Source organism: Protomyctophum bolini (assembly GCF_963924005.1).
Source record: "Protomyctophum bolini genome assembly, chromosome: 13".
Lineage (NCBI taxonomy): Eukaryota > Metazoa > Chordata > Actinopteri > Myctophiformes > Myctophidae > Protomyctophum > Protomyctophum bolini.
In genome coordinates, this window is record NC_137874.1 from 6,832,048 (window position 1) to 6,884,599 (window position 52,552).

General features: G+C 42.0%; 4 protein-coding genes across 5 annotated transcripts; 2 read left to right on the forward strand and 2 right to left on the reverse strand.

Annotated features, from left to right (window-relative positions):
- Positions 1 to 14,477: 14,477 nt before the first annotated feature.
- On the forward strand, positions 14,478 to 19,181 carry LOC308327494 (superkiller complex protein 3-like; the record flags this gene model as incomplete). Its single annotated transcript, XM_080781015.1, has 1 exon — positions 14,478 to 19,181. One exon carries the CDS (start codon positions 14,478 to 14,480, stop codon positions 19,179 to 19,181), a length of 4,704 nt encoding a protein of 1,567 aa, XP_080637141.1.
- Positions 19,182 to 21,237: 2,056 nt separating this feature from the next.
- Positions 21,238 to 35,716, forward strand: tbc1d8b (TBC1 domain family member 8B). Of its 2 annotated transcripts, XM_080779716.1 has the most exons (21): positions 21,238 to 21,495; positions 22,931 to 23,041; positions 23,176 to 23,294; positions 23,499 to 23,724; positions 25,157 to 25,397; positions 25,849 to 26,056; positions 26,232 to 26,399; positions 27,325 to 27,486; positions 27,598 to 27,748; positions 27,912 to 28,126; positions 28,233 to 28,350; positions 28,951 to 29,236; positions 29,368 to 29,497; positions 29,646 to 29,744; positions 29,956 to 30,024; positions 30,169 to 30,409; positions 30,767 to 30,832; positions 31,727 to 31,819; positions 32,126 to 32,173; positions 32,315 to 32,412; positions 32,502 to 35,716. In XM_080779716.1, the coding sequence occupies exons 1-21, from the start codon at positions 21,369 to 21,371 to the stop codon at positions 32,919 to 32,921; spliced, it is 3,396 nt and encodes a 1,131-aa protein (XP_080635842.1). In that variant the 5' UTR covers positions 21,238 to 21,368; the 3' UTR covers positions 32,922 to 35,716. The 2 variants fall into 2 exon arrangements, with proteins under 2 accessions (XP_080635842.1, XP_080635841.1); XM_080779715.1 differs by lacking the exon at positions 31,727 to 31,819.
- Positions 35,717 to 41,132: 5,416 nt separating this feature from the next.
- On the reverse strand, positions 41,133 to 43,913 carry gja2 (gap junction protein, alpha 2). The gene is made up of 2 exons (XM_080779722.1): positions 43,772 to 43,913; positions 41,133 to 42,774 (listed from the first exon to the last, which is right to left on the reverse strand). The coding sequence occupies exon 2, from the start codon at positions 42,725 to 42,727 to the stop codon at positions 41,663 to 41,665; it is 1,065 nt and encodes a 354-aa protein (XP_080635848.1). The 5' UTR covers positions 42,728 to 42,774; positions 43,772 to 43,913; the 3' UTR covers positions 41,133 to 41,662.
- Positions 43,914 to 45,109: 1,196 nt separating this feature from the next.
- Positions 45,110 to 48,393, reverse strand: gjb1a (gap junction protein beta 1a). The gene is made up of 2 exons (XM_080780011.1): positions 48,266 to 48,393; positions 45,110 to 47,246 (listed from the first exon to the last, which is right to left on the reverse strand). Exon 2 carries the CDS (start codon positions 47,230 to 47,232, stop codon positions 46,510 to 46,512), a length of 723 nt encoding a protein of 240 aa, XP_080636137.1. The 5' UTR covers positions 47,233 to 47,246; positions 48,266 to 48,393; the 3' UTR covers positions 45,110 to 46,509.
- Positions 48,394 to 52,552: the final 4,159 nt, after the last annotated feature.

Below are 52,552 nucleotides of genomic sequence, written 5' to 3' on the forward strand. Positions count from 1 at the left end.
TGGCAGCCAAATCGAGCCTGAATCAGATCTGTGCCACATCAATATTGAAATCCGATTTGTTTAAATAAGTTAGCTAAATCCAGACAGGTCACATAAGACTTGAGCCACATTCAGAGGTGGTTTCAAATCTGATTTGAGGCGATCATCTGTCTCAGTCTGAATGCAACAAGCTGATCTAAATCAGATTCCATGTGACTTGTATGGGACCGTGTCTGCATTTAGACTTATTTAAACACATCAGATTCTGATCTGGATGTGACACAAATCTGGATTCAGGCTGGATTTTGGCTTGCCAGTCTGAACACTCAGATCAGATCTGGTCACTTGAAAACGGCAGTGTGCATGGTCAGGCCAAAAGATCAGATTTGAGAAATAATCTGAATGTGACTGCAGTCGGCCTGCAGTCATGTTCAGTCAAATCTGATTCAAATCCTAAAGCTCAGATTTTTAACCACTTAAACCCTCTATTCTTAGTAAAAAACGGACCTGAGATACAAATATAGTTGGGCCCGTTCCTTCAATCTACACCAAGGGCTCTATTTTCCCTTATCCCTAAACTACTTTGCCTTTTTTTTTTTTTACTAATTTGAAAAACATTTTTGAATAGTTATAAAACAGACAATCTACACGCTATAGTAGATTGTACATCTAGTAGAAAATAGAGCCCCAAATCTCTTAGCCAAAAAGAGCCGATCTAACCCTGGCAGTCCCGCCCCCCGACGAGCGGCCTGGAAGAGAACTTCCCATGCATTTCTCCCATAGACGTTTCAGAAAGTATTTATTTAAAGACCTTTGAAGCCTCGGAAAAAGACAACTCGGCTGCTGACAAATCACCACTACAACTTTTGGGCCGAACAAATAATTATAAAGAAGAAAAAAAATACACCTTTTTTGTTGTTTTTGAGCGTCTGCGATGCTATACAGGCATGCTGGGGTGGCTAAACAGCCGTTTGTATCTGTAATTAAACACATTTCAGAAGGGTTTTATTGAAATGTGCTACACTGGGAAGCTTGGGCAATATTATACCTTCACCTATTAAACACAAAAATCTTGATTTTTAAAGCCTAAAGCCAAATACTTTACTTTACTTTATACTTTGTCATACAATGGTGTTGCTGCTGTCAATAATTGATTTGGAGCTGAATCAGTTAGTTTCGGTAAGCGACACGGTGAAGTATGAATTAGGTTTAAATCTGGGATTGAAGGGGTGCCATGATTGTATCATGACAGAAAGGCACTAGAATGAAGCTTGTTGTAGCCTACTGTTGTTGAGCGGTGAAGCAGAACCTTGAAGACGTGGTAAAAATGTGCCTTTAACATGGTAATAATTCGTTACATGGTGTGGTTTACTGGTTTGCTGGTTTTGTCTGATTATGGCTTTAAAAATCCAGCTCAGGTCCTTCGAAATGGTTATATTTTCAAGTCATCGTTTATTATTTTCCACATACATTTTGAAAATTAAAATACAATTTAGATTTGTATTGGATATATTTGTCACTCTTGGCAACTTTTCCATTTTCAGTCGGCAATTATTTTAAGACAGACAGCATTTTTGTTATAATGGTTTCTTTAATGTTTCTCTGTTTCATCAAACACTTTAGAAAACGGTTTAATGTGGTTTATTTATTAATATATTTTAAAATATGGGTTGTTGAAAAATAATTATATGGACAAATTAGTTTTATATGTTATATTTATGCATCGAGGCATTAAAGATAAACACTGTAGTCTTAATGCCTTAAAACCTTTTTAAACTTTGTTCATGCGGTAGAATGCTTTGAACAGGAGAAAAACATGCCTTTTCCTGGGGAGATGTGTGTAATGGAATGATGTTCTCATGGTGCCCTGCCAATTGTTTTCTTTTTCCCCTTTCTTATTTATTTTCTATTTTTATAGACAACCCATTCTGTGGTTTTCCCCACTCTGAGGTCATGCAATTATGCTGATGAAAATCTAACTATAGAGTTGGATCAGCCCATGGTTACATATTGAAAATCTTGTTTCATACAAAACGTTAAGTACTCTCATGGCAAATATCAACAATGAACTCAACTGCAGAGCACATCATTTATTATAACAAAAAAAAAAGAAACTCAACCCCAAAGCAGGAAACGCAGAAAGAGCTGAGGTTGGCAAGTCGTACTTCTCAAACAATCCACCTCAGAAAATGGTACATTGTGTCTTGCCATGAACTTGACATTAAAGGAACACTCCACTGTCAAATTGTCTTTGCGCGATATAAATACATGGGCAAAGGTTTAGCCTGAAATGAAAAAGTGGAGTATTCCTTTAACAATCAAAAGTACCAGTTTATAGCTCAACATACCCTACAATAATCAACACTGTGTCACTATTTGTTTTACACAGTATCAAGTCAATGTAATGAAGTCATAATTGAAAGAAGGAAACATTGTAATCAAATATAAATTATGTTAGTCATACCACTACATTTCCTCAGGTTGTTTATAAAAGGAAAAAGCAGACTAATGGCTTATTCTTTTCATTATGTTCTGGATACATTTTAGGCTGTCTGTACTCTTTGCCAAGATCCTTTTAAGCAAGAGACCTCTGCTATGGCTCTGGAATTATATAGCTATATGTGCAACCATTTAGCAGACAGCATAACCAGACTCCTGACTTCACAACAGTCATTTCAGAGTTGATTATAATGTTTTGCAGGCTGAATTATATATTTATTTGAAAACTACTTGTGCTATCGTCTCCTGAATGTATTTATTTGTGTGTGTGTGTGTGTGTGTGTGTGTGTGTGTGTGTGTGTGTGTGTGTGTGTGTGTGTGTGTGTGTGTGTGTGTGTGTGTGTGTGTGTATATTTGATATATATCAAATATGTTTTGTTCCCCCCCTCTCTCCATCATTTCATTGTTTGCTAGGAACAAATGAAAAATGCTTTCCCTCAAAGAGAGGGAAAGCTATGAGAAAAATATATAAAAGATATTTACATACACATAGCATAATAAGCAGCAGGAATGTACATGGTGTGCAAAAGGTAGCAGCACAACAGGTCCACATAATAAGAAATTGCTGAGAAGATTCTTTAACAAAATGTTGTGAAGTTTGGAGTGGAGTTTGACAGTCTTTTTGGTAGTTGCATGGTAGGGGTTATGGTGTCACCTGACTTCAGGAATTACACACTAGATTATAATACACTTTATAAATATCACAACAATCAAACAAACCACTTACAGCAGTATTTATGTGATTGCATATTATGCGAGAATCATGTATAATACAATGAATAATATCAACTCTAGCTTGTTCACTTGTTCCATGGTTTCCATAGTTGTGCAGGTCTCTTTTTTTCCTCTCTCTGTTTTTATTTTACAGAAGGTTTCACTGTGGAACATCTAATTATACTACCGATCGAAATAGGATTCTTACTGGTCGATTTATGATGGTTCTTAATGTCTCAGCTACCTCAGCTTTAGACATTCATTTGTCTCTCATGGCCCTGCCATGTACAGTAGACTAGTGCCATTCATATTGGCTAAAGACACATGTAAAAAATACTTTAAGCATGTACGTTGAGTGCCGTTTTACACTTTACTATATGTGCAATGTCAGTTTTAAAAAGACGAATGTTAATTTATACTTTTTAAATTATGTTTTCGAAGAGATGGACTCCGTATAGAGTTTATAAAAAGCCAATGTAAATGATATGGAAGAAAAATGTATTTTTTTATGAAAGCATCTACAACATTGCTTCAACCATTTCAGTCAGACAACTCACGAATAGATTAAACAATATTTATTGCAGCATGAGTAACAAGTGTGCATATGATATTTGACTTGGCGTTCGGCTCTGCTGGAATTCTCCCTGCTCGGCATGATTAGCAACAACATAAAACATAAGAGCAGGGAGATAGATATACAATAACCCCCCCGTGGGGAGCATAGATAGCAGAGCCCACCGGTGGTGCTGGGGTGGTGGTGGGAGAAAACATCACATGCAGCTGGAAACCATGAGCAGAGGAAGGCAGGAAGAGCATGGAGACTAGTGAGCTTAAGTAGCCTGCCCAGTTAGTCAGCTGACTGCCGCATCGGCGAATGACGTGTGAGACTTGTACACACGTATACTCCCACATAGTAATGCAGCATGTTAACCCCTCGAGCATAGCATGGGCCTTTGAGCATGGCAAGAACTTCCCTTGAGGTTGACTGACTGAACTGACTCCGCAAGCTGCGTTTGATTTCAGTCAGACAACTCACGAATAGATTAAACAATATTTATTGCAGCATGAGTAACAAGTGTGCATATGATATTTGACTTGGCGTTCGGCTCTGCTGGAATTCTCCCTGCTCGGCATGATTAGCAACAACATAAAACATAAGAGCAGGGAGATAGATATACAATAACCCCCCAACACGCATACCTTCGGTGAACCTTCACCGTCAATCCGGGCAGGTGACCCACTATGAATGCACAGTGACGAAATGCGAATATGCATTTCTGGAACCTGCACGGATAACCCCCCAACAAGCAGAACCGAGAACGCCCTACGGGAAGACTCAACCGATACACATCCGGGCAGATATCCCACTCGATAGTGACGAAATGCAACGGCTATGCAATTTCTGGATCCTGCACGGATATTTTAACTTTATGTGAGCTATGTGTGCCATGACGCCACGCTGGTAATCGTGAGGCTTAGCTGAGAAAAATAATGTGTGGGGTGAGCGCCGAACTCAAAACCATTTTTGAGTATAAGCATGCTAGACTTTAAGCTTAAGCTGAATGAGGCCTGCATGGCTGCGCTAGCCGATAGGCCATTCCTCCATAACGCCATTATGGAGGAATATTCTACGCTGCTTCGCGGGGCTTACACTCACAGTGGACAGTCTCTGTATTGAGTTTGTGCTTAAAATGTACTGTATTCCTACATTGAAAATATTTCAATCTATCAAACCTACGGGAATCCTCAACCGATACCCATCCGGGCAGATATCCCACTCGATAGTGACGAAATGCAACGCTATGCAATTTCTGGATCTGCACGGATATTTTAACTTTATGTGAGCTATGTGTGCCATGACGCCACGCTGGTAATCGTGAGGCTTATCTGGGAAAGTTATATGTGTGGGGTGAGCGCCGGACTCAAAACCATTTTTGAGAATAGGCATGCTAGACTTTAAGCTTAAGCTGAATGAGGCCTGCATGGCTGCGCTAGCCGATAGGCCATTCCTCCATAACGCCATTATGGAGGAATATTCTACGCTGCTTTCGCAGGGCTTACGTGTAGTGCAACCATTCACCGGTATTCCTCCACAGCATATGGAGGAATATTCTACGCTGCTTTCGCAGGGCTTACGTGTAGTGCAACCGTTCACCGGTATTCCTCCATAGCATATGGAGGAATATTCTATGCTGCTTTCGCAGGGCTTACGTGTAGTGCAACCATTCACCGGTATGCCGACGTCCTCTACGCCAGTATGAGGAAACGCCATCGGCATGCTCGCCGTTATGCCAACGTCCTCTACGCCAGTATGAGCAAACGCCATCGGCATGCTCGCCGTTATGCCAACGTCCTCTACGCCAGTATGAGGAAACGCCATCGGCATGCTCGCCGTTATGCCGACGTCCTCTATGCCATAATGAGGAAACTCCATCGGCATGCGCTGTTTCTCTAGAGCCACTATAAACATGAGCTTGAGGAGAAACTGAACTATAAGCCATTAGCTTGTAACGACCTGTAGGAACTTCACCCAGCGAAACAGATCTTACATGTAGTGCGACCATTCATGTTACCCCAACATCCCTCTAACGCCAGAGTGAGGAAACCACCATTACCCCGATGTTCCTTTAATGCCACTGTAGAGGAACATCAACGAACCATTATTAACATTAGCTTGTGAAATGCCACCAATTGAACTGCCCCCAGCGACCACCGTATATGCAAGGAAATAAGATTACCATCCCTGATCGAATACAGCACTTGCACTCATTACATTCTGAATAAACAACTGAAAGCTCTTCCGATTAGATGCACATGATGATTCATGGGCAGCTGAGGACCATTGGCCTGAGTTTCAGGTGGCGACTGATGCATCAGCGTGGCGGTAGAATCGGGAGTAGCCAGGGAATGAGCTGAGGAGACCGATAGCCGATTAAGCAGGGCTCACGCCACCTGAAGGAGTCCAGAACACAGCCAGAGCAGGTTGCCCGATGCAGAACTAAAGACACAAGCAGAGACAGAGTTACTTATACTTCATCCTGACTGAATGAATGAATTAAAGAGTGAATAGGGGATCCTAGCGCGGATCGGAAAACAGAGATCATGCTGAGGGTCGAGATCAGCAGGAGAGACTTCCCACACCGCGCAAGCCGAGATACCAATACTTAAAGAGAGAAGCCTTAGATCTTAATCCTAAACTATTTAAACACCCAAGTGATAGAGGCCCTTTATGAATAACTTACATAAGCGGCATATGCTCTTCATGCAGCCTTTGAGCAATTGATTATGAGCTTTAAAGAAGTTAAAATAAGCTTCATGTCATACAGACCCGAGAACTGTTCGAGACCACCCTCGTCCAGAACTAAGATGAGATACACTACTATGTCCCATGCAAGAAATCTATAATGCTGCAGGATTGACAGCACTGCAGCCTAAACGTGGGTGATGGTGATGGACTTACTTCTTCGCTAGATACTAGAACCATCACTTTCGAAGAAACCCCAACGGGCCCACACCGGCTGAAGAAGTATTGGTGAATCTCCTGACTGAGCGACCCAGGACATCTGTGATTGTGCTGAAAGAAAGCTTAGGACCAGAAGATCATCTGGGGGTCATGACCTGATGAACGGATGAGCCACAGATAACAGATAAAACATGATATGCTTTGAGAGAAAGCATGCCTAGATATGTGCCTGTCCTGAATAGCCACTTTTGTATAAAATATTAATTAGTATTAATAATTAATTAATATTATAAATTAATTTAACACAACGCTAAACAGCTTCTATGAAGAAGCAATGACAAAGGTTACGGTTGTTTGACAACATCTATGCAATTAACTATGAATTGATTACTGTCATGCCATTAGTTGCAATAACTAAGATGGGCAGAAAACAGCCTTGCCGAGTCATGAGGCCCGAGGGCAGGAGCCTAACTCTTGTTTCAGCAGAGTGAGCAGATTGATGTACACGTACAGCCCCTGGACGTGACACTAGTATGACGCAGGGACTTACTCCACTCCGACCATTGGTGCCGAGGATCGAAGGAGGCACTGGGTCCCATTTTATTTTTAGTCTTTGGAATGACCCAGCCGGTGATCGAGCCGCAACCTCCCAGTCCGGGTCTAACCACGAGGCCGCTGAGCTGGTACCAGAAAATGTAGGCTTACAGTAGGATTCCACCTGAAAAAGTAGCTACCAAGCAGCCACAAGAAAATCTGCCCCATCCCTACTAACTGCAACGTTGAATAGGTTAACAAGATATACTGGCCATCTTGCACTACTATAGACTACTTTAACGTTTAATGAGCACCATGAGCCAAACATTTGGATCCGTCGTCCTGATGACACGCTGCATGAGGTCACACAACTAACCAGGGGCAGCCTAGGAATCTGGAGGCTCGTTTCGAGACCAGATATGAGGCCTCCATGTATACCATGACATAATTATCCTGTTGGGTTAAGGTTAGGGTTAGGGTTACACTTGGTTACATTTTCCTAATGCTGTTACTCAATACTATAGTGGCACTGAGCGACATCAAATCGATTACTGATCTGAATACAACTGGCAGAGTACATTTCCCAGACTGCACCGGGGAAACCACAACCGATAGGTCGCACAAGCACTGCGACACAGAAGCCAAGCTTGCTGCGAACATAGACATAGTCTATGGCTGCCTTCCTTCAACCCAGATCCTCTCGCAGATAAGTGATGAATTAATGCTTAGGAGTTTCAATTTAGAGCTCCTGGCAGTGGATGTTAGCTGTGCAGAAATGAAGCGACACAGCAAGCTGCTAGCCTACCACCTTCTGAAACATCTTCAGTCCCACAAAGCAACTGCCATTACCTAATCTTACTCGAGGACTGATCAACAGAACATACAATATGAATCTGAGACATTTAAAGTGACGAATGGGCAATGGGACGCACGGTGACGGAACGCTATATACATATACGTATATTTAATCTGAACTTCTGACCTCAAAGAGAGTGAGGAGGGTATACGCTAGAGTGACTGGACCGACAGCTAGATAGGCTTGGGGGGCGGACGGAGGCAGCAGTTTGTTAAGCTTTTAGCTCTTCTCCAAGACAGCTCAACCCAGATAGTGAAGCTGAGACATGATAGAACGACAAAGGAAGCACTAATTAAATGCCCATTAAGAAATACATCCAAAATAACAGCTAGAAACAAATCTACGGAAGTAAATAAACTAGACAGAAGGCTATGACACTTGACATGAGATTACTGCAAATGCAATTTGCAATCTTAACCTACTTTAATATGACACTGCGCATGACTGAAATCCATTGAGATGAATTAACAATAACGTATGATACTGTCCTTGGAAACATGGAAAAAACTTTAAGATTAATAACGATGCCACGTATGAATTAATTGATGGGCAGAAAGCTCTTATACAGCTGCTGCTGCATAGAAGTATTAGTGTTAGCCAGGCATAAACTGAAGCATGATACATCACAGGGTGAAAAGGGTGCTAGCTTTAGCATTAGTTTAGCATGAACAACCCTCATGGCAATGAGGAACCTCAACAAACCACATGGCTACAAGCAGTATTAAAGCACCAAATCTATATAGAGATTGCCATTAAGGTAGTTAACTCACAGCAATACTTTCCAAGCACATATAGAAAGTGTTAGGTAATACTTGTTAATACTTTGGTAAGCAGAGTGTGACTGAAGTCTAGCTTCAAAATGAATGAAACTGTTAAGAGACACAACAGGCAGCTGAGTTGCCAGATCTTGAGAAAGAAAGCAACTAGGTGTAGAACCATCCCATGCCCGACTAGGACTCACCACATGAGAACTTAACTTACAATATATATACACCCCAATGACTATGCTTACTTGAACAACACATTTCATTGGACAAGGTCATTTGGGCCCCTGACCAAAACCAGAACAAACAATTGACTACAGAAAACAAGCCCAACGTTGCTTATAAAAGCACACGTGGCAACCACTGCACATGATTTGAGAACCCATAGCTGGAGGGGACAAACACTGCGCCTGAGCTGGCTTGGCAAACATCAGCTAAATGAAAACGTGGCTTTGACTGTAGACACATATACCACATACAATAGAAGGTGCAGCACTGTCTGCGCATCCGGCTTAATAACCAGAACAGGCTATTATGAAGCTTGTTGAAGCCACATGATAGAACTCAGCATCAGCAGAATCATATCAAACTCAATATTTTGCTGAGAAGCATAATTTAAGCAGCAGACGCAGTAGCTGCACCCGCAGACAGCAAAAGCAGTAGTAACAACCACGAGGAACAGAAAACATCACATGCAGCTGGAAACCATGAGCAGAGGAAGGCAGGAAGAGCATGGAGACTAGTGAGCTTAAGTAGCCTGCCCAGTTAGTCAGCTGACTGCCGCATCGGCGAATGACGTGTGAGACTTGTACACACGTATACTCCCACATAGTAATGCAGCATGTTAACCCCTCGAGCATAGCATGGGCCTTTGAGCATGGCAAGAACTTCCCTTGAGGTTGACTGACTGAACTGACTCCGCAAGCTGCGTTTGATTAATATCAGCAGTATCTTCTGGGGTACTAATTGTATCCACTAAGGTCTATTAGGATATTGTTCAAATGGGTCTGCCTGGCCAAGAATGTTACGGGTGATCATGGTATGGTAAAGTAAAGAGGGGGCATCTGTAGCCTCCAGGCCCCATTTAATGCATTTTACAATAATATGAGATGTACATTATTTTATTTTTTATAACACAAATGTGTTCATTTGATATTTGTGTAAAATGTGACCCTTCAGATGAACTGAATACTACAGAGACAAACGTAAACCAGTGTCAACCTTTTCCCCCTGACATGTAACTGAAATGGAGACGTGTATTGATGAATTATATGGGGTGCTTTTTCTTGCCGTCTAATCTTCATGGATCCTGCGGTGAGGAGAAGGCTTGTCTCCTCCTGCAAGACAGTATATCCACATAATAATGATCACTGAATGGACAGTATATACAGTACCAGACATACAAGTACCAAGCCTGCTGTTTGTCAACCTTCAGAGGGGACAGTCTGTTCACTGGCCACTCCTTGTGTGGTGATCTGTCGCCATTTTGGAGCTTCGAAGTCAGCCAGTGCTCACAACTGTTTCATCAGCTGGAAACAGCTTATTTTACCTAGTCATTTATTTGGAACTTTACATTTTTTATCACGAGGCAAATGCACAGTGGGAGGAAGTGGCTTCATATGGGATTGTTTCCAAACTGAAGGACAAATGTAGCAATGTTCTATAGCTGGTATACATTCAGGTATCCCTTCAAGGAAGACTGGTGAACTTTAAGAGCACTATCACCAATAGTTATTTAGGTACAGCACATCGTTGCCAAGGTGCAGTAAAGCAGGGTCTGTGTCATATATTATTGTAATGACATGTCTGTCATGTTTCCTTGATTTCCGCAGTTCCTTTCCTCTTTAAAAGGGAATTTTCCTCCTAAAATGTCCCAATATGTTTTCCCCTTTGTGTTGAGAGTTGAGATAATTAGCCCCCGGCGAAAGTATAAGATATTAATAACCCATGGCATCATTAAATGCATAAGTGTTGAAAGAACATGGTATAGACCGCATATTCCCATTTATTTGATATTAACAGATGCTAAAAGATAAATCTAAAATAGTAACGTTTTTTTTTCCTTTTCAAATCTTGATGAATTTTACTTGTAAAACATTTTAATAGTTTTCCCTTCATTGAAAAACCTGCAAAGCCCATTGCTGTATGCAAATACCCTATTAAATGATGAATTGCCTTAGAAGTTTGAAGATATTCAAACAGATTGACTAACAGCTGGTGAATCACTGTTAACAGCTTGTGTACGGTATTCTGATTATGGGTTAAGCCCCTGAATTGGGAATGACTGAGCTTTAGATGACTCACCCCTTCCTCACTCAGTGATATGACAGAGAGCCATCAGAGAGACACTGATTAGATTAAACGGTACAATTTTTTTGTCTGTGGTTATCTCGCTCTCCCAAGCAGTACACTGTAAAATCCTGTTAGTTTCACTCAGAGTGTATAAAATGCTTCCATTTGTGCACTTTGAGTTAAATTAACACCTTTGAAGGCATGTGATTTTAATCACATTTTAATCACTACTTTTATCTTGGAAAAAAGGCAGAGTAGTCATGTAATGTTTTGTATACAATTTTCCCAGGTTATGAACAAAACAGACAACAACCATTTCTGCAGTTGCAATGCAGGAAAAAAAACCTTGAATATATTGTAAAATAGAATGTACAAACATTTAGAATATATAGTTGTATATTTTATATGTCAAATAGATTACTCATGTGTCATTTTGTAAGATTATGAAGTGTCTTATTAGGGGAAGTGATACTTTCGTCTGAGTTCAAGTTGATGTTGCACAGTCAATTGTATGGCTTGGTCTTTCTTCTGTACACAGTACCATCAAAATAAGCTTTAATAAATTGTTTCAAAAGAAATTAATAAATATGTTTACATACTGACACCTTGTAGATTGTTATATTGAATAGTCAACCTCGATATTATGAAATATTTCCAAATAAAAATGTTCAAACATTTGCCATGAGAGAATTGCTTATCAAGTCAATATTTTTTTTTCTCAGCTGTCACAAATGTTATTTAAACATGCTCTCTGATCCAACTTTTTGGGACGAACAAATAATTAGAAAGAAGGAAAAACAACAACAAAAGTGTTGTACCACTTAACTATGACTATGTTAAGTGTCCATGACATGTCTTTTCTTGATTTTCTTTTTCATAGGCTACCGTTAACCATATGCACAAAAGCCACAGTAAAATGAAAGCCCATGAAAATTAGATGAGTGTGGCAGAGATGGTAGGGTAGGGATTTGATGTGTGTGTGTGTGTGTGTGTGTGTGTGTGCGTGCGTGCGTGCGTGCGTGCGTGCGTGCGTGCGTGCGTGCGTGCGTGCGTGCGTGCGTGCGTGCGTGCGTGGCCCATTCGGACAATGAGGCCTAATTTATATTTATTACTCTAAACCAGACATAAAGAAAACAGTGATCACCTTAATGAACAGATCAAGTCTCTCTTCAGCCGAGTCTAATGTACTGCAGTGTGTAAAATTGCAATGCATTATTAAATTGTGCTCCTCCAACTATAAGACTTCTAAATAAGAACGTCTTCATCACTCTTTTGGTGAACCGGAATAGAAATAAAAACGTGAATGACTCAAAATAACTTCTAACTGGATATTTTCCTTTCATACGATACGACTATAAGTACATTTCAGTAAATGTATATTATGTGTTGGTTTGTTATCTAACCTGAGCCATCTGCCATCGGCTGAATGAAGATCTGTCCAACAATAGACTCTTCTGCTCTTCTGAATCACGTTCTGGTCCACTGGAGGAAACTATTCTCCCTTGTCAGTCACGTAAGGCTGACCTTTGTGAAATTCTGTTATATATATATAATACAGTATTATCACACAGCACTGACACATATACCTCCTATATGACATCTTGTCTGGTTATAATCTTTTCCTTGTAAAAGCATTACAGCTTTATTATTACAACACAAATGTGACCAAACAGATTTGGCCAACTTGTCCCCAAAGGCATATAATGTAGTTCACTTGCAGCTTGCATTTAAGAGATGGAAATGTTAACAGCAATTACCCTTGTTTCCTTTAGTCTTCACTCTCAAAATGTTACGTCTGACCTATAAGAAGCACAATTGTTGCTTGAGACACATGTAGGCAGATACATATGTGCACACGCATGCACACGCACACGCTCACGCACACACGCACGCACGCACGCACACACACACACACACACACACACACACACACACACAAACACACACACACACACACACACACACACACACACACACACACACACACACACACACACACACACACACACACACACACACAGTGGCAAATAGCAGGGGTGCACTTTTCCTTGTTCATGGTTCTCACGTGGACTGGTATATCTAATGTGTGTTTGTGAACGTGTTGAATGACCGGTAACCTTTGGATCTGAAAGTGAGGATATACTGTAGGTGCAAAGGAAGCTTACCTCACAAGGCCTTATAAATAAATAAATAAAAACAATCTTTCTCTCTATACAAACTGATGGCCATCCCACTTTATCACAATAAAATACAATGACGGGTGTAATAATCATCTGCAGTTATAAATCGTAAAGCAGTGTGGTAGACTGCTTCAAGAGGCCTCAGCCTGGTGAACGAAGCACAAACAGACATTATTACAGGTTGAACAATATAGTCTTTCTACTAGCAAGAGAAAAACAAGACTTCATTGTTTCTGTATAGGAAACCAATCTGTCCTCTTAATCATGTTTTGGTTACGTTGGGGAACTGCCCATAAGTTCGACAACCTGTTAGGCTACGTGGCCGGTTAAGGCTGATGTTAGGGTTAGCGATCTACGTGGCCGGTTAAGACTGATGTCAGGGTTAGCGATCTACGTGGTCGGTTAAGACTGAGGTTAGGGTTCGGGTTAGGGATAGTGTTAGTAATCGGTCGGTCTAACAGGAGGTCGGAACAATGTCATGTATTGTTAGCCTCCAAATGGACCTTAAAGGAATGGGTGACATAAAACTTGTATGTCACCCATTCCTGAAGGGTATAGGCCTAATGGGATGAGAGATTCTCAGCAACATAGTCATAGTTAAATGTTTTCATTCTGTGGTCGTCCATTTGAGGCTGTGGCCTTTTAGAATAGCTCTGATTCAGGGTACAATAATATTATAGCTTTTGAGGTACAACACTGTTCCTACATGCAGTCACTGGTATCACTGTATACTGTGTACAAGGCTCATTCCATAAAACAAGTGACAACCATTGCACCACTATGGTCTGCAACGTCAAAGCATGCGATGCTCCATAATTATGCAACATAGGCCTAAAATAGTCTTTTGGTAACTGTCTGATTTCTGGACAATCCCCCTTTGACACTCCATTCCCTTATGGGTCCTCTGCGATATACACATGCCAAGTTTGAATTAAGTTGATTACGGTAGTTCTCGCGTTCACTGGAATTCCCCGAGATGTGTGGGCTGCAGGGGACACATGCATACGTTGCACCTATCTATATATGGTTATGTCTGAGTCATAGTGATGGGGCAGTGTATATATATATATATATCTCCATATATGGGCATAAACAGGACACAGACACACATGCACTCATGCAGAGAACAAAACACAGGTTTCCAATGCACACGGTTACTTTAATAAACGGGCTGCCGACGCGACAACAACCACAGGATGTCCGGTAAAGAATTGAAAACGGCACTAAAGAGTGCCAGAGAGGCCATTAAGAATAAAGAATTCAAAGAGGCTCTTAAACACTGCAAAGTCGTTTTGAAACTCGAGAAGAACAATTACAATGCGTGGGTGTTCACTGGCCTGGCGACAAGCGAGCTGGAGCAGCCAGACCAGGCACAGACTGCGTACAGGAAGGCTATTGAACTGGAACCTGAACAGCTACTGGCATGGCAGGGGTTGGCCAATCTGTACGAGAAGACTGACCAATGGGATTTAAAAGCAGACCTACCTGACGTCTACCAGAGGCTCAGTGAGCTGTATGCCAGCACAGACAGAAACAAATGTTATGATGTGATCCAGAAATTGTCAGACATCTATCAGTCGGACAAAGAATATTTAAAGTTGGCTAAAGTCTGCCGACAGCGTATTGAACTGAAGGAAGAGGAGGCTGTGGAGAAGAACGTGTTACTGGACCTGTGGAAGCAGGTCATCTGTCTGCTCTCGGACGGCACAGAGTCTGAGAAGCAGGACAACGAAACGCAACAGCATCTAATCACGGCCTTTGAAAGGGCCGTGCTTCTCACCAACCCTGTGCCAGGAGAGGACCACAGGAAGCTCTCAGTCGACTTTGTCAAATGTCTGTCAAAACTGTCACACGAAGATGCCAAAATGAAAGAGGCGTGTGAGCACATGCTGTCCCTCTATCCAACTCTCAGTTATCCTCTGGAGGTCCTCTGCTCCAACTATCTAAAAACCGGTGTCCTCAGTGAGGAGTCAAGCCACTGTTTTGCACGGCTCCTGGAAATGGTCCCGGACAGTGGTTTAGGTCATCTAGGTCTGGGTATCAAAGCTCTACAGGAGGGCAAATACATAGATGCCGTTAAGAAGCTGACACAAGGGTTAAAACAAATAGGTTCCAGCACAGGCTGGTACAGCCTGGGTCTGGCCCAGCTCAGAATGCACAGCTACTCAGATTGTGCCACATCCTGCGCCCAAGGTCTGACTTTGTGCATGTCTGGAGATGAGAAACTGAGGCTCAGCCTCCTGAGGCTGAGGGTTGAGGCCTTGGCGAGGAGCATGAATGAGAAGGCTGCAAACCAGGCTCTGGAGATACTCACGGAGATCCCAGGTGCTGAAAATGATTCTGTTCTGATGGTCTTTAAAGGAAGAGCGTATCTGATCATAGGACAGGTGGACCGCGCTCTCCAGATATCATCTGAGCTGCTGGCATCTGACCCTAATTTGTCCCAGGGCTTGGCGCTAAGAGGACTTGCCCAGTCAGCCCAGAATCAGCATCAGTTGGCAGAGCAGAGTTTCGTGCAGGCAGCAGCCCAGGGCCCAGATTGTGGGGAATACTATTTTCTCTTAGGACAGCTCTACTGGGACATGGGAGGAGAGACTCGTCAAGACAGGACCAAGGCTCACATGCACTTTCTGAAGGCAGCAAAGCGGGACTCCCATCTTGGTTCCGTGTTCCGCTACCTTGGACATTACTACCGTGAGGTGGCTAAGGACCGTGGCCGAGCACAAGGCTGCTATGAGAAGGCCTTTGAATTGGACAACAGCGATGCTGAGGCAGGGGCTGCCGCTGTGGACCTCAGTATGGAACAAGGGGACATGGACACGGCCTTGGCAATGCTTCAGTCAGTGTTACAGAAAGCCTCTCCAGGCTCGGCCAAGTGGGCCTGGATGAGAAGTGGCCTTTACCACCTAAAGGTTGGACAGCACCCACAGGCCATTGCCCATCTGCAGGCAGCTCTGAGGGAAGACCCAGTTGACTGGGTGTGTTGGGAGTGTTTGGGTGACGCCTACCTGAACCGCAGGAGCTTCACGGCAGCCATGAAGGCCTTTGGCAAGGCCCACCAGCTCCACCCTTCCTCCATCTACAGTGTCTACCAGGCAGCTGCAATCAAACAGACCATGGGCAAATTCAAAGAGGCTGCTGCAGAGTACCTGCAGATCACAGCCCGAGAGGACTATGTCCCTGCTCTCAAAGGTCTAGGGGAGTGTCTGTTGGAACTGGCTAAAGGTATGATAGAAGATTGCAGAGATGAAGGGGCGATTGACTTCATCCAACAGGCTATAAAAAACCTCTTCAGAGCAGTGGAACTGCGTCCAGACCTGTCCTGTTTGTGGAAGCTGCTTGGAGATGCTTGCACCACCGTTGGAACCATGTCTCCAAACAGAGCCAAAGTTCTAGTGCCTGGACCGTTGGCCGGTTTAGAACCCACCACTCAGAGCCACAGTCTTAACCAGGCCCAGACACTCAAGGTTGGGGAGAGGTTTTATGGCCGTGCCCTGAAGTTAATGCCTGAGGCTGCTAGCCTTTGGTATGCCCTGGGGCTATCCTACTTCCACCAGGCCAACTTATCCTGCCCTGCAGAGGAGGGAAGCTCTCTGCTGGAGAAGGCCCAGCAGTGTGTGAAAAAGGCAATTATGATGGACAGTGGGAACCACAGCTATTGGAATACTTTTGGAGTGATTGCCATGAACAAAGGAGTCGAGAACTTTTCCCTGGCTCAGCATTGCTTAATCAAATCCATTCAAGCAGAGGCTAATAATGTGGTCGCCTGGACAAATCTTGGTGCCCTGTATCTGAAGAAGGAAAGTATTGAGCTTTCACACGAGGCCTTCAAGATTTCCCAGTCCTTGGAGCCCCTTTATGTCAATTGCTGGATTGGACAGGCCCTGATAGCAGAGACAGTGGGAAACCATGATGCCATGGATCTCTTTAGGCACACCACGGAGCTCAGCACACATGCAGAGGGGGTGAAAGGCTATGCCTACTGGGTATGTTCTACTTTGCTTGACAAGAGCAACAGAGACTCTGAGCTGTATCGCTACAATATTGTCCAGATGAATGCTGTCACTTCAGCTCAGGTGGCTCTAAGCAAGTACACAGAGAGAATCCAGTGTGATCCCGATTCCTTCATTATGCTGGGATACCTAAATGAGCATCTGCAGCTGAAGATGCAAGCTGTGCAGGCCTACCAGAGGGCTGTGGAACTGCTTCAATCAACATCTCCTTCAGAAAAACTGTCTTTTGCTCTAGGCAGCTATGGCCGTGCATTATGCACCTTGGGTCAATGGGAAGACGCGGTGCGTGTGTACTCATCCACGCCACTGCAGGACCTCTGTGATCTGACTGGCCTGGCTCTGGCCTTCTGCAGGGCAGGGCTCATCCCACAGAGCACTGATGCGTATGAGCGTGCCCTGGCGGTGGCATCAAGTGAGAAGGAGAAGGCATACGTCTTGACAGCGCAGGCGCTGCTGCAGAACAGGCAGGGTAACCTGGACGCTGCTAAAACCCTGCTCTTCAAATGCTCCATGTTAAAGGAGCCCGTCCCAGAGTCTCTACTGTGCCTCTGCGCTCTTGGTGTGGTCCACCGTGACGCTACGCTAGCCACTGCAGCTCTGACAGAGCTGCTGAAACTGGGAATGGCCACAGGAGATGCCGTGGAGCAGCAATGTCTGCTCACATGTGCCCTTTTGAGCCTGCAGGGTAACTACAGTGCTGTTCAGAGGGAGGCATCCAGAGCCGTACATAGCACTCCAGGCAACCCATCTCTATGGGCCCTCCTGTCTAGGCTGGTCCCAAAGTACTGCCCCGGCAAAGCTAATGGTGGAGCGATGGCCGGCCACGTGGCCAGTCTTTCTAGTGTAACGCAAGGAAAGAGGGCATTGTTATACCGTGGCCTAAACCAGCTGGCCAGTGGGAGACACTCCAGAGAAGACAGGCACAGGAATGCACTGAAGACCATGCAAAGAGCTGTGCTGATGTGTCCTGATGACCCTGCGGCGTGGGCGGGATTAATGGCTGCCTGTCACACAGAAAACACTAGCTGTTTCCTCTACGGCTCTGCTCCTTGCAGAGAAGGACTGGAGCTGACCCTGATGTCAGTGGTCTCCGACAAAGTGCGTGACGTGGAAGAGTTGGAGCGCCCCCTAGCACAGGCTCTGGAAGGCTGGGTACTGCAACAGGCAGTGACAGGTCTCACCTTGGGAGGACAGCTTGACCAAGCTGAGGCCCTCTGCTCACAGGTGCTGAACGTGTCTCCAGAACATCCAGCAGTAGTGCTGCTGCTCAGACAGGTGCAGTGTCAGCGCCTCCTTGTGGCTGAAGGTGGCACCGCACTACCAAAGGCTGTACTTGAACAGCTCAGTAGCACTGTCATGGCTAACCCCAACCACTTAGGAGCTTGGCATTGGCTTGCAGAGGTTTATCGTACCCAGGGACTTCTGTCCCAAGCTGTGACGGCGTACAGGCAGAGTCTGCAGCTGGCCTCGCAGCTCGGCGTGTACAGTAGCCAGATGTCCAGCCTGCTCAGACTGGCTTTGCTGGCCCTGAGACCCTGCATGGCTGGTGTTCCTGCTAATGACTGGAAAGACGTTGTGCTTGAGGCCACGACCGAGGCGCTGAAGTTGGGATCCTCCCCCGTGGTGGTCCTCTTCCGGGCTCTGATTCAGTTTACCACTAAGATGGCCGCTAGGGAAACCGGGTGTCTGCTGGGGCGCCTGGTGTACATGTCCTCCCAGGACTGCCCTGTGTCAGTGGGCCAGGTGGCCAGGTGGTACCTCCTCAGACACCTTCATGCCAAAAATGACCAGGAGTTGATGGATACTCTCTTGGAACATGCCAAAATGAAGAGAGACCACCGACTGCTAGAGTTCCATTCGCTGCTTACATCCCCTTCCTTGTCCTGAGGTTCAGACAGACCCAACACAAGATGAAACACCCATCTGTATTCACACTGCATGTGAAATTAATTATTGACGCCCCTGTCTGTGTGTGTATACGTCTTTCCGTCTGTTTCCTATAGCTATATCTCCAGCGCAGTTGGCCCGGTTGATTTTTGGAAAACACAATTCATGAATGCAGCGTCCAATCGCTGTGGAAGGCGTATAGAAGGAATTGTATACCCTTTTCACATTGGCCTATTATAGGGCCACCAGGAGGCCACAATAACCTACCTGACCTGGCGGAGACCTGTGCTCCGAGGAGCACCTTTTCTAGTCTACACATTATAAGGTGAGTCCTCCTCACTGGTGATGGAGTTTAAGAAAGGAAACCAAATAAAAAAACCCAGATGAGATGACATTCTATGGAATTGAATTTCAAGCATTTCAAACCAAATAAGACCCAGATGAGATGACATTCTATGGAATTTCGAGCATTGATTTTCTAAGACAAGGCAGTACACTGCCCTGGGTACAGCATCCACCATCCATCCTTAAACTATTTGAATTTAGATAAGTCACAATCACATAAGCTTCTGAACATATTGTAGTATGATACTAAACAGAAATGGGCATTCAAAACATTTAAGAAACCAGGAACTTTTGTTTCTCTCCTTATATTTAAATAAAAGTCACACCCGTGTGAAGTGAGGGGCGTTCTTATCATCATACATCACATTCCGTGCTCAGGCCAGGTCAAATTATCACAAATGTCATTCCGGCCAATCACTTTTCTGTCCTCACTTTTGGCTTCAATGTTTGTGTTTACACAGACACCAAAAGCTGGGCATAGGAGGGGATAGCGCCCCTCAAAAATAAAAAAGCAAGTCTGAACAAATATGCAATCAGTGTAAATATAAAAGGTGAGGTGTAATATATGATTCACTTTCATTCACAGTATTATGAAAATTGTAAAAAGAAAATGTGTGTTTTCTTCAATCTCATCTCGCGGTACCACTGAAACCGTGGCTCAACCTCGTCTTTTCAGATAATTAGCCTAAATAAAGATTGATTTAAATCTATTGTAACAGTTGTATTTCACTTCAGTGTTGATAAATGTGAGAAATGTAAGGACACATTCAACAGTGCCCAGTTAATTACTCTCTGTTCATTATCCTCATTGGTCAAATTAATCTATATTTAGTCAATAGTGCATAGTGTGCCATCTAGTGGTCAAAAATACGCTTATGTTTTAACTATAAGGAAAGTATAGACATATTTCGAAGTGAAAATGGAAATAAAGTTGTCATTGTCAAGTGGCAGCATTTCCCGTCAGTGTGATCAGCAAGAATACATAGTCATATACTGTATGACTTTTGTCCAGAAAAATTAAACTATTATGAATATCTCTCTACTATTATGCTACATCTATCTAAATACAAATTTATATATATACATCTATCTGAATACAAATTTATATATCTATCTAAATACAAATTTGTATATATATATATATATACATACATACATACAGTACACACACTGTGTAGTATTATTGCTAAATATGTGAATGGAATTGACATTTTACTGAATTGCTTTTTATTCTGATCATTATTTTAAGTCCCAGTCAGACAAAATCAAGTCACTTTGTTTTATTGTAGCCTATATCTTTCATTTGATTTATTCTTTAAAGGAAACTGTTGCAAGTTTTACAAATGTAATGCTATAAAATAAAGTCTATTGTTATTAGCCTATATATTATTATTACAAATATTATTATTATTATTATTATTATTATTATTATTATTATTATTATTATTATTATTATTATTATTATTATTATTATTATTATTATTATTAGTAGTAGTAGTAGTAGTAGTAGTAGTAGCAGTAGTAGTAGTAGTAGTAATAGTAATAGTAATAGTACAGTAAAGTACTACTAGTACAGTAGTAGTTTTGGTTTCTGTCTTTCTTGGGGAAACGCCGTTTATTCCATGAGAGGGCGCTATCATAAAAACTACAATCCCAGAATGCCTTGTAACATTGACTCTGGCTACGTTTCGGTACTGTCGACGTGGGAAGGGAGGGATCCGTGCAGTCACAAACAAAATAGTCAGGGCTGTAATGTTATGTTTAGCTAATGTTTCATGAGACATTATGGGTCCATGGTAATTCCGTTTGATCGACTGGTCAGTGGTCAATGACATCGGAAGCATGTGGCTTAAACCCGAGGAGATATTGCTTAAAAACGCGTTTAAATTATGGGTCACTGAGAATAATAATGATTATTTCATATTGCAAAGGAGACGTGGGTATGGTGAGGGTGCAGGCGGTTTGACAGGTAACGTCATGTTTTCACTACTCAGTATCTTTTACCAAGCAGATGTTGCATAACTTGCATTCCCAGCCCATCGCATAACCTATGAATAAATAAATATGCAGTGATCAGATTGATTTCATAATCTGTATTGTGCCAGATATATGAACGACGTGTGCTGTTCTGGACATGTATTGCAACAGGTAACAGGATTGGTGAAATGAGGACTCTTCTCAAGTTTCCAAACATTATAGTTCTACCCCGGGGTATGATAAACATTAGTATGTTTATCCGGGTAGCGCTGGTCCATATAGCCTGCTCTTGCTGCGCAGTGAGGCTATGGACCAAAGCTAGTATCCGGGTATTGAATTTGATTAAATGCTTGTTTTGTTAAAGTTAAAGGTAGAGTAAGTGATTTCACTTAATTCAAATATCACTTATTTTTTTGTTTTGTTGTGATAATCCTCTCTACTATAGAGTGTGCTGACCATATAAGGAGTTCCTCCCTGTCCCCAGTTAACCCCTGGGGGTCAAAAAACCTTAGGTTTCGTTTTTGACTCTCTATCCTGATTGGACGAAGGCTTAGGTCCCACAGCCAAAAACGAAACCTAAGGTTTTTTTAGTGAAATCACTTACTCTACCTTTAACATTACATTTCCAATCCATCCGATGTGGCTGATCTGTACGTGTTTAGGTTTAGGCTATACGAGCTGTGGGTGGGCGTGGTCCCATTATGACGTAGTATACCAAACTTCTATACTTAACTATAATTATTCTAAACTTTGATTGACATCCAGATCATGTATTGGTAATTTGACAGTTCAAGGAGTTCAAGCAGTTCTATACTGACATTTTCCACTAGATGGCCAAGCTTAGCCTATTTAAGTTCCTTTCCTGACCGAGTGTCACCCACCGCCATCCTAATGAATGGGTTTTGTGGATGAACAAATTGCAGCATGTGGGCAGTGTAATGATGGTGGAGGTTAATCACTGCTTGACATTACATTGACAGTGGTTGCACTTGAACCCCTCTCCAACAAAGACCCCTGCATCTAGTCTGAAGTATCCTGTTTGAATCTCTCCCTATAGTACTGTGCTACAGAGATTTCACCTTCATGAATAATGTTTGTTTTTCTGTCTGTAATATGTGGTGATTTACTGCGACAACAGCTGGAGAGCTATGTGTCAAAACCAAGCGGGCCCTGTGTAATGCTAATGCTGGACGGTGTGAGTGTGTTTTAGCTGTGACCTTGTTAATAATTCATAGAGGGAATGTCAGAGATAAAAAATATTAGATGTCATGGTGGCCATTGAGCACTGCCATGGACCCTGGCAATAATCATGTCCTCACAGCAATGAAGTATGATTTCTTTAAAAAGAGCACCTTTAATCATACTTTCATCGTGAATACATTTGTCAAGTGTTCATATCTGTCACAACTTTTGCTTGCATTACACAGGGCTTCTTGTGGGAACTCTGGATACTGTGTTGGATTCTACATCCAAGGTTGCGCCCTTTCGGATTCTACACCACACACCAGACTCGCAAGTGTATTGGTCAATAGCATGTGGTATGAACTTTTTTTACCTCATTTGCAACAAAAAAAATAATCATATAATTTAGAATTGTTGTGAGTTTACATTTTTGCAGAAGTTCTTGTTTTTGTAGCTGATGCTGCTATTGTTGTTGTTGTTGTTGGGTTAGCTGCAACCAAAGAGGAGATGGTCCAGCACTGGGAATGGCTGCAGCAGAACATCATGAGAACGCTCTCTGTCTTCGACTCTAGTGATGACATTACCAGTTTTGTGCAGGGCAAAATCAGAGTAAGATGCATCACGATCTCACTACTGAAGGGAATCTGGTCAGGCAGCACAGCTCTTTTTTAATGGGCGGATGCTTAGTTAATTCAATAAAAGTTGATTCATAAAGTGCGGGAATATACAGTTTTAACAACCAAATTTGGAGATGCTTCAGTCGATGAATGCTCCCAACCAGCGGTGACCATTTGTGTGCCTTTTTTTTGGTAGGGTCTCATTGCTGAGGAAGGGAAGGTGTCAACGGTGCAGGAGGACGACCCAGAGAAGTTTCGAGAGGCCCTTTTGAGGTTTGAGAAGTGGTTTGAACTTCCTCAGAAGGAGAAGCTGGTCACCTACTACTCCTGCTCCTACTGGAAAGGCAGGGTCCCCTGCCAGGGCTGGCTGTACCTGAGCACAAACTTCCTCTGCTTCTATTCCTATCTGCTCGGATCTGAAGGTATAAGTCAATACAGGTCTACGATGTGCTTTGCTGACACTGCAGGATTTGTTTACAGCACATTATGTTGCTTATGGCGTACGGTAGGTGCGTATTGTTGCGCTTGTTGTCAGGGTGGGGGATCTCCAGTTCAAATATGATTATTGTGGCTTGTGGGAGGTCACCACTGAATTAGCAGATAATTGTATGACACACAGTAGTACATACAGTAGTAAAGTGTAAAAAAATAATAGGTTTTTTGTTTTGTTTTAATCACTAACATGCAACTTATTATATATATTTTTTTATAATATTTGTTTTATTTGGAAAAAGCAGTACAATACAATCCCCCATCCAAGTGGCTCCATCCCCAATGTCTCTGCATAGTCCTCTTTCTTCAGATGGGCTACATACAGTATGACATCAATTCCACACTTTAACAGGGCAGGGCAGGGCATAACAAGAAAAAGACAAAAAAAACAACAACAACCAAATATAACATGCAACTTTAAGAACGATACTATAGCTATGAGAAAGAAATGAGGTGTTCCGAGCACTATAAAAAGGTAAAAACGGAGAGGGTGGATGTCAAATCAGGGTACTTCACTTACTACCTTTCTGTAGCGCTCGGATCGCGCCTCTTCTTTCTTGTTCTACAGTTGATCCTTGAAGCACCAACCGTGCTCTTGTACCTCCCACTGAGCACCTGGTTGATTTCTTTCTTTCCAAGGCTACAGCTTATTAGGATGATTATTTATGATGGTTGTGATTATTATTAGTTTTTTTTTTTTTTACTACATTTTTATCCCACGATTTTGTAACCCAGTTTTTCTTTTTCACCCAGTGCCAATTATCTAAGTAATCCTGGGCGCTACACTTCCTCTGCCAACCTGGGGGGGGCAGCGGACTGACCTCATGCCTCCTTGTATGCATGAGGAGTCCAAGCTGCTTCTTTTCACCTGACAGAGGGGAATTTCCCCGGACGGACGTAGCGCGTGGAAGGGACACGTTATTCCGACCACTTCCTTTCCCCTCCATCAGGCGCCCCGGCTGGCCAGGGGGAGGTAGTTTTAGAGACCAGGATTACGGCATGTTATTGTGAGGGTACCTACCCTAGGGGACACGGGGAGAACATGCAAACTCCACATTGAAAGGCCCTATCGCCAACCCCCTCCTCGGGTATGGGCACTGATGACGCGGAGGAGGGAACACGCCGCCAGTGCCCACAGCGTCCCCAGCGGGAATCGAACCCAGGACCTTCTAGCTGTGAGGCGACAGCACTACCAACTGTGCCACCGTGCCCCGATTATTATTAGTTTTAAGCAAGCTATATTGAGGAGCTCAGTTCACATCCTCCTGTCACATGCTGCTGTTGTTGTTGTTATTGCCACTAGTTGAATGTCAGTGAATCTGTACAGTGCATCTTTAAATGGCAGTTCTTGTGATTCCTCAGTGAAACTGATCGTCTCCTGGGACGAGGTGTGGAGGCTGGAGAAAACCACTAATGTCATTCTCACTGAGAGCATCCATGTTCTGGCTCATGGCGAGGACCACTATTTCTCCATGTTGCTGCACCTTAATGAGACTTTCCTTATCATGGAACAGCTGGCTGACTACTCCATCAAGCGTCTTTTTGATAAAGAGACATTCCAACGAGAACCAGCCCTCTCTGACCCTCTTCAGATTACCAAGAGGTACTGACTGTTACACTGACTGCACTGTGTTATATAATCCTATTACCGAAATAATGCTGGTAAACTCAGTCCAAGGCTGCATAGCAGTGGTGTAATGGTGTTTCTTTTCCCGGTACCACGGAACGTCACACGCGCGCACGTGCCTACATGTGCACAGAACACCTGATAGCCTGCCTATATTGTTATATACTTGGTGTATGAGAGTTTTAGACACACAGACACAAAAGGAGACTTAAAATAATCAGACAAACCTCTTTACTGCACAATAGCGAAACTATAAAGTTTGCTTTGGACGAATGAATGTGTTGTTTGATGGTGGAGGAGGCATTCTTGTTGCGTGCAGAACACCACAGCAGCAGTAGCCTACTGGAGCCATACATGTAAGTGTAATACTAGAAAATGCCCTTCGCCGTTCACTCTCTGACGTTCCATTTGCTTTGCTCTCCTCCAGAGGCCTGGAGACTCACGCTAGGAGTGAGCAGTTCCGGGCATTTTTCAGACTTCCTAAAGAGGAGAATCTGCTGGAAGTATATGAGAGCTTCCTGTGGGTCCCCTTCAGCCATTTCAACACACTCGGCAAAATCTGTGTCTCCGAGAGCTACTTGTGCTTTGCGAGTCAGGACGGGAGCCAGTGCTACGTTATTATTCCCATGCGAGAGGTAAAGCAAAGCACAGCGCATCGTTACAAAACAGCATACGCCTGTAAAACCAGCTTGTCTCTAATAAGTTCTTGGTGTTTTTATGTTTTTAAGAAATAGACCGCACGGGCTGTTATAGCGGGAGTTGAACAGTATCTTGTTTATTTTGTGCTGTTGAACAATGGCCTCTTTGCAGATCCTAAGTGTGGAGAAGCCAGACAGCAGCAGCAGGGCGTTGGCGGTGTGTTTGCGGGGTAAGAGAGCACTGCGCTTCTCAGAGGTCCGGGACTATGAGCGGCTCGCCAATACAATCCGTAGCAGGTGTGGGATGACCGCAAGCCCGCAGCACCTTGCGCAAGCTGAGGTAATTAACTTCCCCTGGTTTACAGGATGGATCTGCTCATCATACCTTTGTTATTGTTACGCAATGTGTAGAACAATGTTCTTCTTCCCTTGTTCTCCCAATGTGTTCGTTCTATGCCGATTCCCAATTCCCCCTTGTACTGTATTCACTTGTCACTGTCACTGACCATAGATTTGTTCATGTTCTTGTACATGAGATCATAATATGTTTCCAGTTTGACGTTTTATTCTATGACATGTATTACGTCCATTAATATCGTGACCGTGAATGGTTAAACTGTGTTTTTTAAAAACTCATAGTTATATAGTTATAAAATGTAAAAAAGCTTTTTTCCGCCGACCTCACGCCGACAGCTGTTTTACTGAGAATAAGGTTAGAAATAAGTTCATGGTTAGGCATAGTTTTATCTGGGGTTAACTTTAGGAATTAAGGTTAGGTTTAACCGTTTAAGCATAATTTACTTAGATTACTTTAGGGAAACTTTGACAGAAAAAGACTCGCTCACCGTATAAAAAAATAGAAGTAAAACTCCTTAGACTGAGACTTAAGAAAATATTTGTTCTTTTATTTTATCATGCTCATAAAGTGCTCTGTGCTCAAAGTGCAATTAAAAAGCAAACGTTTGGTCAGTGCTACTGTATATGACGAGTGCACTGAGAACCAATTGTCAGTGCTTAGAATACTTTAGGAATACCAGGCCGCGATGTCCCGCCGGCTGTACGCCCGGGGCGAGTTGGTAAAGGGGCGAGCAGTCTCGTATTCCAATGTGCAATGGGAGCCCATGGTGGCAGTAACTTTCTGGTTGACCTACAAAATGATGACATCCCTGTAGCAGTCTGCTGTTTCCTGTCCTGTTCTGTACCTCCTAGGCTTTGTCACTGTCGGTGAACACACAATGAACAGTGTTTTTCTTTTTATACCGCAGTCCATGCAGGGGGTTTGTCAGTCACTCCTCAACCACATTGAGGACAACCCAGAAGAACTAACCCTGATGGTGGGGCAGAGGGACAGCAGTAAGGCAGTCAGCACTGAGGCCCTGATGACTGTGTTCCACCCTCAGGATGTCGAAAACCTCCACCCCAAATTGGTAAACACCAGTAGACTTTTATTTCTTTTGGAAATCTGAGGCACACGATTAATGTTGAAGTCGAATTCTGTGGCTGGTGGGGGGAAAAACCAACTTTTTGTGTTTTGACAGCTTAAAGAGAAGATGAAAGAGCAGTCGTGGAATATCCACTTCTCAGAGTACGGACGTGGCACAAGTATGTTTTTTACCAAAAAGACGCGAGACCTCATCGTTCGTGGTGTACCGGAGGCGTTGAGAGGAGAACTATGGATGCTTTTCTCGGGTATTTTGAAAAACATTTTTGTCTCTTGATAATTGAACACTGAGGTTGTGAGGCTTTATGTACTCTGTCACACATAATTAATTCTGAAGTAATATTGTCAGCAGGAAGTTCTGGATTGACCGTAGAGTGTGACCGTGTGTTGGTGGCGGCTGTCTGTTTTTAGGGGCGGTAAATGACATGGCCACTCACCCAGGCTATTACACTGACCTGGTGGAGCAGTCCCTGGGCACAAGCACACTGGCTACAGATGAGATAGAGAGAGACCTCCACCGCTCTCTGCCAGAGCACCCTGCCTTTCAGAGTGACACGGGAATCTCTGCTCTACGCAGGGTTCTCACCGCCTATGCCTACAGGAACCCCAAAATTGGCTACTGCCAGGTACAATGCTGGAGAAATGTCTGCATCATTTGCTTGTTGGTGATTAATCCCATATTGGATGTTTATTGGACATATATTCCCCCGTCCTCCCCTCTATCTACTGTAGGCCATGAATATTCTCACATCTGTTCTGCTACTCTACGCTAAAGAGGAGGAGGCCTTCTGGCTACTAGTGGCTGTCTGTGAGAGGATGCTGCCTGATTACTTCAACCGTCGTATCATTGGTGAGAGTCAGGGGTGTCCTGGAGGTGGGCCCAGGTGGAGCATGCAAATGCACGTGCGTAGTGCGTACGTATACAGTGCTATACATTTATTCTGGAGCCACCATAACACATCTTGAAGAATAACCGAGTAGAAACTAAAAACACTACAGCTACTTGCTGTAAGTATTTGGCTAAAAGATGTAATAATAAACAGTATACTTTTCTAGGAATGGGTGTAGTTAACCCATTCTGAACGGGAACCCATTTTTGTGTTAGCATCATGTTATGCTTTAGCTATTGAAAAATAGCAGATCTACAAGCTCATAGGGCGCCACCGGGTGGCGCGCTATGAGCTTGTAGGTCTGCTATTTTTTGAAAAATCGATTAATCAGACCAGTGTGTGTCCAGTGGAAACCTCGTATGAATCTGATCTCAGGTCAGAATGGGTTAAAGGTTAGAGTAATCATCTGGGGAGGGCAGTCACAATGCCACCATTGGGGGACTGGATCCTGGGTGAGTTTTGTTGCTACCTGGTAGCTGAGCGTTTAGCCCCGTATCGATCAGCTGTGACCCCAGAACGACTGAGACCTGTTCTGAGGTCAGTGCCTGCATTTCCTACAGGCGCTCTGGTGGACCAGGCCGTGTTTGAGGAGCTGATCCGAGAGCAGCTCCCCCAGCTGGTGGAGCACATGACGGACCTGACGTTCTTCAGCTCAGTGTCCCTGTCCTGGTTCCTCACGCTGTTCATCAGCGTGCTGCCCATCGAGAGCGCCGTGAACGTGGTCGACTGCTTCTTCTACGACGGCATCAAGGCCATCCTGCAGCTCGGCCTGACGGTGCTCCACAGCAACATGGCGGCTCTGATCAGTTGCCACGACGACGCGGAAGCGGTCACGGTCCTGAACAAGTCTGTGTCAAAAGGGGGCAAAGTGGATTGTTTCAAAGTTTAGCCGGAGATGATGAATAAAAGCATAAATGTATCCATGATTACAACATTTGTTAACTTTCTCTCTGCGCGCGCCATTTCATTCCCGACAGGTTTTTTGACAGCGTGACAAACAAAGATAGCCCATTGCCTCCCACTGTCCAGCAAGCCTCAGTGGGCAATAATGACAAAGCAAATCACCTCAAGGTTGACATCAGTGATCTCATCCGAGAAGCCTACGAGGTAAAATCTAATAATTACACGCACACAGTAGATATACGTATATATATATAGTGTGGAGAGAGAGAGAGAAGGATTCATATAACTTTCATTCTGCCCTGGACTGTCATTATGTCGTTTTCTTAAACTTTAATCATGTAACTCTGCTCAGAAATATGGAAACATTCGTTCGGAGGAAGTGGAGAGTTTGCGGAAGAGAAACAAACTCCATGTGATCCAGACATTGGAGGATGCAACCAAACAAAATGTTGTGAGTGCAATAATGTTGCGTTTAGTTTCATAGTGTTGCACGGTTTACGTCATTGCTGTTGTGTTGGGGATTCATTTAAATATCTCTGCTTTCAGAGGGCGTCTGTCTGGTGCCTCAGTCAGTCACAAGTCCTGTCTTGTCTCAAAACATTGGTTTTGAATGAAGCGTAAAAGTGTCAAAAGTACTGTAAATCTTAACTCTTTACTTTCAGCTTCGTGTAGTGTCACAAGAGGTGAAGTTTGGCGCCTCGCAGCTTGACGACCTTTATCGATTGTTCAAAGTGAGTGAGCGTCTTAGTAATTATCTCGACTGAACTCTTTAGATTAGAACACTCTTTAGCTTCAACCTTTTCTTACCGACATGATTGTCACGCAAATATGAAAAAAAAATAGTATCACACATCATCTGCTTATCCGTTTTTCAGAGGCAGCATTTCCTCAGCTGCTATTGGACGATCAACAGCCAAGCGCTGTTGCACCATGATCCCAGTCTGGCCTATTTAGATCAGTACCAACTGGGCTTTCAGCAGTTCAGCACACTGTTCTCCCTGCTGCAGCCCTGGCCTCTCTGCACCAGCAAGAACACCCTCTCCCTCTGGGTGTTCCGCCTGATAGATGAGAACCAGGATGGCCTCGTCAACTTTAAAGAGTTCTGCTATGCCCTTGGTATGCTCTCACTTTCTTCGCCCTCTCTCTCTCTCTAGCTGTTCTGTTCAACGTCCCATCACTTAAATCCACTTGACTAAGCAACTCAAAGCAAAGGTTGAATACCAACCATTTGCCATTTTTGGGGGTGCAACCCACATGTTTAGCAGTGTTGCGCATTCCACGAAAGCCTGTTCCTTACAAGCTGTACCTCATTGTAAAGGTGACTAATCAACGATTAATGTTATGTAAAATACAATATCAATTGGTATTATTAAAGTGGAGAAATAATGGACCAATGTTAAGTTTCCGAACCTTTTGTGCTGAGTTTGTCCGGTCCATTTGGAGTCTCACTTTCCCCCTCTTTTGCTCTTACAGATACTTTATACAGTGGCTCTTTCACAAATAGACTGAAGTTCTTGTTCAAGCTGCATCTGCCACCAGGTAAGTGAAGGAACACATTGTTACCACCAAGCCCCACAACTCTAACTTGGTTTGTTTCTTGTGGAAAGAGGTAGTGGTGTGCTAACTGTGCTTGAGGACTGATCTTTATTATATACTGTTAAGGCTTATATATTATATACTGTACAGTAAGGGTTCAAAATCATGGAAAGGAAACAAACTTCAGGGTGTCTTGCATAGAGCAGGAATATCTATATATATATTTTTAAAACCTTTATTCTGGGGGCACCACATCACATCAAACATAGCTAGATGAGCTAGATACTATGGCAGATAGTAGATACTATGGCAACAATAGCGTGTGGACAAGGTGAAATAACTTTGCCATGGCAACATCTGGTTTAAAAGGCAGGGGTGGGGGTTGTTAATGACTACCTCCAACACCAGTTGTAATTGGGAGAAGAACCGCTTCAGTCACCATTAATTGCTAAGCAATAGAAGTATAGAAAGATAGACTCACAGCTGCTGATGTGCTAGCAGGAGGCTATATGGAGTGCTTGTTTTTAAAATGTCACTGTATTCTAATTCTACTGTACACTATCTTTGCTAATTACTTACTTTAAATCTACTAACAAGCGCAATATAATTGAGCCATGAAATGCCAATGTAATGAGTACTTAAATGAACAGTAAAATGGCTTGAGACAAACAGAGTTTTCTATTTGTGTATATTGAGTTGTATATGTCGTACTGTATATGACGTTTCTTTGGCTGTAAAGATGATTTTGTCACCTCATTACAATTCACAATCGCTGTGTCGCCTCATTACAATTCACAATCGCTTTGTGGCTCAATTAATTTAACAATTAATGACCTGTATCTGAGCGCTTTCTTGTGTGCTGTGTTTGTGAGTGCACTCACTGAGACAATCTTTTAGCCTTCACAGGTAGTCCTTTACATTCAAAGGACCAAAGAATCCAGCACTTTATTCCAATGACTGACGACTGTTCTCACTTCACTAAACTGACTGGTCAGCTTCTTTGCTGTGCTCTTTTCCCCTTTGAAACTTCTTTCTTTGTTATAACCCTTCCAAAGGACCATACTGGACAACATTAAAAACAAATGTTGAGTGTACAAATAAAGCCATTAAGGTGACAATTTGGATGTACAATATCTCTATATCTGGCAGATGTTATGAATACACATGAATTAATGACATGTTTGATGTCAGTATGGTCCTTTAAGTGTATGCATGCCACCATTGTGATTGTGTTATCCACTTATCAATAAATAGATTCTGTGTTCAAGTCGCTGACATACTGTTCACATATTTTAGCATTCGATCTCCCAGAGGATGGTGTGATACGGAAAAGTCCTGAGAGAGGTATTATTTCTACTTGACTTTCTCACTTGTTATTCTTCAGCTAGAACAGTAACTTAACTATACCGGATTTGATCGTGTCATTATATAATTTACGGATGGTGTCTTGGTTTGTGTTTCATCTTTTCTTCCTACATTGTACAGGTAGAGGAAAAGTAGACTTGCAGGCCTACCTGAAACAATGGCAAGATGAGATACACAAGAAAGAAGAGACCATCAAGGACTTACCCAGAATTAACCAGGTAATTCAAACTCATCATTGATGCTATCGTGCTGGGACGACACATTATCTAATTCCATGAATGCATAATACATATGTTGTCTCTCTTAGACTCAGTTCATCCAGTTCTCCAAGACCCTGTACAACCTCTTTCATGGTGACCCAGACGAGGAGCCTCTCTACCGTGCAGTGACCCATGTGACCAGCCTGCTTTTGAGGATGGAGGAGGTTGGACGAAGGCTGCAGGAGCCAAATGGTATCCAGGAGGCCATAAGGTCCCCGGAGTCTTCTCCAGAGGGGCTAAAAGTGAACACAGAATCCATTTCCCCAGAGAGCAGCTCGGACATTTCGAGCACCCAGGAAACGGCACCCAAGCCCAAGGAGGTGGAATGGTCTTTTGCCTTTGAACAGGTGTTGGCATCCCTACTCAATGAGCCTACTGTAGTGAGATTCTTTGAAAGGCCCTTAGATGTTCAGACTCGACTGGACCAAGCCAAGGTTGCCCAACTGAAATCAAGCGCAAACAAATGAATCGATACTTTGTCGCTATCTGGCTTTTGCTCAAAGCCATTCAATCACTTTGTCTCTAATACTTTGTCCACTTGAAGGGAACAACATGATTTGGAAGGTGCCGTTCATAAGATATTGAGGATTGAAATGATGTCAATCATAAAGAGGCAGTCGCTAAAGCGAAACCACTGCTTTGCTCTGCTTCAATGTTTTCATAATTTGGCATCTTGTGTCTGACACCAAAATGCTCTTCTTCCAGAGGGACAGCCCAATGGTTGTACAACGCATGTAGCTACAGTAGGTGGTGTAGCTAGGTTGTTCAATCAGATTATGACCAGCAGATGGCTAGCTAAAAAAATTATGACGGGAACAAAACGACCAAACTTAATGACCAGCAGTGCTCTCCTCCTAAACTTAGAGAAGTTAAGACTTAAAGCCAATTCAGATACATTCTCACATTAAGCCACCATGGTTTTACACCAACAGCCCTCCAACTGATGTAATAGACAAATAGACAGATACACTTATATTTGTCTGAGATCGTCCTCGAGGGGAATTCTGCTGAAATGTAATTGCATTTCAAAGTTGTCTTGCCTTTTGCTTGATGGAGATGCTGTTCATGAGCATCGTTGTGGCCTTCTACAGCCATACATTTGACAGAATGAATGAATATCTGTCAGGCCATAGACCTCATGTCATGCGAGGTACAGCTCTACTCAGTGTGACTTTGTACGCTCTCTTGGCAGATGGACAGTTACTCTTTCAGATTTGGTTATCAGTCGATACTTCCTCAAAGTGTATCTTGCTTTCTTGTAACTGCCCAAACACTCTGAATCTACTGTCCAACTGCTTTGTTTGATGAACCACAACAAAAACCTGTTTCAATATCTCACCTCAAGGGAGAGCTGTTCATGCAAAAATGATATTACAATTGACCGTATGACCACAAGCGCCACCTATTGTAATCAAACGTCTTGGAACTATTTGATAATACCTCAAACATGAGCAATAACATAACTTAAGAGGAAAGCTATATTGGTCAAAGCTATACTGACCGGCACACTCCCTGTCCCTGGTGTTCTCCCTCCCTACCACACCGCGTGTTATAAAGTATTATAGCATGGCCTTGTGTGTCCTATGCTGGAAACATAGTCACTGTGCTTTAAGGTCTTTAGAACATTCTACACAGTTACTGAAAGTGCTGAATGACTGAGCAAAACATATTGGGTCTGAGAAATGTAGCTAGGCATCAGTGAAGGGAAAAATGCATTTTGTGCTATTCACATTACACATTAAATGCTTAAAGGGAAGGTGTAATTCACCAATGTTTGCTTGAGAGAAAAAAAACATGCATGTTTTTTGTTGTAATATTGCATTATGGAATTACTTTCTAGGGAGTATATGGTATTGTTTATAAGCATCAGTTAAATGTACAGTATTGGTTTGGATAAAGCTAATGAGTTTGCAAAACAAATAATAGGGTATGATATGGTGGATTACTGTGCAGACTCCTGCACATATACTGTACGTTTGTGATATATATTTTGCTCGGTAAATCTCATCTCAGGATGTCATTTGTGACTACTTTAAAATAAGGGAGCAGGACATCTATTTTTTTGGTATATATTTTTTCCTCATTGTGTTAAACTACAAAAGCCAGCCTAATGATGCCACTCATGAAATCCATTGCCTGTAATATACCAGATATTACGAATTTCCGAAGTGTATACTGTAAGTGCATGTTCTTCTGCTTCCTTTCATAGCCATAGCACGGAAAAGGCGCTTTTGATGTGCGTGAGTATACATGGCCTGCCTTTGCTTAAATGTTTTCAAACATTACAAAAGTGTAATTGAGACATTGTTGCACATTCGCTGTATGCTTCACTGTAGACATGCTGTATGAGTTTGGAGCTTGACGGTCAGCCACAGTAGCGATAACGATAGATATTTATTGGAACAGTCTATAGTGGGCAAGTTCACAAACACTAGGATAAAACAGGAAGATTCATAGGAAAGAAGCTTCGTAAGTGCAATTGTTCATAATTTCATATGATTTTGCTGTACCTTGAGCTGTGTCCTTTGTTTTTATGTTGTATTGTTTGTATCCGGAAAGTTATTTTTGGACATCACTTAAAGAAACTTTGATTTGATATATGTATCGATAGATTAAATGTATACATGTGGTTTTCCTGTTAGCCGTCACATATTGTCACCGTTTTGTATAAAACAACCATTCACCCAATTGAAGTGACAAGTGTCCAAATGTAAGCAACTGTGGTGTGCAGTGACTGTAATCAAAAGAGTGTATCAGCGAATTCTATAACATACGACGGAAGCTTTTATTTCTAATATTTTAAATTATTTTTTGACAATAGTGGTCTATTAATGTATGGCAATTAGCTTACACCTTTTGTCATTGGTAGCAGTTTAATAACTTCTAATCTCAGAAAACGACAATGTAATGCAAACCATACAACTTATCTAGTAGTAGTATTACCTCTGTGCAACTATAGGATTTTTGTGGCACAGTCTTACATTTTAGGATTTGCTTTGAATATCATTTGTTTACGTTGTTTTAAACTATTTGTTTACGATGTTTTTTGTTCCGTCTCCTGTGACAAAAGCCAATTGTGTCCCTTTTTAATAGACAATACGATTCAAAGATAGAACATGATTGTGCCACAAGCACAGGTGGGACATGACAATGCTGTCAACCATATCATTCCAAGTGATTTCCCTTGTATTGGTAACTGGTCATAGACTTATTTTGTAGATAATATTTCCCCCCGTAATATATGATAATAAAGATTATTCTATAAACGCTTGTATTGTATGTGTATTCTTTCATTATTTTCTCTTGTGTACAGACATAATGTAATGTGTACAGTACAACAATTTTGTTTCCCTCCAAAACAAGACCAGGTGCCTAATGGATCAATGGCACCATTAGCACTAGTTTGATCTGTTATTTCTTCTTTACAGGTGGTTCTGCATTTCTCCTCCTGACACACGTTGGGCTACAGTATACGCTTCATTTAACATACATACTGTACATGCATGCTGGGTGAGTAATGGCCTTGGTCACATGTTGTTTTCTTTTGATAGTTTATTCTGGTCACTTTGTGTGTTCTGATATAGGCTTTGTTGCATTGCTCTGATTACAAGACGACCCCCATTTTTCAAAGACTCATTTGTGGAAAAAGAACATTGAATGTCAAATAGTCTATAGTCCCCGATTATAACACGACCCTGATTTTTAGGATATTTCCATTGTCTTGTCTTATATTCAGGCACATTGGGTATATGTCTATGGTGTATTTGTGTGGGGCTTCATCACCAATCAATGTAAGTGAATACATTATAAAAGCATTAATGTGCAGCTCAGGTTAAATAAACAAATATTTGGCCCTTTTGCGGCTTCATCAGCATTTGGATGTTACGCTATACAGTTCACGTTTTGCTACTGTATATACTGAATGCTAAATCCCTGAAATGTATAGGAGGACTATAATAAAGTTAAAAGGTGTACAACAGATTCCCTCATTGAGCCCATGAGCACCAACCAGTTACAGTTGATATTTGTCAGTAACAGTGTCAGGGTTGTTTGGTTATAGGATTGTGTATCACTGATTGACACAAGAGGTTGGTTTGTGCAGCTCTTTTCGTCCAGAAAAGACATTCTAAAAGCAGACTGTATGTCGACACCTTTTGTTCATTTCTCATTTCTGGAGTCCTATACTCTACAGTAGGCTTTACTACAAAAACTTAGAGATTGGCATTGGTATATACTTCCACTTACCGCACGCACACACACATACACGCACGTGCGCGCGCACACATGCACACAGATAAAAAAAAATTGTCAGACCAAAGGAGAGTATTTTATAATTGTGTTTTGAGCCCTCAGGTCCCTCTGTCAACACGTGAAGACCAGGCGAAGACCACCCTGAATCCAACACCATGCAGATAATGGGTATGTGTTTGTAGGTGTCATTTTGGTATAATCTTTGCTTGTTCTTGGTGTTCTTCAATTGCCATTTAATAGTCTTCTTGAATTCATCCAGAAGGGGCAGTAAAACAAAAAGAAAAGCTTTGACTTTCTCAATAGGTTATAAATTGAGTGAGGCTCACCCCCCCCCCCCCCACACCCAAACAACACCACCCCCACCACTGATGCCACCAGACCTCACTAGTTTCTGCACCCTGGCTACATTTTTACGTCTGTTTGACCTACAAACTGCAGGAGTCAATGACAGATGACCTACTGAGTGTACAGTATCACTCGCGTCTTCCGCCATGGCACAGGGTTACAACCCTGTCACCTGTCTTTAAACCACTTTAACCCTGGCCTCCCTATTTTGGTTCATGCGGCTATGCGGAAATGGTCAAAAGACGTTGCTCACAATGCATGAGTGATGTGCTGCCTTGTGTGAGTTTGTAGATTTTATTAATACGGCTTTTCGGGCTCAAGTGGTTATAATTGTACTCATAGAATCATAGAGCATTTGGCCTTGTTTCTGTAGAGCAGGGGTTTTCAACTGATTATGAACCAGGGACCACCACCTGACTGAACATCAACCTGGAGACTATACTGTTGTGTGTTGGGAGGGGGAATATGGGTGTGGTGTAAAATAAAAGAAATGACTGTTAAAGGCTTCATTTTATTTGTTCATTTGAGGTGAATTAAATCAAGCCCCTAAGAGTCATTATTTAACTGAGATATTCTAGTGGCCCAGAGCAAAGAAAAAAAGAACCACTGATCTATTTATTTCCTATTAAACTCATTGCAACTTATGTATGAGCGAGCAGACACATGCCATTGATTATGGGCACATTTCCTAATTGAGGGTATGCGCATGCATAAAGTCAGTGGCAAAGTGTCTTTAACATCATTTATCGTTGTTTAAATGCAATCAGATTTCTGTGTTTGGAAGTATGGGCTGTCAAGGACAGAAAGGAGTTTTTTGCCTCTCAGTACAGTATAGGGTGCCCGCATAACTTCCGGGTATGATGATGATGATGTCACACGCGTACCCTCTGTAACGGTGACTCGACCAGGCAGTCCAGAGGGGTCCCCAAATCCGGTTTCCCATGACATTAGAACTCCCTTGGCCTTTTCTGTGGAAGTTCTTGACGTCCGACTTCCCAGTAACTGACATCGTTGACGCGTCATCGTATGTCACCAGGGTTATTTACGGCACTGTTTCTCGACTAGTGCTCGATACAATGAAATACAAATCTTCACTTAAAAAGCCATGCTGTAGTAGACCGTGTAGAGGGTTGTGAGATCTGCTGGGTGCTAGCCCCAGGACAGTTTTTAGGCCATGAGTTAGTGTACTGTAGTTTATTGCCATATGTGTGGGCACTGCATGGGCACAATAACCACAAAGAACATACAACCTACATAGCACAGCGCATGAGCAAAAATCTTAATGGCAATAACACACACACACGCACACACACACACACACACACACACACACACACACACACACACACACACACACACACACACAGACTGGTATATATATTATTATTATTATTTTTAAAGAGCTGGATATTTAACTCTGGTTGCTTAAGATAGTTTGTAATATTGCGCTCAGCCAATCAAATATACTTTCCGAAATAAAGAGGCCTTACTCTGTATTCTTCTTACTGCAGTATTCTCATTATCATTTAAATAGATTAATGATGCATGTGGCTAAATACAAAGTAGCCTTAAACCCATCTAAAATGACAATATTGCTGAAAATAGTACCTTTTAAAGGGAAGATTTAGTTGACGTAAATACCTGTAAGATGAACCGATAGCGCTTGTGAGATATTTATGGTGCCAGTCATTTATGGAGTGTGTATACTGTGGAATTCTGAAGATGTGTTGTTGTTTACTGCGATGTCAAGACCAAAAATGTGTGGCTATTTAAAACGTGTCTGTCATTTTCATGCTATCAATGTCACTTCTAAATTCCTATGTTGTTATGTAGGTCAGTTGAAGGTATGGTGAGCGATTTTGGTTGTTGTTGTTAAAATAAGTATTAAATAGCTCGGTATTCTGATGGTACTACTTGCTATATAGATATTCAGGTCAGGATACGAATTTTATCCTATCAGGAGAGAGAACTTACATAGGATACAGGATAAACAAGTGTATTTGGAAGAGATGACACAAAATAAATGAGTAGACATAATTGGATGTGGAACACAATCAAATTAAAGCTGAAAAATGGCTGCTCTCCTGTTTGGCAATTAACGCACCTGAACATGTATTCTCTTTTTCTCATTAAAGAGATGGGAGACCTCTGTCACTGAACAGTCAGTAAACACACAGCAATGATTACTATACCTGAATATTGTGCTTTAACCTTTTAACAAAAAAGTTTTGTTTTAAGTTAACCAAAAAAAAACATCTTACCATAGCTTTAATATGGGGATGGGTAATATATTTTTGAGAGATACTTTCCTGACTATATTGTGACTATTAGTTAATAAATAATAGTACAATTGCTGATGTAGGACAATGATTATGGTCTCCTTCCCCCAGTTTACTAATAATACTTCTGTGAGTGTGCCTGGAGGTATTTATAGAAGCAAAGAATAGCCCATTGAAGTACTTCTCACACCATTGGCGATGTACTATGGCATGTGTCGTAGAAATGCCCCCCCATTTACACAACACACCATGGCCTGCATGCGTTACTGGAAACCAAACGGTAGCATAAAACTACTGGGACAATATAAGATGAGGACATAATAGTACGAATCCTTGACTGGATATTGTTTGGACATGTAAACTCGTTCATTGAAACGCTGAAGAGTTCAGTCCTTTTTTTTAAATATTTATATGATCAACAATGTATTATGGAAGCAGACCCAGACCCAGTTTGAATGTTTGGATGAATCCATTTTATTTGATCACATTAAAAGGGTTTTCTCATCATAAAGTAACCTCTTCTTGATGTAGTAGGTATAAATCTTCACCAGCTGCATTTTAACCACTTGAACCCGCATGAGCATCCCTACTCTGGGCAGAACCTTTGCCAGAAATAGCTATTTTTGGTCAAGAGTTTTAGTGTAGAATGAAAAAAATAGCATACCAAGTACAGTTGCAACTCAGATCCATTTTACTAATAAGTCTGCTCTAGACTCAGGGTTTAAGTGGTTAACAGACCCATTCTCTGGAATGTGTCCACTCAGCATATTTGCATTATTGAATCATAGGAGCACTGTCTGCCAGTGAGAGGCCACTATTCTGCATGCAATTCCTTTTTTTTTCAATTCATTGAACAAATATACAACATTAAGCACTTTATTGTTAACTGGGGGGCGGGGGGGGGGGGGGGGGCATGACAATTGTATGTGGCATTCAATGTAAGATCGTCAAACTTTTTCGAAAAAAGTTTTAAGTTTCTAAAAATGTTCTACACATTTTTCAAAATAGGACTTAGTGGTTAAGTGACTCCATGAAGTGCCAGCCATTAGCCGTCTCCTTTAGTAGCTTACCGGTATAATCACCATACCCCACTTACTATGAATGACAATATTACTGCTCGTGTTCGTGTATCCAAGCTGAGCTTGTAGCTCGGCTGTTTTCTGCAAAGAGGTTTGGTGTAAGGGGGATTCTCGGGGTGAAAAGGAGCATATCAAGTACTAAGTATTTAAAGGACAACTTTAGGTTTTTTCAACCAAGGTTCATGTTTTAGGTTGTTATTAGAGAAAGTAAAAGATGAGTGTTAATCTTTTTTCATTTGCTTCTTTCTTTCGTTTTAGGGATTTTAGCTCTTTTTGACAGGGGGGGGGGGGCATTCGAACATGGGGCTAAATATGTATTTGTTTACAAAATATTATGGCGATTTATTATTTTATTATTTACTATAGTCCTACTAGACCCCAGGAAATCTGGCCACAGAAGATCACAGGATCTACTGAATGTGAAGGTAGCCTACTGGGGGGAAGCCACACTGTGTCATAGACTCAATATGTCAGTTTGACACATTCAGTAGATTGCGTGATCTTTTGTGGCAAGATGTAATTTCTTGGGGTCTAGTACGACTATAGTAAATAAAAAAATAGCTATAAAATGTTGTCAAAAAATTCATATTTAGCCCCCGAAAGAAAGAAAGCAGCAAATGAAGAAAAATGAACACTCATCTTTTTCTTTCTCTAATAACAACCTAAAACGTGAGCCTTGGTTGAAAAAAAACTAAAGTTGTCCTTTAAGGTTTAAGTGGTTAAATGTCTGACTCTGAGATGAACAAAAAAAACATAAATTTATGCAACACTGATATAGTCAAAAAAAAGTTGTAAACAATGTAGTGGGGGTCCCTGTTTCATCTCTCTCTCAGCTAAGGGGTCCTTTCCTTACCCCTGTTCTATAGCATGCAGCCTAGGATGAGGAGGCTTGGTACAGTATATGGTTACGTCTAGGGAAGGCAGTGCACGTCTCGTACCAAAATAGTTCACTGTGACCTTATAACCCAGTCATAAACACTGCTTCATCTGGCGAGGGACTATATGGATTGCCCTGCAATAATTGCCTTGTTACTTTACAATGTTTCAATGTTCCACATTTTTACATCCTCACATTATTGCACAAATTGTGTAAACTGTGTGGAGACAAAACCCCACAGAAACAACAATGCCATTATACAGTTATGAAGGAAATAACTGATTTCTTTCCCTCATTTCAAGTAAATAGGTTGTAAACAAAAACAATGCATGCATCAGACAGCATAGTCTTTTATGCGTTATTGATGGAATCTAGACCTAGACCTTTAGATCATCCAGCCTGATTTTATTATTGCTGTGCTTGCTTGATTCACTGCATCGGCGCATTTGGTTGTCAAAGGGCGCGTCAAAGACCGGACTGGATGTTTTCTTCTCCTTTTTGTCCTCTCCCTCCGGTTTACATTTCCTCTCGACTGCCAGGTTGTCTCTGTTCTGCTTGTAAGCCACTTTGCTGTTGTAGGGGCTGTATGCGGAGTTTGGCTCTGGCATGCTGACGTACTTGGCGTCCGCGGGGAAGGTTTCGGTGACTGCAGGGTGACCGGAAAAGTAGTTGTAGCTCGGGACAAAGGGCATGACCGGCTCGCTCGCTGCCTTTGAAATCTCCCTCGTGGCATGGGACCGTCTGTAGCGGAGGCCCGCGCGACACTTGGTGAAACCCAGGTGGTACATCTCTATAAGGTTGAGCAGCAGAGAGAGGCAGGCCACCGCCAGCATGAAAATGATGAAGATGGTTTTCTCTGTAGGCCGAGAGATGTAGCAGTTGACCAAGTTCGTGCAAGGGTAGCGGTCACATTTGTACATGGGTTCAAGCTTGAACCCGTACAGTAGGTATTGAGCCACAATGAAGCCCACCTCCAACACGGTCTTGAAAATGATATTGAGCACGTAGGTTCGTAGCAGAGCCCCTCTGAGCATCACGTGGCCCGTGTCGTCCTTGACCGGCTTCTTGACTTTGCCCGCGGGCAGCAGCTGGTGCTGCTTCTCGAGCGCCTTCTCCTTCTCTTTGGCCTTGTCCTCCATCCGCACCAGGTGCAGGATGTGTCCGAGGTAGATGAGCGTGGGAGTGGAGACGAAGATGATCTGCAGCACCCAGAAGCGGGTGTGGGAGATGGGGAAGGTCCTGTCGTAGCACACGTTCTGACAACCGGGCGTCTTGGTGTCGCACGTGAAGCCCGACTGTTCGTCCCCCCACACCTTCTCGGCGGCGGCTCCCAGCACCATCATGCGGAAGATGAAGAGCACCGTCAGCCACACTTTACCCACGACAGTGGAGTGCGTCTGAACATTGTCCAGCAACTTCGACAAAATGTCCCAGTCACCCATGGTGGCTCACACGTCGTGTATACTGTAGTTTTTATCTGGAGAGACACCTGCAAGAAGAAAGAACGAAAATATATAATTGACAGTATAAGAAAACAACTATACTTGAACAAAAATAGTGCCCGTGTTATACTGAAAGTGGTCAGGCTTGGGATATTTTACACTCTTATCACAGACCGTATAAGCTACCCTGCAGAATCCATGGATATTTAACTCTGAATCTTTCCATTCTTGCACTCCAAGATAAATAAAACACTCAGTTTTGCAGTGTTTCTTACATTACACTTGCAGTAAGTGAACGGTCCAGTCAGACCGTACAGATTAATTTGGCTTACAGACCTTTCCTGTACCTGTACAATTATGTTAAAAAGTTATCTGTTGAACATCGGTCAAAAGACCCTCCACAACCAGTAAGAATTACAAATGCATTCATACTTTTTATGCAGTCACTAACTATTGTATACACTGATTAGTAATTAGAACCTGGTTACTTTTTTGACTAATCTGTGAGTGATAATTTTGCACCACTTATACCATGCTGTAAGTCTTGAGATGCAACAGCTCCCAGCAAGTTGTAGCTTACTTTCCTTACAGAACTTGGTTTCTAGTTCATATTTAGTTGCTGGAGACCACTGGACTAGACTATCTTTCATCATGGTGATGGTGCATGTGTTGTACAATATGTTCATACAGTCATTTTGTTTTTATTCTTGCCCTCTATAATGCTTGTTGGTACAAACTCTTTTTTAAAGTGCTCTATAAATAAACTTGACATGACTTGACTTGTAGTCGTAGGGATATGATTCCCAAGCTGACAGCCATTATAGTATATATTTCCATCATGGACTTTAAGGAGTCTTTCTGCTCACACTACTGAATGATTGAGCCAGGCATTTGATGATGATGGGTGACTTGGATTTCACGTTTGAATTAATACATATTTACAGTACAGGTACTGTACTGCAGCTTACTAAATTACAAGGCAGATTTTATATGGCATGTGAAAGTAGCATAGCACAGTTGCAGTATCTTTAATTTTAGACCTACCTGACAAAGTTCATCTCCAAAAAGTGGAGCTCTCCTGTCCACTCTGATATCTTTCCCTTCTGGATTGGCGATGATATAATGTAGTAGCTCTAAAGTTCAAATATAATCACAACTAGCTGGCTTTAACTTTCAACTAGTCGAGGTCCCTTATACTCTGACCCCAGTGAATGGCTACTCTATGAGATAGCCCAACTAGAACCCATGTGTGTACCTCTGTCAGTGTGCCAGTGAGGATGGAGGTAACTCCTGGGGAGAGAAGCGTGCTAAAGTGGCGTGTCTTCACATTTGACAGGCAGCCCTGCAGTCCAATAAGGACGAGGGATAGTCTTTCATGTCTAAACTCTAAATATAATTCAGGGAGTGGCTATGCTGTCATGGTGTTGTGCGGTTTGGTGAGATGGCCTTTGACTATCCGGTTAGCGATATGGTGGGGATTATTTGGCATGTACTCTTGAGTTGACTATTGATAGACTGACAGGAATTTCAAAGTGTGCTGATGGTTATATTGTCAACAGATGATATATGCTTGCAACAGGGTGAACAAAAATGTAACACTTGACATTTGACAACATAGGGAAATCAATTGTCTAACTTCTTCATTTAGAGAATCACCATGCACATTGCCAGGCGAAATAAGAAAACGACAATGACACGGATGATCGCATAAAATCACAATTCATTTTAATATTGCTAGTCTTTCAAGTAATGCATCCTATACAGTCTAGCACGCAAATAAATTGTAGGCATTCCAAGCTGTAGTTGAGTATGACTTATGAGGTGGTGAATATAGTCCACTTCAAACACCGGTGCAGTACGTGGGGCCGACTCCACTTGGGAGTCTGACACGGAGACATTGTAATTCCAAAATGATTTATTTGATCAGAATAAAGTCAGCCTCTTCCTTACTGACTCTGAGCTTGCAGTGACACCAAAACAGTTGCCTGAATTGACCAAATGACCACCTATGTGCCAGAAAAAGAGAAATGCCCTCGTGTTTGCCCTCGGCAGCTGTCCAACCTGAATCAACCTCACTTGACACAGTAACCCCCTCACATGACCAAGGCTATTGATAACCTCTAGAGAACTTAATTAGTTGGACTGTTTGAGTATATTTTACAGGTGGCAATATGTCACAGGATCTCTTATGTGTTTCTATTGCACAATTCCACTGGGTAAAAAAACTAACCCAGATGCACATTTAGGCTTCATCTGGTTTAGTTCAGTGGAACATTGGGGTGATCATGATATATTTCTATTTTATGATATATATCACTGACAACATCTAGTAAAAAAAAGTTCTCCAATGTACTTTCTTTCATACCGTCATAATACTTTAGGCACAGTAGTAGTATAATAGAAAATATCATTAATTCACATTACCTGTAATATATTGTATGTAATGGACTCCAAAGATATATATTGTTGGAATTGTCTTCCTGAATGTTTGAAATCTTCTCTAAGTATGAGGATAATTACCAAACTAAATAGGCGTTCTTAAAAAATGCGAAAAAGATGATGTCTGAAGTCCAGATGATATTTTTCTGTGGCAGGCTATTGCTTCTTTAATTTCGGTTTGAAAGCAGACATCAATGTAAAAATACATTGTTTTTGTATTTTGTATTTTTTTTACATTGGTTCAAAATGTAAAATGTTGTTTATGAAGCAGAATAATATAATCCTTAAAAAATTGCTAGGAATTCAAATGGGGTTAGCAAATAGGTTACATTTAATTTGTTTGCGGTTTAAGGCAAATGCAAGACATTTAATGTCATGATTGATATACTGTAAGCATTAATAATATAAATATTAACTGTTTAAGTTACAATAGTCTCCACATTGAATTAAAACATGTTCTGTAGATTTGGCCTTATTCATATATTATGTTCATAAATAACTAATTGTAATAATGTAAGAGAACCAAAGCCAACTCAATTATAATATTATTGTAAGCCATTTTTAATGACCGTTTAACATATTGTTAAACTGTATGAAATGTCTTACAATACTTGTTATCAGAAACAATAGTGATCGTAGATGTTGCTTCAGACATGGTAATGATAAATTATTATTTTTAAGCACTATACTATTTAAATGTATATAATAATATAAGTGCTAAAAAGTAATACATTAAAATATAAATGTTTCCCCTTTCGTTGTTGTTGGCGTATCAGCCAAGTATGTGTGCACATACCTGGTCCTCTAGGTTGAAACCATCCTAACTATTAGGAACGGTCGGCAACTATTGAACAGCAGCAGTTAGGGTTCATTTTTTGCTCAAGGACACTTTGACACTAAGCCAGGAGGAGCCGGGGATCGAACCTCCTGAGCCACTTGACTACACCAAAATAACACTAAAACCTATATCTGAAGTGTGGTTACAACACTTGATTTACAGATGCACTGTACAATTGTGCCATCTTTCACATGGTGCACACTAACAAACATGTAGTTTATTAAAAAATAACTAATAACAAATTAACAATTACAAGAAAAAAAGAAAACAATACTGTAGCCAGTTCAATGTTGAGTTGAATCAGGTGATCTCACTTTCTATTTTTGAGTGCTGAACATATGAATGTTCAATTTATCAAGTGGATATTCAATGGCAATTGTTATATATTATACGTAAAATCTACATTTCTCCCAAGATAAAGTTACCTGGATGGATGTACAGTAATTCCATTAGTCTTAGGTGGCATTTTCATGTCCTTTAGTGCCAGTACTGAGTCGCATGTTTGTTAGAAAGAGCAGAGTTTTTGGGAGATCCAAGCCCCCATGGTTGAATCTCCAGCATTGTGCACGTGCCTGCCCCAAGCCTTCCCAACCAAGAAGACCACTTCTGCAATATTGAGCACAATACAAACACCTGAAACAGCCAGCATGAACACAGTGAATACGGTCTTCTCCGTAGGCCTCGATACGAAGCAGTCCACCGTGTTCGGGCAGGGGTACGAGTCACACTTCACCAGCCGGATCATCTTGTAGCCCGGGTAGATCATATAAAACAGATACATGAAGATGACTTCAAAGGTGATGCGAAACATCAGGCTGATGACGTACGTCCACCAGAGAGCACCTGTGATTTTCATCTTCTGAGTCTTAATCTGCTCCAGCTCTTTGGGACTGGCGCGTCCAGACAGTTTATGGAGCTTCTTTTCAATGTGGCGCCGGTGAGCCACGTGCATCGCCACCAGCAGGGCCGGGGTGGACACCAGGATCAGCTGGAGTGCCCACAGGCGGATGTGGGAGATTGGGAAGAAGTGGTCATAGCAGACGCTGTTGCAGCCGGGCTGCTGGGTGTTGCAGGTGAAGCCAGACTTCTCATCGCCCCACACGCTCTCCGCCGCGACCACGAGAACCAAGATACGGAAAATGAAGAGGACAGACAGCCAGATGCGACCTATGCCTGTAGAGTGTCTGTTTACACCACTTATGACGGCATAAAACGATGCCCAGTTCATCTTCGGTTCTGGGTCTGAAAGACAAAGACATAACAACTGGTCACATAATTGTGTCGAACAGATTCCGCTTTTAAAATCGTCATCTAATTATATCACTGTGCAATGATTATGTTCCTTGCCTAACGGGAAGATGCACCTTTACATCAAACCCAATATATGAGCTGAAGATTTCCCAGTCAGAATCAATTTATAGCTCGTGGGAAATAGTTTTCCCCAATAAGTTTGAACTCCTTTGTGCTATAGTCATCATTTCCCTGCATGGTCCCAAACATGGCTTGGCACCATTCCCGCTATAGAAATGTACAGTTGGAGTTGTTACCGGGCTCAGCGGGTGGTGTAAGAGGCATAGGAGGCAGCCAGGGTGGAGGTCAACGTTTGCCCACTGGTTTAGCATGGATGTGAATCCAGAGGAGAAGCAAACCTCTCTGTGCCCTCTGGGGTTGGCGGGCCACTTAAGAATGCCAGACTATGATCTGGCATAATGCATCATGTGACCTGGCTTTCACCAGTAGCGGGGACGGGAGCCATGAAATTAATTTTGACATCAGCGGCGACCTTTGTAGTCTCTTCTATAATTCATCTCCATTGTTTGGCCCGATGTCATCGAGCATGTGAGATGGTTGAGATCCGCGTGCGCTAGATAAGCCCACTACTTCTACAGCGTGAACTAGACAATGAATATAGCATAGCACAGACCAATGCACACAAACATTTAAACATGCTGTATCAACGGAAGAAATATGGAAGTTTGGACTAAGTGAGAACTAAAAAGGCAAACAATGTGTATATCACTTTAATTTGGTGATCTATTTGAAATATTGTGGCAACACATTTTTATGTATATATGCTATAACAAGATCTATAAAATTAAGAAAATGTCCAAACATCTTACAGAAATAAGAGACTTGCTAAATATTGTTGATTCAAGTGAACTGACAGAAGCAGACCATTAGTAGGGCATACATAACACAACAATATTGAAACATAGAAAGTTAACTATAATTTCTATAGCTTGATGTTCTAGTTACCTTACCTTCAGATGTAGTTAAAGAATATCATGCCCAGAAATATTTACGTCGACATTAGCAGCAGGTTTTGTTTTCATTAGTGTCTGGTAAAGAAAGCATTAGACCATGACTTTGCATTGCTAATTTCTTCTCACACTAGCCACTGCCCTGCACTGAAGAAGTCATATGCTTTTGTGTCTAACATTTGCATACAATAGCTCCATTTACAGGGAGAGGGAACAAACAAACGTCTTTTCAGATGAAACGTCTCGACCCAAACCAAGGAATCTGTGTGGGGAGATACGTATTTCACCCATTGCCTATTGTGCTGTGTTCTGGAAGGGAAGTGGAGGATGCTTTTGACGCAATATGGAGTAAAATGTACAAGAAAACAACAACAAAGAACGTCCTATATATAAATGCTGCTTGGGCAAATCTTAAAGATAAGAGGACAGGAGTTTATTATACAAATGCTAAAACTGAATCAAATTGAAATTGTAATCAGTTGTCTGTGCTCCCCAGCTGCTCTTTCCAGCCTCTGCATCCAGAATATGATTTTCAACTTTCACCTAGCTGCTGGTCCATATAGCCTTACTGCTCTAGTGCTCTTGCTGCCAGAGCTATGGACCAGAGCTAAGCGATTCACCCGTTATCACTGTATTAAATAGACAAAATTAACCGTTATCAGGACGTTGGAATACGGCCAATATGGCCATACTGGCATACTAACTAGACATTGTGGTGTTTGGCTGAATGTGTCATTTCCAACTATATTGTCGGCGCATGGAAACTAGGGGCTACTAATATGGTGGCCGAACGGTTTGCGGAGCGGTCTTGATATCGGAAGGTCGCTAGTTCGTATCCCCGGACCGGCACGTTAAAATGACCACTGCTGAAGTGCCCTTGAGCAAGGCATTGAACCCTACCATGAAATGTTCTATGAGCAGGGCCTGGCTGTAAACAAGTTCTTGAGCTTAGTCCAGTTATACCCTGGGTAAACAACATAGTAACTTTGCTTTGCTTTGCCTTCGCAACGCTCGGCACGGCGACTCGCTCTAGCGCCAAAGGCCACCAGACACGGCGCCCCTCCATCAGTGACACAAAAATACCATTATCACCACCGTCACAATAGCTGATAATGACATACTGAAACGGTGAGTATGTGGAAAATGTCCATACTGGGGGCCCACTGCATGGTCCTGATGACGGTTGATGACGCATATTCTATGCACTGAAACAGTCGAATGGGGTGTAACTTTCACCTTGCTCTTGACTTGTTCTTTTCTTAAATGCTAATTCTTCCAGTGAAAGCATCCATGCTCTTCTTCATCAACAGTATAGCTTACTTCAAACGTTTCTACTTGTAGCAGACGCTCTTAATTAATACAGAGCGATTTACAGTAGGTATCACATGTATAGAAATAGTAATCTAGGATCATAGGCAAACCAAGAACCTATCATCAGTCTTAAACAATAAGAACAGTATAATATAAAAAAAATATATAATATGTACATTGATACTATACACACTATATGCCAGGCCTACAAATAAACCTGACATAATGTCTACATAACATGATATAGGCCTAGATAATATGATTTTATTTTTTGAAATCACTTAACCCATTTTGGGCTAACACCCTTTTGGTGTTAGCATTATGTCATGCTTTAGCTATTGAAAAATAGCAGATCTACAAGCTCATAGCGCGCCACCGAGTGGCAGACCGAGTGTAGGTCTGCTATTTTTGAAGAATCGTGAAAAGTGACATGAAAGTGATTGAGAACGACTGACATAGAAAAAAACAGCTTTTTCAAGAAAACAGTCGGGATTTAGAAGACATTTGCAGAATCGTTTCCATGTCAAAATGGGTTGAATAATTGAGAAAAAAATAAAGTAGGAGGGGGGGGGGGGGGGGGGGGGGGTTGTTGTTGTTGTGACATGTGTTGCAAGCTGAAGCTGATGTCAGACACCACGTCTATGGGATGTCAGCCAGTGCCACCACGGTGAAACAGGTGATACTCCTTGGATTCTCCCTGCTGGCAAGTCTGTCAAAAACATGTTAGAGTTAGTAGCCTACTGTTAGGTCACACCTAAGCTTTTCAGGCCGTGACCCCCCCAAAATAATAACACTTTAACTGGGGACCCCCAGTCCAACAGTTGGAATTGTATAGGAGTTGAGGCAATACATTGAGTTTGACTCGGTTATACAGATGAGAATTGTGAAAATAGCTCATCTATTTACACGCCTCTTGTTGTTTTTTACAATTTGGCCAATGTTTGACCATTTTTCATTGATATATTGATTACTGGTTTTGTTGATTACTGATGCAATGAATAATTTCAGGTCTTCAAAAGGTCTTAAAAGTCCTTAAATGTTCACTTTAGACATGTGTATACTATACGTTGGTTTGTCGAGTGAGAAAACTAAGGTGCCCCTTAATAATGAAACTGTCGGGATGTAATAGACATTTTTTTAATCTGATCTCAGGTCAGAATGGGTTAAGGTCCCCCCCCCCCCCCCCCCCCCCCCCCCGCTGGGGCTCCTGAATCACTGATCTACCCCACCTGACTGTGAAATTGATTGTTGTGTTGTTTTTATGGATTTTTTAAATCAGTCTGAGACAGTCTCAGTTTGAGTTAAATAGACCATGGACATAATGTCATTTGAAATTGTTTTATGGGGAAACATTTCAATTAAAAAAAATAAAACATATACAAAATATAATAATAATAATAATGAGGGTGATAATAATAATAACCAGTAAGACGACCCTGAGGGCGAGAAGCGACCTCGCCTTGAATGCAGAGGTCGCGCTGAAACAGCTTCTTAATACGGCATTAGAAGCAGGAGTTAGACTATACTAATCTGGAGTCTGTGGGGTCAGCGGTGAGGTGAGGTGAGGATGTAGAGTTGCTGGCCGGCTCCATATATGCAGATCTAGTATTGTCAAACCATGTATGGCTATATCCAGGGTTTGATGAGGTCTGTGTCGTGATCTTCATATATGGAGGTTCCAGGTGATGATAGTCAGCTCCACATAATACAGTATGAAGATCCATGTGTTATCATGAGACTGTCACAATATGATCATATATTGACATTCCCATATATGGGCTTAAGATTGATGACATCAGGGATCTCCATATATGGGCATAAGAGGGATTGTATTATTTTGGCATCGTCTGGGAATGCCCATATATGGACCTTTTTTCCCTTATAATGTCAGATCGTCATATGGAGACAGCCATATATGTGTCATGAGGCGTGACCATATATGGAGGTGTGACGTGACATGACACGAGTGACGGGAAATGCAGGTTTTCATGGTAACTGCGACCTATGGTCGCAATAATAAATAAATGAATTAATTAATTTAAAAAATGGAGAAAAAAAACGAAAAAAGGTTTTAAATGTATAGGACTCATTGTATGTTGCATTCGTGTGGCGTATCCTCTGAGCACAATGTATATTATGACCTGCCCTATATAGCTAAAAACTATCATTTTTCAGTGGTACATTATAAAACTCTATATAGATCATTATTCAGAAAGTCACTGTTGGTCAAATGTAAATATCTCCAGCTCTGTTAAATTGATTCTGTCTAAGTAACTGAACAGATTTTGTCTGGAACCGTTTGAATTATGTCAGGTAAATGTGTGTGGTGGATGGTGGTGGTGTGTGGAAGTGCTCAAAGACAGCAATGTTCCTTTTATGGTCTTCAGACTGTTGCCTCCCATAAATGCTTCTGGTCATCTATAGCATTCAGAGATTGTGGAATTGTCCCTTGAGACTATATAGGGGTTCCATTTTCGTCACCGCTAAAACCCTTATCCCTAAACTGCTTTGCCTCTTTTTTTTATATTGTTCAACTAGCCAATCTACATTGACACGATGTGAGCTTGTAGACTGCAGGCCATTTTAACTATTCAAAAATGTTTTGCAAAATAGTAAAAAAAAAAAAAAAAGCAAAGAATTTTAGGGATAAGGGGTTTAGCGGTGACGAAAATGGAGCCCTAGTAGTGAAATGTAGCAGCACATCTTTATAGAAATTGCATATGGTCTAGCAGCCATAAAGGAGGACATCTGGATAGCAGTCTTGGCTATGTGGTGTAGTAGTGTATTGTAGGGGGCCATCTGTAGACCAATAAAGAGATTGCAATCGTTTCTCAAACTTGCAGTCAGAGCCAGAGTGCTAGCCTACAATCCACAATTATCATAATTAACAATATTATAAATATAAATAATAAATTACTATACACCCCCCCCCCCCCCCCCAATAAAAATCACTTTTTATATACTGGGCCTTTAGTT

Bases quoted from the DNA above. Each gene is read 5' to 3' on its own strand.
- tbc1d8b (XM_080779716.1), top strand. From the start codon at position 21,369: ATGTGGCTTAAACCCGAGGAGATATTGCTTAAAAACGCGTTTAAATTA. The intron at 23,042-23,175 runs GTATGAACTTTT...TTGTTGGGTTAG, and splicing joins GTATTGGTCAATAGCATGTG to CTGCAACCAAAGAGGAGATG. The intron at 27,487-27,597 runs GTAAACACCAGT...GTGTTTTGACAG, and splicing joins AAAACCTCCACCCCAAATTG to CTTAAAGAGAAGATGAAAGA.
- gja2 (XM_080779722.1), bottom strand. From the start codon at position 42,727: ATGGGTGACTGGGACATTTTGTCGAAGTTGCTGGACAATGTTCAGACG.
- gjb1a (XM_080780011.1), bottom strand. From the start codon at position 47,232: ATGAACTGGGCATCGTTTTATGCCGTCATAAGTGGTGTAAACAGACAC.